Source organism: Hirundo rustica, chromosome 12, assembly GCF_015227805.2.
Source record: "Hirundo rustica isolate bHirRus1 chromosome 12, bHirRus1.pri.v3, whole genome shotgun sequence".
NCBI classification, from domain to species: domain Eukaryota; kingdom Metazoa; phylum Chordata; class Aves; order Passeriformes; family Hirundinidae; genus Hirundo; species Hirundo rustica.
Window position 1 is genome coordinate 19,308,244 of NC_053461.1, and position 71,775 is coordinate 19,380,018.

The 71,775-nt window shown below is 48.4% G+C and overlaps 1 protein-coding gene across 1 annotated transcript; it reads left to right on the forward strand.

The window, feature by feature from the left end:
- Window positions 1-24,737: 24,737 nt before the first annotated feature.
- LRRN1 (leucine rich repeat neuronal 1) lies at window positions 24,738-42,817 on the forward strand. The gene is made up of 2 exons (XM_040076628.1): window positions 24,738-24,947; window positions 38,970-42,817. The coding sequence occupies exon 2, from the start codon at window positions 39,204-39,206 to the stop codon at window positions 41,352-41,354; it is 2,151 nt and encodes a 716-aa protein (XP_039932562.1). The 5' UTR covers window positions 24,738-24,947; window positions 38,970-39,203; the 3' UTR covers window positions 41,355-42,817.
- Window positions 42,818-71,775: the final 28,958 nt, after the last annotated feature.

The following is a 71,775-nucleotide window of genomic DNA, read 5'->3' on the forward strand; positions in this document are numbered from 1 at the left end:
CAGGAGCCTCCAAAACCATCACAGGGGCAAGGAGGAAGTGAAGGAGTTAAGGCAGAGGAATTGTGCCAAATTTGGCGTGATGGTTAAATGATAACATCGAAGGAGAATCGGGAATGGGAAAGGAAGGGTCGGGTCGGATTTCTCAGTGCCAGGGAAATTTGATCCACTCAGAACCATGACCAGAACGGAGGTTAATAAGCGCTCTTTAATTATTTACAGATACTAAAAGTGTTCTTATAATAGAATGAGCGACTGGAAATTAGGAAATTAGAGGGAGTTATGGTAAACTGTAACTTGCTTAAACATATCCCGAGCTGGGAGAGGACAAGTCAAGAGATTTACAGCAAAGGGAGTTTCGCTGCAGGTTCCCCACTCACCTCCTGTGATTACAAAATAAACTCCAATACCAAAGAGCAGTTCCATGGAAATGTGCTAAGGAAATGTGCTCACTCTCAGGTTTCTCCTGATTCCCCCCCGCTTTTAACACACAGAAATAAACGAGTAGAAGTACCCTTAACCCTTTTAACCCATTTCCCAGGGGTTTGGCAGTGCTGGAAAAGCCTCTCTGGGAATCAGATCCTGATCGAGAAGTTCTTGACCATCAAAAAACTCCTCATGTCCAGATGAGCAGATCTGCTCTGGGTGGAGAGCAAACAGTTTTCATTAAACCGCCAGGAGAAATCCTCTGTGCTAACAGGTACATCGCAATTGCAAAGCTCAGAGCTGCAAATTGATGATGCCCAGAGGGACACACGGCACTGGGACAAAAAAGGAGCTGCTCTCCAGGGGACCCCGTGCTGGAATAAACCCGCAGTGTCCAGGAAGAGCAGGCAGAACACAGAACATATGGAAAATCATGGAATGGTTTGGGATGGGAGGGATTTAGAGCTCATTTGATTCCACCCTGCCATGAGCAGGGACACCTTCCACTGTCCCAGGCTGTCCCCAGTGTCCAGCCTGGCCTTGGGCACTGCCAGGGATCCAGGGGCAGCCACAGCTGCTCTGGGCACCCTGTGCCACCCTCACAGGGAGGAATTATTTTCTAATGTCTCACCTAGACCTGAAGCCATTCCCCCTCATCCTGTCCCTTCACCTCTTACCCAAAGTCCCTCTCCAGCTCTCCTGAAGCCCCTTCAGGCACTGGAAAGGGCTCTAAGGTCTCTCCAGAGCCTTCTATTTTGGAAAATTATTATTATTTTTGCTGTGAGAAAAAAAAACAGCCCAGCTCTGAGCCTTGGCACGGCACGGAAAGGAATTTGCAGGGCATCACCCGGAGCCGCATCCTCGCAGAGGCAGGAGGGCTGATGGGGCTGCATTTCTGCTCTCCATGCTCATTGCCTATTAAAAAACTGGATTTTTTTCTTTCTGTGACTAAGCCTAGAAACACAGAACCTCCAGCACGGAACAATAATAGCTTTGACTCTGTCTCTATATAGGTCACGTTGGGAGGCAGGCACGCTCCGCTCCGTATGCCGGGGGGAAAAAATAGCACTTTTTGACACGCTGCAACAACTTCTGAGGGGAGGAAGGGCAGAAGAGCCCCCCCTCCCCGCTCCCCTCAGCCCGAGGCACCGATCCCAGAGCAGCTGTCAGAGGGAAACCCCATTTCTGGAGAGCAAGGCTTCGCTCTTGTGCTATTTCTGGAGGCAACCCCCTCCGAGAGGCGGCTCTGCGAAGGCGCGAGCACAGGAGCCGCTCTGCAGCCTACAGGATGGGCCTGGGCTGCCTTTGGCTCCTGCTCCTTCCCTCAACCACGCTAAAGCACCAGGATTCCCTGCTGCCCACGGGGAGAGGGGCAGGAGGGAGTTGTAGGGAGGTGTTTTAGGGGCGGGAACCCCACGTTTTCCCAGCAGAGCACATGAGCATCCCCACTAATGAGCAGGCAGGGCACCACACAGGGCTGGGCACATTCACACCCCGCCCAGCGCCCTGCTGAATCAGGGATCCCACTCACACACTGCTCACTGCAGTTTTTAAATGTCCTTTTTCCTGCCAAGCAGTTTAAATTCCTTTAAAGGGACCTTCAGATGGGTGCAGAAAGCAGCCCTGATCTGCCCAGATTCCAGGGGAAAGCTCTTCCAGGGGACACTCAGACGTGCCTTGAGCTCAGGTGAACACAGCCTCACCCTTCACCTGGTAAACCTGGATGAGATAACGAAACCAAGACTCAGAACTAAATCAGATTTCCCCCAAAATGTTCCGAAGCCCAGCACAGCAGGCTTGTGTTTCGCAGCACAGCGCTCATTACAAAGCTGCACTCACCAGAATTGCACTTCTACATGTATTAAAAATTAATATAACACCTACAGATCAGTCCAGGCTCTGCTGCCTCAGACATTTCAAATCGTTTCATGGGACTTCCTGCAGGCAGCTCGTGGGTTTGGGGAGGGAAAAGTGGGAAAAGAGGACGTTCCCAGGGATGGGGCAGGCACAGCTTCTCTGGGAAGCTGTTCCAGCCACACTGAGCTCCAATGACATCCTGAGAGCAGCACAGCACCTCGGTGATTTATTGCCCAAGGCTCCCCTGATGGTTAAACTTCTTACAAGCCACGATAGGGCAGGTCCTGAGCCCCAGTGAAACTATCAGCTCCAAAAGCAGTGACTAAGCTTGGGAATAATCGAGGCAAGGGAAAAAAAAATCAATCAATCCTGCCCCACGTAATCACGGCCAGAGCTCAGCTGGCAGCACCAAGCCCTGCTCACTGCTCCAAGCCACCCATGGCTGCAGCCCCAGCAGCCAGGAGCAGCTCACTCATTTCCCTGCCGTTTACTGGACACATCCCAGGGCAGATCTGGAGCACTAGCACAGGGAGAACATCCTCGGGCCACCCCAAAACCACACAGGTTTGGGGTTTTTAGTGATCCCTGGCCTTGCATTTGATATCAGCCTGGCTGCAGGATTCCACTGCCCCCGGCATTCCTGCCTCCCAAAGAGGGGAGGAAGCCTCTGAGGAGCGCCCAGCCTGGAAGATTTTCACCTTCCCTGTGGTTTTCTGGAATCCAGCTGAGCAGGAGCATTTCGGTCTGGGTTTTCTTTGCTTTGCAGGGTGTTCAGCAGGCCCTGGGGAGGTGATGCCCGTGGGACATCCCTGCTGTCACCGAGCTCACAGGCAGGGAAGAGCCTGTTGGGCCACACCTGTAAATGAAAAGGGTTTGTGTCCCACTGCGCTCCTGCCTGGCGGGAGAGACTCCTACAGGAAAGGAAATCCGGGAAAAGGAAGCACAGGGAGCCTCAGCAACTCTCACTGGGAGACTGGAGGGAGAGCTGCAAGCCAAGCCCAGCTCAGCAGCCCTGGGAACAAGCCTTGGGCCATCCAGGACATCTGTCCCTGTCTCCAGCGAACATCCAAAGCATTTCAAGGTGTGGGAACTCACGCAGCCCAGACCAAACTGCGTCTCCTGCTGGGCACGGGCAAGGAAGAACACAAAACTCAACAAAAATGCAGCTTTTTGGGCTGAAGCTGTGACACCTGAGCACTCCCTGAGTGCTCCCTGGGGAAAGCAGAGCTGTCTGGGCTACACAGGGCTGTTGGTTGGAGATTCCCCTGCTCTCAGCATTGTTGATTAGGGGATCTATTTCCACATCTTGGGAGAGTATCAATATCTGTCCTTCACCAAAAAAAAAAAAAAAAAAGAATGAGTGATAACTCTTTGCCTGATGCCTGCATGATGAATTTGTGACCCAAAAGCCCTTGGAGAAGAAGGATTGGCCTCCAGTGGGCCGTTAATAGCAGAGCATTGCAGCTGTGTCAGATGCTACAATATTTAAATCAAGAGAATATCACTTCTGCTTAACCAAAATGATTCTGTCCACACGAAGCGTGGATGGGGCTGCACAGAGATTCCACATTTAGGGACAGCCCAGGCAGGGAACTCTGCTCCCCAGGGCAGGAGGGACACACGGAGCAGAGAACTGACGCCTGCAACACAGGTTCACATCTAAAATTCCACTTGGGATCTTAAAGCCCCTTCCAGGAGCTACTAAAGCAGAAAATGGTGATGATCTGACGGCGTTACAGCACAATAACCCCTCATTTGCATGAAATCCTCGGTAACAAACGCCCTGGTGCCCATGAAGCTCCGCACGGCAGCGCAGGTTTGATGACTCTGGGTTATCTCCGGCTCCGTGGCATCCCCGGCAGGGAGGGGCGGCGGCTCCGGGCGCGCCCGGGGCGCGTTACCGACGGCACAGCGGGTCGGAGGCTGCGAGGAGCGCTGCGGATTCCCCGCAGCTATTTTTGCTGTCTTTCCAGGCAGCCCCCTCACTGCCAGCGAAAAGGCAAACTTGTTTTACGTGCTGTCAGCAGGATCAGGCGGTGAAATCGCCGTGACCTTCGCCGCTCCAAGCCGCTCCTGGAGAGCTCCAGCAGCTCCCTGCTCCTGCAGGGGCAGCGCTCAGCATCCCACAGGAGGGACAAAGGGCTCCAGGGAGCCTCTCAAACGCAGCAGCACTGCCAGGGACGGCAAATTGTGAAGCCAAGCGCCTCCAACAGCCTGCTGGAGCTGAGGGTGAAGAAATAATTTCTGGGGTTTTACCCCCAGCTGGGTGTCTGCCCTGGGCAGCTCTCAGCCTTGGATCAATCCCAGCCCAGGTGAGAGGAATAAAGAATCCACCCAGCCCTCAGATCTTTTGGGCTAATAAAACCCCCGGACTGCAGTCAGAGCCCCTGGGAGGAACCTCATAGACAGCACCAACGCAGGTGCCAGCAGGAGCAGATTTACAAACTGCATTTAAACACACCTAGGCTTGCTGTAACCTAGAAATCAGCTGGGAACAGCCAGGAACGAGTTAATTTTCACAGACACACAGCCACTGAAACCCCCTGAGGATGCTGCAGGTCTGACTCACCCCGGGGAGCCGCTGCATCCCTGGCAGTCACTGCCACTGCCACGTCCTTGCTGCTCCTGGGCTGTTCCCACATCCCAAGCAGAGGCAGGGTCAGGGATGTGATGCCAACGGCTCAGCTGAGGGATTCTCCCCCCGCAGAGCAGCTCACAGAGAGTCAGACACAAACCAGAACCAAATCCAGCATCCCTTTTGCCGTGGACTGGCTGCAGTGCCAGGTGGGACGTTGCCTGCGCAGTGTTTGGGGACAGAAATGGACAGTGCAGAGTCCCTGACCACCGTGGGGACAGGACTCGGTCTGAGGGGGCTCTGGGGGCAGGGGTGGGTCTGGTTCTCGGGGAACACGGGCTCTGCCTGGGCTGAGGAGCAAAGAGCTGGGCTTTCATTCCATGAAATCCTGCGTTCCAGGGCATGGCACACAGCTGCTCCTCCAGCAGCACCTTCCCCCGGCTGGGGATGTGTGCAGGTGTGGCAGAGCGTCCCTGGGGATGCCAGGGAGCCCCTGGGTGATGTGCACCCCACTGCTGACGGAGAGGTGCTCAGTGAGAGAGCAGAGCTGCCTGGAAAACTCAAATCTCCCGTCCTGAACTGCACAGCGAGAGCTGGGAGCCTTTGTTTATGCTCTAAAAAAGAGGGGGTTCCTAAGGGCCTGGTAATCTTTAAATCCCTCTGTTTAAAGGACAGAGTGCTGGAGATATTCTGCTGCTCTCCAATAACCACAGTTATTAACCACCATAAAGGCCAGGGATATAAAATACACAATTTCCCAGCACAATTTCCTTCGGAGCAGAACTCAGGATGTGAACTCAGCTCTGCTCCACTACTGGCAGTGGAGTGTAGATTTTAATTAAGTGCATCACTTGATGAAAGGCAGGATGCAAAGCAACCTCGAGCAGATGTCGTGGTCCTTGGGCAGGCTGGGACACCCTGTGTTGGGGAGGGAGCCAAAGCACCGCCTGAAGAGTTATTAAAATGCAAGTTTTGGATGCTAAATTAAGAATGTACTGAAAGTTCTTCTGGGTTAGCCCAGTGGCCCCCCAGCAGCCTGTCCTGCCTCGGGCAGGGGCAGCAGCAGGGGTTATCTAAGGATGCCATGAGAGCCAGACCCATTGTGGAGAATCACAGAATCATTTCGGTTCTGGAATTCATCCACAACCAGCGGGCCCAACAATCCCCCAGCACAGCCAAGGCCACCCCTCACCCATGTCCCCAAGTGCCACATCCACACAGCCTTCAAATCCCTCCAGGAACGGGGACTCTGCCTCTTCCTGACACAGAAACCAAACCTCAAGGTCATTACAACATCAATTCACAACCCCTCCCACAAAACAAACAAACAAACAAAAACGGTGGGAGTATTTTGCTTTGAATCAACCCAGACTGGCTTGGGATAAAACAAATGAAGGAAAGTTAGAGACTGCTGGGTAAAAAATCCCATTTACTGGAAAAGATGCTTTCAGAGTGTGACCCCCACGGCCACCCTGCCTGTGCCTCACCCCAGGCGCTGCCCCCTTCATGGCTTTTCGTGGTCGGTTCCATGTGAAAGGGAGGGGATATGCCACGTTTGATATTCCTGAGGACACAGATGTTCAAGGGAAAATTGTAAAAACGTATTATAACTCAGCAAAGAGACCCAGGGTCAAGGAAGCAACACAAGAATGCAATAAAATGGAGCGAGAATTAAATTACTGCGAGCAATTTTTACATCTCAAGAACTGATGTAATGACAAAATCATAGGCACACACTGGTATTACACAGAAGTTAAGATTGATAATACGTCTTCATCTTTAATTTCTCTTAGATTTACTCATCTAAATGAGCAAACGCTTGGAATTTGGCCCGGATCAGGATCTGGAGCCAAGAAAACCTCAGGCCGTGGAGACCAGTGGCTCTCAGCTGTGCATTTTGCATCCTGCAGGAGACGTGGAGGTTGAGAAAGACGAGAAACCCTCCCCCAAAATCCCTTCCAGCCTTCGTTCTCAGACTGCTTCCACCCCCTCCTCCTTTGTTCCCCCCTTCCCCATCTCCTGCCCCCGAGAGCCTCTCCTCAAGCCAAGAGCAAGCCTGGAATGAGAGAGGCGCTGAGGATGTGGGGGGGTGGCAGGGGGATGTTCCTGCTGGGGATTTGGGGCTCCACTCAGAGAGGGGAGAAAGGGGCAGGGTTATCCCCAGCCAGCAGCCCTCCTGGGCTTGGGGTGCCTTCCAGGAGGAGAAAAGTTATAGGGTCAACTCCGGAGAGGAAACAGACTTAAAATTAGGTTTGGGGTTTCAAGAAGAAGGAGTGGATGAGCTTGTTTTATTGGGTAATAGCTGAAAGCCTGCGGGGCTGGAGGGCTAAAATATGTGCTGCTCCTCTCCTTGACAAATGGTTCATATTTCCTTCAGAGTTGAGTTTCTGCCAGCTGTTCCTGTACCACAGGGTTAAACTTCAAAACACAGAGCACGATAAAAATGGTTTTTTGGTGGTTCCTTGAAGACCTATAAAACACAGGCCAAAATCCACCCATGAATCAAGTCCTCGAGCACTTTGTTCCCCTGAAAATTCATCTAATATCTGCACAAACCTGGGCTCGAACGCAGCCGAGGGAGCCGTTGCTATCATTTGATAACTAATGATAAGCCTTTTATCCCCAGCAGGGATTGAGAGGATCAAGAGCAAAATGAGTTCCTGAGGAGGCTGATGTGAACCCTGACCTGATACCTGACCCCAGCCCCGAGCAGAGCCCGGTGGTTTACAGCTCACAACACCCCGGGTAAGCCTTTTCTCTTTGGAGAGACGGGGTTTAATCTTAACTGAAGGGTTTCGTGGTCAGCCCCAGAGCTGCGACGGTCATTTTGTCCCCTGGAGTCACCCAAGGGGACCGACACAGCCCCAGGGCCATCAGCCCTCCTCCTGCATCCCTGAACCCACAGCCAGCCCCTGCCAGCAGAGGTGGCTCTGGTCCTTGGGGTGTCCCACAGCCCTGCCAGGCATCCCTGGCAGCTCCAGATCCACCCCTTCATCTCCTCCTGCTGCGTCCCCTGCCACCGCTGAGCCCCGTGTGTCACACACTGACCCGAGCCCTTCCTCCCTGGGACCCCCCAGGCTCCCTCAGGCTCGGTGGTCCCCAGGTCCCCGTTTTGAACCCCAGCTCCCAAAGCTGCGATTCCCTGGCCCACAGCCATGTCAGAACCAGCCCCCTGCTCCCTCTGCAGCCACTCCCAAATCAATCCCTGTGACCAAACGCCACCCACCCGTGTGGGGCTGCTCCCAAATGAAATGCACCCAAATTCAAATTCACAGAGCCCTCCTCAATAAATGCCTTCCCTGCCTTGGTGGTATTTTTACAACCTGCAGCTCAAGTGCCTTTCTAGTGCATCATCCCATGTATAATGAAGAAACAGCAGACACGGATATAACACTGGAACAGATGCTCCTGCCACCCAAACGAATAATTTCAACATTAATTCAAAAATCTTTAGAGCAGTCAGGATGCCAACACGCAGAGGATTATCAGCCAAGGGAAGAGGATTTTAATGTATGCAGGTAAAGGCAAATTTGTTCTTCATCAGCACCATGTACTGAACTGAGTTCCTGTAGGCCAAACCCATAGCAGGTGTTTCTTACAGGAAGAAAGGTGGAGCTTCTATCTCAGACTTAACATTTTGATATCCAGAGCTAATTCCTGTAAATGCCATTAAGCTTTGGTGCCCTAACCAAATTAATCCCGGTTCACGTCCAGCAATCAAACCTTTTCAGTCAGATGCTGGGAGGTAAGTAGGTAATCAAGTGCCATAAGTGACTGATTTGGGGTTTGAAACCACGGAGGATGGAGCCCTCCTGGAGCCAGCCTGGAGCCTGACCCAGGAGCTCCCCTGGCTGTTCCCGAAATCCCTCAGCCAAGACGTCTGGGAAGCCCAGGGCTGATCCCCTTCCAGCAGGCTGCTTCTGCCTCACTCAGCCTTCCCAGAAGATTATCACACTCAGATTTCTCTGAAGTCATCTCCTTTTCGTTCTCCAGATCAGATAAAAAAGCCCAGACAGGAATCCAGGGAACTGGATGTGCTGCTTCCAAAGGATGCAGATTTTCCTCTCCTTATCGCCCTTCCCCAGCCAAGTACAAATCTCTCATTTACCTGCCCAGCACCCCAACACGAAGTCAGAGGAAGGATCCCTGCCAGGTGCTTCAATGGGCTCATGTTAGATCCAGGGAGAAGGATTTCATTAGCCCAAAGGGGTGGATTTGGGTTTTCTCCGTGGTGTTTCGGCCAAAGGCTCGTCCCTTCCACTGCCATCCCGGCTGCCTCCCCTCCATTGCACACAAGTTTCCTCATCCCAGTAATCCCTGGAATGATGCAGGTTCCAGGGAAGCGTGTGAGGCACAAGGGCACTCCCTGCCCTTGGCGCTTGAGGGGGATCAGAATTGCAAAAGTGCTCGTGGTTATTGGCTGCTGTCAATCAGCGACAGCCCCAATTACAACGGCAGCAAAGACGGCACGTGGCCACCAATAAATTTACAGGGATTGATTTTCCCGTACCAGCACAGCAATAACGCAGACTCCCATTCAAGGAGACCTTATTAACCAGCCAGGCTATGCAGCAGTAGAACATGAAACTGCACTGAACAGGAATGTAATCCCCACGGACCTTCTCCTTCCCCACAAAATTTTAGTTCAACATCGATTTTTTATGTTGGACAAACACATCATGGGGCTGAAATGAGAGAGGTGGATTCATCTCGAGCCTTTTTCTGCTGAAAAAAAAAAATAAAAATGTCTAGTAACAAGGTGAGAGAGCCCTGTAATTACTGCTCCAGGATTCATCTCATTCATTTGCAATGCAGCTCCCTCCTGACCTTCCTCCAGCGCTGGCATTCACACACACCACGGTGTCAGCTTGGGTTGCTCCACCTCCAGTGGGGCAGCAAGTTTCAGGATACTGAAATGAACTAGAACCTGAGAACCTGCAGTTTTTATTCCTGGTTTTGCTCCGGATCTCTTGCCTCTCATCTTTCCTCACAGCATCACCCCAGGAAACAGCCCGTGGTACAGGGGGAGAGGGAGGTGCAGGAAGAAAAGGGCCCTGGTTTCCACCCACAGAATCCTGGGCAAAAGCTGGAACACCACATTTGTCAGCAGTTTTGCACCGTTCTGCTGCAGCACTGAGCTGGAACCTCCCAGGTCCTGTCGGGGCAGGGAGGATGAGCCACCTCGCTGGTTCTCAGTGACAACAAAATGCACTCGGGTGCCTCTCACTGCTCAGCTCCCGTTTGGCTTTAAAACGGCCCAAAAATCAGCGGTTACTGAGGGGGAAGATGGGGAGAGTGAGGCCCAAGGAGTCACATCCTCCCAGCAGCGCCGCTCCAGCTGCTGCACATCTTCCAGCACAGACTGATTGCAGTGAGACAGGTCCCAAGGGTTTTGTTATTACCTTTTATACTCCAGAGAGTAAATTCACGAGGAAAAAGCAGAGCAGCAAACCCCAGAAAGCACCAGAGTGACAAACTCTGAGCACTGTGAGGACTGGGGCACAACCAGGGGGAACAGGGTGGAAACACAGCCGAGCTGGTGTCCCCGAAGGGTCATCTTGCTGCATCTGAAATTGGATGGGTTTCAAACCGTGTTTACCTCATTCTGCACTTCCAATTACTGCAAATTCTAGAGCAGGCAAAGCCTTGCTATTATTTCTGCCCAAACACACCCCCAGCTCACTGAGACTCTGCGCTGCCAGTTGAACCAACAAACCCAGCTGGGGAGAAAACGCTGCCAGGACGTGGCTCCTGCTCTCCCAGCACTTTCCCACCACTGACCGAGGCAGGAACGATCCAATCCTGCCCGGAACAGCCCCAGCAGAGCCCCTTTCTGCAGGCTCTGGGGTTGTTTGTGGGCTTTTTCCCCCTCTCAAGGACCTGCAGAACTGAGCCAGGCCAGGGATCCATCAGCCCTCACCAGCGCAGCATCCCTCTGTACCAGAGGGAACTCTTATTTTAAGTAGAGCAATCCTTTCTTTTGTCACTGAAGTGGAGTTTTAAAATGTCTCTCTTGTAAATGTGCCAAAAATAAGAGCATAATTTATTCATTTCCTCTATGTGCATTTTGTTCCTGGTTATCTTTCCAACTCCTTGACTGCTGTGAAAAGTTTAAAAAGGGAAGAAAAGGGGGAAAAAAAAAGCGCCTCTAAAGGTTAAAACTTTGAGCCAATTTCAACTTCGACATACATTAGAGCAGTGTATTTTTCATTCATTCCTCCTGGTGACATTTCAAGCTTTGTTACAAATCAATCAGCATTTCCAAAAGCATTTGGAGAAGCAGGAAACTATAGTGGCTACAAATCCTACAACACCTATTATTCGTGCTATTTCGCTCGTTCGGATGAAGAACATTTCAAAGGTTATTTTAAAAGAAGCAAAGGTTTGTCTGAAGTTTCGGGACAGACAAAAGATTTCTGTGCAATGTTTCAGCAGCAGAATAAACTTTAGCAATGTACACAGGATTTATTTCATCATGAATTTGGTCAAGCACTCAAAAGGATGGAGCCTGGAAGAGATACAAATAATACAGCTCTGTATGATGTGGAAATACTGGGAAATAGGGAATGCACCTAAAAGTCAGAAAAGTCAGATTTAAGGTGGAGGTTCTGGAAGCTTCCTTCAGTGTGGTATTTATCACCCAAGGCCACAGAATCATTAAGGGTGAAAAAGACCTTCAAGATCATCAAATCCAACCTTCGCACCACATCTCAAAGTGCTGCATCTCCTTTTTGAACTCTTCCAGTGAGGTGACTCCAGCCCTGCCCTGGGCAGCCCATTACAATGCTCTTTCAGCGAAGAATATTTTTTTTCCCTGATATCCAAACCGAACCTCTTGTAGTGCAACTTCAAACCCAGTTTATTTCAGTCAGCATCAGAGAGGAAACTGCACCTGGGAGAGGGCAAGGAGGAGAAAGAAACCCTCAAACCTGCACCCTGCCAGCCTGGCAAAGCCCTCGCTGCCCTTTACCCGTTGTGTACCCACCAAGGCTGAGGCTGGGCGGGCAGAGCAAACCCAGCAGCCCTGGAGAACGGGCAAAGCCCTCCCCAAATGACACAGCTCCCGATTTTTCCCCACCTCAAGGCGAACAGAACGCTGCTGGGGTCACGCTGTGCCCAGCCTGGCCAGCGGTGCACGGGGAGGAGGACGGAGGTGCCACATGATGGATCATCTCCATCTCCTGTCACTGCTGGTTACCGTCACACCGAAGGAGGAGGAAAGTCTGGGCCTCACAGTGACATTATTCTGTGTCTGGAGCCTGGGGAGCACCACGGGTGAGTCTGAGAAGATCCTTTTCCATCAGCGATAAGCAACTCCCCCTCATTTCCCGTTTGCTTCCCCAGCCAGGCTGGGACAAAGCTGCCCTCAGACACAGATGGGGATGGACAAGGAGGCTTAAAGTGACTCAGGGTGACACACAGCAGTGCTTGGAGCTGGAAAACGGGAATTCTGTGCATTGTTGTACAAGGGGCCCCAGCCCTTGGCAGCTCCTTCAGCCACTGGCCTGGGATGGTTCTCAAAGCCTCCCTGAGGAGGGGATGCAGACAGGTATTGCTGAGGAAACCAAAACCAGGCAGTTCTGCTTCCAGCACTGTGCAGCCTGTGCAAATGGATGCTCTCATGTCCCAGGCTGTTTCTGCCTCTTATCCAAACTCAAACGAGAAAGGAATTCCACCCTGCCCCTCACGACTCAACAGGAGGGTCTCCCTGGCCCTTTGGGCTCTTCAGTCTCTGTGTAAATCACTTTAAATAGATTCTAACTCCATTTTCCTTCGCAGAATTCATCCAGGCAGTGATGAATAGAGTAAAACTTGCCATCAAACTTTGCTCGATCACACTCTGACAAATTTAAATTAAATCCCCTTTTGCTGATACCTTTGCCTGCGATTCTTTAGGTGACATAAGTCACTCATCTGTGACACAAGGTATGGGCACAGCTGAGGCACCAGCAACGGGTAAAAAAATAATAATTCATGGTTAGGACATGAGCTGGAAATGAATCCCCATTTAAAAAACTCCGCACAGATGCCTCTAGCAGGTTCCTGCTTGTCTTTATGGTTTCATCAGATCTATTTCTGTTCCAGGATGTTATATTTGTAATATTCTTTTTATTACATAGGAAACAGCTTATTTGATCAATTTGCCCTGTTTTTCTGTTCGTGAATTTAGTGGGAGGTTAATCATTTCCCTGGGTTTGCTAGAAATTACCTGCCAGATATAATTGCAGTAAATAAAGCTTGCTCTGGAGCTCAGGCTCGTGTGGTTCAAAACAAATGCCTGCAATTACTGCGTTTGTGGAGCATGAGCTCAGGAGAGCAGGAACACGGGCAAGGAAATTAGTCTGGGGTCTTAAAAGGCACCTGAGGACTGCAAGTGCGTGTTCCCTGGCAGCCGGTCAGCAAATCCTCACGGATATTTCTGCTAATGCTGTCCTGGAGAGGCAGCGGTGGCTGTGCCGTGCAGAGGGCACTGCCTGTGCCCGCTCCCCGCACATCCCAGGCTGCTGGGGGAGCAGGGATGGGACTCCCAGGCCTCCAGAAAGCGCTCAGCAGTTGCTCACTGCCCCTTGATCCTTCCCACACATGGCAAAGTTCTGATATTTCCCTTAGATTTGCTCTTTTCTGTCAGAGCTTGAGCAGCCTCAGGCTCCTTGTTAAATCCAGTGCCCTCTCCTGCAGCTGCAGTGCCTTTGCCACCTGTTGACATCTCTGCCTCACACAGACACGTCTGAAAAACACCCAGGTCACGCATAAATCGTGTGTGTGACCTGCAGGGAGGGCTGGGGGCAGGGGCTCAGGGCACCCCTGGCACCCAGAAATCCCAGGAAAAAGCTGCACTTGTGCCTCCAGCTTTTGCTGTCCCTCAGGACCCAGAGACCAGCTCTGATGCATGGGGGCAGGAATAATGAGGAATGGATAATGAGGGATTTTTTTTTTTTTTTTTCTTATTAAGAAAAATATTTATTTTGGAAATGTGCCCCTGCATTTCTCCCAACGCTGCACAGCAAAATGCACACGCGAGGAGGGAAATTTCCTACGGGTCCCAGGCTACAATTAAAAAAAAAAAAAATCCCCTTTAATGCTGTTCCTAATAAATACTGCTTTTAGATGCCGAGCAGAATGATTGGGAAATGCTCTGTGTTTTTTATTGGCTTCCTAAAGCAAAAGCCTCAAAATGTATCCCCCAGCAAGAGCCATCTCTGAGGTTACACATCCCTGCACTCCCATCGCAATAATCCCTTTCACATTAAAAAATAATGAGCTTCATCTCATTTGCAGACCCTTAAAAGCACCGAATCCTGTGGTCACTTGGCAATGGGAACGCACGTCTCATAAATAGTAAATGAAAACAGAGCTCTCTTACCTTCCCCCCAGAAGCAGGGCTGAAAGCTGGGCAGTCCCACAGGGAAACAGATTCCTTTCAGGAGGCTTTCATTCCAGAATGGCTGAAATTCCTGCCCAGGGAGGCTGGTTTGGGGGAAGACAGAGGATTCTGCTGGACATTTAAAGTGTTTGTTTCACTATTCCCATCCTGGTAAACCTCTCTATAAATGCAATTCTTTCTCGTAGTGGAGAAGTGCCAGAGCTCCTGGTAAAACCCAAATCAGTCATTTTTATGGGGAACCTGCACAAATGCCTGTTTCACCAAAGAGGAAATTTGGGAAGCATCTACAGCTGAGCAGAACAGAGCAGCTCGCTGAAATGGGTGCCTAAAGGCAGCTGCAACCAGAGAAATGAGATCTATAATACGAGGCTTTGCCAAAAAAATAGACTTCTCTGTTTTCCCCCTTTCTTCCTAATATACTTGTGCACTTTCTTTTGTAATAAAACCTCCCTAGAACAGGCAGTCCCTCATTATGGATGTGTGTGTTGTGCCAGAGCTGTGGTCCAGCCAGTGAGGTTACTGCAATAATGTGCTCAAGGCATCAAGAATAAACCTTTTCTTTCTTTTTTTTTCTTTTTTTTTTTTTTTTAATATAAATCCATAAGACTAAAAGGCCTTTAAAATTTAGTGTATACGAAACCAATTCAATTTTATAGGAGCAGGGTGTACAGGAGCTGCTCTTGCAGCCATCTTATCATTCCTCAGCGAGGGATAATGCCCTGTTAAGTTCTAGTAAATGCTTCAAAATACACAGGAAACTCACTGATATTTTACCATCCTGTTGGGTTTCACCTTGGCCTGTGCTCTGGCTACTGTCGTAACAGGTAAAAGAATTATAAAAGAAAGGCCTCATAAAATCAAGCCTGCTCTGCTAAATTGCCAAAGTTATCCTGTCGCTTTTTGTAAGCAATTTTCAAGTTCCCACGCCAAAACAATCTTGGTACGAAAACTCGTTAGCACAACAGCCTATTCCTGGGCTGAAAATCAAATGCACCTGCAACAGCAAGGGATTTGTCCCGTGAGAATCCGCAAAGAAAACATGTAAACCATCCAAGAACAGAGAGATTGGATAGACAAGGAGAACACCTTTTACTAACCAAGAGAGTAATTAGCAATTACTCTATTGCTACTTAAAAGCTATTAACCAATTAAAGTTGCACACAAGATCTGCGAAAACTGTACAAAATGAGTTGTGATAATAAAGAATTGGCTTTTCCTACACGAAGATAATGGAGTCTCGGCTAATTTATTACAATAATGTACAACCAGGGCTCCTGTTGGGTTCCTTGTGTGGATTTTCCAGGTCAAAAGTAGGGTTTGGTGTTGGATTTTGACCAGTACCTGATGTGTGTGTACTCAGTGACCCTGCTGGGATGATGGACAGGATCTCCAAGGCCCAGATCCTAAAGACAGAGGGTTCTTGGCCAGCATTCTCCTCTGGCCTTGGAGTTTCCATGTGGGAGCCACGGGCAGCCAGGCCAGAGGGGGCACACACAGCACACAGCCACAGCTCCATCCTGCACATAAAAACCTTGAAATGTGTCTGGATGGCTCCCAGGGTGGGGTGATCAACCAGGCTTGGGTTGGTAACCCAAAATCTTTGGGCTCAGCTCTCAGCCCCGCCACACACTTCTGAAGCTGGCGAAATACATTTTCTGCTCTGGAGGTGTTTGTTCTCCGTAGACCAGGTGCCCAGAGAAGCTGCTCCACCCCTGGAAGTGTCCAGGGACAGGTTGGACGGGGCTTGGAGCCACCTGGGATAGCGGCAGGTGTCCCTGCCCGTGGCAGGGGGTGCAGTGAGATGGTTTTTAAGGTTCCTCCCAACCCAAACCATTCCATGATCCAACATCAGCCTCTGGAGCGGGAATGGCGGGATGCTGAAACTCAACAGTCACTGATGGGCTGCAAAGTGTCTCTATCCCTTTGAATAACAAAATAAAACCTGCAGTAAAAGCTGGAGCAGGGCAGGAGCCGCAGGGGCTGTAGGAGGCTGTGGACAGCCAGGGGCAGAGGGGGATCTGGGGCTGTCGGAGCAGGCAGGGCTCTGCTCCGGGATTCAGCATCACAGCTCTGCTCTCTGCATTCGTTCCCGGAGCATTATCTGAAAGCAGCACATTCCCTTTGGTTGGCTCTACCTCATGGAAAAATACCTTCCAAGAGTCGCAGCTGCTTTTGCAGAGTACTTGTATTTATTTAGTAAAATAATTGGAAATCTGCTTGTTGGTTGGGTACAAAGTCATCTCCTAAGGCCTGTGTTTTTAAAGTGGGATGAGAACAGCCCCAGGACCTGTCAGTCTCTCACAGTTTCTACTGTATGTCAGGAGCAACACAAAACTGAACCATTGTTTTAAATTATTATGGCTGAAGGAACCCATATTTTTGTTGTCAAAATCTTAAATTGACTCTGCCACGACGCTCCATATGTTCTCTTACCCTAGATTAAAAGATCAGAAAAATTCTAATTTATCCAGTTGGGGTTGTGTCCCTCCAGCTGCCCTTTTGGAAGAGCTGTGCTCCAGCCTGGGAGCTGCTCTGGCAAAGCTGCCAGGAAATCACACAGCAGGGCAAGAGAGGAAGAGGCAGCTCAAAGACTTTGTCCTCCATGGTCAATAACACGGGGAAGAGGCTGTGCACATGTTAATTAGCTCCAATTTTCAGCCTGGGCTGTATAAATTGCAGTTTAACAACCTTGGCTGGTGAGAGACGAGCGGTGGGAGCAGGGGGCTGGATGCAGGGAATGTTGGGGAGGGTGTGCAAGGACCAGCCTGTCCCGCTCCAGGTGGGTGCCACAGGAGCAGAGCTCAGGCCCTGTTGCAATTTAAAACATTAAAACCTCTAATTCCAGCAGGAACTGAGTTATGCTCAGCTTGTCAGAAGAGCCCATCAATCCAATCTCCTCCCTGGGAGAGCAGGAGAATCACAGAATCAGAAAATCCCAGAATGGTTGGGTTGGAAGGACCTTAAAGCTCATCCCGTGCCACCCCTGCCATGGCAGGGACACCTCCCACTGCCCCAGGCTGCTCCAACCCCAATGTCCAACCTGGCCTTGGGCACTGCCAGGGATACAGGGGCAGCCACAGCTGCTCTGGGCAGCAAGAGAGGAACGCACAATGTCTGATCTTCCTGATTCAACACCCAATAATCCATTGGGGTGCCCCAGTGCCGCCCTAAGGCAGTGAAGAGCAGCTGGGTGCTGGGCTGGGGCTCTGTCCCAGCCAGGTGGAATCATCACGATTCCCTTTGGGAGGAAAGTGCTGCTGCTGCTGCCGCTCACACAAACCTCTCACGCAGAGAGCGCTGCACTTACTGCAGAGTGCATCTTCAAACATTCCCTCTCGAAACCCACATGAAAGGAAGAGAAAATTCCCACAAACGCCGGCTTTCCCCAAAGGCGAGGAGCATCGCGGTGTCTCGCTGCCACCGCTGCTGCCAGGAGCCCTCCTGGAGCTCTTCCCTCCATCCATCCCCACCCTGGTGGTACAAACAGTCTGCACGGCGCCCTGCCCAGCCAACTTCCAGGGCTCCCTTTGCTCCGGCATGAGAGGATGCAGCTCAGCTGATCAAATTTGTGCTCCGGCCAGGAAGAGGCTTTCCTGCGGAGATCACGGAAGCAATCGCGCACCTGACCGATTCCAGATGCCCTCGGGACATTCCGGCTCCATCCCACTGTCTGAGCGGGTTCTCGGTGTTCATGCCGGGAATAAACAATGCAAAGGACATAAAAACAATGCGAGGGAATTAAAAACAATGCAAAGGAAATAAAAACAATGCAAAGGAAATAAAACCAATGCGAGGGAAATAAAACCAATGAAAGGCGTGAGACCAGGTGTGGTACACCTGAAGCACGCAGTTCAGTTTCACACCGCCGCTCGTGTGGTACCTGCCCTTCAGAGAAACAATCCAGGTCGACTTCCCTGGGTGATTTTAATCATCACGGAGAGTGGTTTGGGTTGGACCTTTCAGATCAGCTCGTTCCAAGGCCCTGCCATGATGAGCGAGGACATTTTCCACTAATTAGAAGATTATTCATTGATATCAAGACACCACATCCAACGAGGTTTGCAATGCTCAGCTGAGTATTGATGATTTATTTGCGTTTATGTAGGACACCCAGCACTAACGCTGACATTTCTAATGTGTTTGGAGCATTAGACAAACAGAGGGATTTTTGCCTGCTTAGCATTACACATTATGCATCTGTCCTACACTGTGCCAGCCTTCCCTGCCGCTGGATTTTCACAGTGGTAGGAAATAACAGGGATAAAGGGATTAAAAAGCAGTGATTTTCAGTAAAGCCTTATAGGACATGTCTGCTATGATCTCAGCTTACTTGTCTTCTCTACACCAGTAAAACGCTCTCATAGTAGACAGATTTATGGCTTAAATGCAGACAAGTGTGTACAATAAATATTTTGCTTATAGCTTCCACACGCTTTCAAGCATTCCCTGTGATTATAATGGCTTCTGAAGTCTCTTTCCAAAGGGGTGATTTGCAGTTCAGAAGTTAAAATCAGGGCCCTCCCCTGGCCCCGGTGCCAGCTAAAGGTCACGATTGAAGTGTGGTGTTTAGCAATTCCAAATAATTGTATCCAGACTTCAAACACGCCACGCTTTGTCACAGCTGCCACGGAAGGTCAAACTGATTTTAAGTTCTGTTTATCTTTGTATTAATAGAGCTACAGTTCAGGCTATGCCGTGTGAAATACACTTCTCAGAGCAGGGGCTGTGCTTCCTCCTGCGGAGAAAGACCATGGGGACCCTGGGGACTGAGGGACTCCATCCACAACAGGCAAGAGAGGGAAATTCAAAGCCTGAGAGCCCTCCTTTCGCAGAGGAGGAGCAGCTTCACAGCTCTGCCAGGGCCGTGCCCATGTGTGGGACAGACCCAACAATTCAATCAACACCTCCAGAGGAAAAACTCCAGGTGCCTCCCGTGGCAGCTCCCTCCGTTCATCCCAGCCCAGGGCTCCTGTGAGCTCCAGGAGCTGTCACCCACCCATACACACAGGGGACAAGCTTGCAATTAAAATGATTTCTGTTAAAACAGACTTATGGCTGCACCTGCTAGAAGAGAGTCCTCCCAGTCCCCCAACACACACACACACACACAATATATTCATTAATACTTATAAGTCTCCAAATTCCCATTGAATCCGTCGACCGTGAGCACAAGATTTTTGTTTCAAGTCAGTGATTCCTTGAGTAAAATGGATTCACGGCAGCCTCTGGTCTTTCCACGTGTGGAAGGACAAAGCAGCTGCTTCACCTGCTTCACCTTCACGCTGCTCTTTCCTGAGCACAAACCTTTGACCTTCACGCTGCTCTTTCCTGAGCACAGACCTTTGTCTCGGGGGTAGATGGAAGGAATGAAGGATGGGGTCGGTGTGTTTGGTTTCTTAAACATGTCACCATTCAGCAAACATACAGTCGAGGTATTAAATATGCGAGTTTACACATTGCGGAGGAATTTCATTTATTTCACACCAAATCAGAAAACCATCCTCACCATTGTTGAGATGCAAAATCCAATGCTAATGCACAGAAACACTGAGCTAAAAAGATCTTGGTTTGCCCAAGGAACACCCAATTAGGGATTTCTCTCTACAGAGCAGTTCTGTAGAGCTACAGATGTCAGCTCAATTCCTCATCAGGTCCAGCAATTCCCAAGTTAATTTCACACTAAGAAGGTTTCAACAAACCAGACACAGGGAAAAAAAAGTACTTAAAAAGAAATATTGAATTCTTTCACATGGTCAAAACAAAATGGAGAGCTAAGGGCGAGAAAAGGGGGGCAGGAGCTGGGTTTTGAGCTGGACATATGGGAAGGAGCAGCTGAGGGGATGGGGAGGAAGAACTCTCTGCTGCCCAGGGAAGCTCCTTCACATGCTGGTCAGAAGGAACTGCAAATCCAGCTCTTAAACCCGAGTTAAGCCTCCACCTGTGAGAGCTGCCCTGTCTGTGCAGCACCTCCGCCCCAGGATGGCTGGGAACAGCAGGGGCAGGAGACAGGGCATCACTCGTGGTACCAGCAGATGCAAAGAAACGTTTCCATGGCTGTCCATCCATCAGCACAGGGCTGGAGTGGACAGGAGTTTCATGCTCCGTGTGTTAGCACATTTCCTTCTGCAATAAACACAAACAATGTGCTCACAATGAAACTCCTCAATTGTCTTTAAGGAGCTTTGGCTTTCTAAGAAGCTTTGGGGAGGGGGGTCCTTGCAAAGTGATGAAATGAGATTAGAGTCCCTCCTAATGAAACATTCACACGACAGATCATTTGGGGAAAGATACATCAGCCACAAGGAAAAGCTTCCCAATTAATAATACATAAGACAAGTGAGATGGAATAGCGTGTGAAAGGACTGACCTGCTTTAGAAGCACTGCTAGGTGTCATTTTAGCTCCTTGTCAGAGAATTCCTTACATAAAACCATCCAGATGTTCCCAGCTGCCTCCATATTGTCACTAACAGGAGGGGTGAACCTCGGCAGCCTTTGCTGCTGAAGAGCCAGCTCCTTTCTCATGGAACACACCAGAGAGAAATCCATGCTGGGGGGATCTTCCCAGGCCAAAACAAAGCCCCAAATCCCTGGCTCTGGAGCAGCCCTGTGGTGCTCACGCCCAGGTGTGTGTGCAGTCCATGCACGGGTGAGCACGGCCCCACTGCTGCACCTGCAACCACTCACGGCAGCTGTGCATGCAGCTATTACACCCGCACACGTAACGAGGAATGCGTGATGAGGTAATTGGTCATTGGCTGCCACAGTTACTCGTGGGTGATTTGTGCCGTGCTGGTGCCTTTCTGGATAAACCCAGCACGTTCGGGCAGTTCCGAAAGTCAGCGTCCACGTCCAAAACCCGAGTGAGGAGAAACCTCACCGGCTTCACCTGGCCGGCAAAAACTGTCAGGCGCACCTGGAAACTGCTGGCACGAGACACAAACTGCAACACCTCTGTTCAACTCACACACTCTTCTGCAAGGGTCGTACTTCCCCTCCAAAAACTCTGACCGCTCCAAACGGAGTCCACAGACTCATTCCAATCTCCCAACCATCAGGACCTGCTGCTGTCTGGACAGAGCAGGATTTTTACCTCTCCAGCAGCAAGTGCCTTTTATTTTCAATGGTGCCCCTTCTACCTGTCGTTCCCACTCGCTGCCGCTTCCCAGTTTGTATTTCTGGATAGACTGGCACACCAGGATCCCGCGGCACAGTTCAGGGAAATGGATTATGCACACACTCAGGATGTTAAGCAGCTTAATGGCAGGATGTCTGCTCCAGAGAGAAAAGGCAGGGACGCGCGTGACAGGTCACCCAGGGCTCCATTGTTTTATTCTTTATGTTATTTAGACCCTCTCAAAGGTTTCAAGGCCTGCTCCTCAAAATGCTGGGCTCTGTCCCAGAGCTGCAAACAGGTCCAGGGCAGGAACAGGGAGTGGGCAGCAAATGTCACACTCTCTTCACAGCATTTTGGGACAGAGGTGAACAAGGAAAGCAGCTGAATGTAAAGACAGTGGAGGAGTAAGGGGATGAAGCCAGGGGGCACAGGAAGGGAGGAGAACAAAGAGACAATCAAAAAGCTCGAACAGTGGGAAATCTCCTGTTTTCCTGGGACCTTCTCTTTTAAGGCTGCTTGAGAAGGAATGCTTTGGAGGAGGTCTCAGTTCTGCCTGATGGGAAAGAGGTTGCTCCTCAAGCAGTTCATGAAGGATGACACAGAGAGGAAAATCCTCTGCCTCAGTGCAAACCTTCCCCAGCACCAGGAGGTCCTGCAGCAGCTCCTCCTGAGCCTGGGGGAGGAATCCTGGCTCAGCCATCAGCTCCTTGGGCTCCTTCCTGCACTAAAACACTCCTTTGTAGCCCGTAGGAATGAAAGATGCTTTAACTTCCATCTCAACGTTACTCTCATTCCCAGTGTTTTGATGTTGTGAAAACTGCCTAGAAATGAAGATGCCAGCTTAAGGCTGTAAAATTTTAATGCTCGCTGTATTTCTCCTCCTTTTTTTGTTTGCTGGGAGGTTTTAGGTCCATCAGGTTTATGCCTTTCAAGGGCAGATCTACTCTGCTAAGTGAAAATAAATCCCCTGGCCTGAAACAAAGACCTGAAGCTGTTCAAAACACTGAGTTTTCCAAGATGCATCTGTTGCTGCATTATTTCCTCATCAGGAGTAAGTGATAGATGGGAAAGGAACAGCCAGATGGATGAGAACAGTCCCTGTGAAAGGAAAAGTATCATTTTGGACAACATTGATGAGTTCCTTCTAAAAATTCAATTTCCTTATGTATGAAAAACTTCACTTTTACTGATACCCAAGTGACCTTCTTGGCTCTCAGAAAAAAATTCATCGCCTCAAGAGGAAATCTGAAGCATTAGCTGCAAGCCCTACTTGCTACGTATTTAATTTATTGTTAACTCATATTTAAAAGCATTAAACTGATCTTTAAAATAATTTCCTGAGGAGGCAGCACCTCAGGACGTGCCTGGAGGAGGTGCTGAGCTCTGCCTGTCATGGGCAGCAGGGCCTTTTCACCCAGGGTGTGCTCAGCAAACTCTGCCCACAGGATTGCAATGCTTTGTGCAGAACAGGAGAGTGAAGAATAACCCGTGTGCTTTGGGGCTGTCTGTCAATAAAAGCATCACAGGAGCCTGTCGAGGGACACAGAATTTCCATGATCTTAATAAAGGGCACAGGGATGAGGCAGCACAGCCCTGTCCTGCCTTACTGGTGGTTAAGTGAATGATAAAAAAGCAGGAAATAAAGATTTTACGGTACAAAGAAAAGCTGACTTTTACATCCCTGCCACAGCTTTGGCCACAAACTCCTTGTCTAGCACAGACTAAACCTGTACCTAAGATCCACCGTGAGGATTCAGCCAGGGCTCCCTGGGAACTCGGCCAGAGGAGTGGCTGAAGAGCAAGGTCAGGAGAAGAGAACGTGGGGGTTGTTAACCCTGAAATGGAACGACGGAAGGAGCTGTTAACGCTGGAGCCAAAGGATGGGAGCGAGGGAGGGATGTTCACCCTGGATCCAAAGGAAGGAGGAGATGTTCTCCCTGGATCCAAAGGAAAGAAGGACGAGATGTTCTCCCTGGATAGGAAGGGAGGGAGGGAGGGAGGGAGGATGGAAGGAAGGATAGAAGGAAGGAAGGATGAGATGCTAATCCTGGATCCAAAAGAAGGACGGAAGGAAGGCAGGGATGTTCTCCATTTATCCAAAGGAAGGACAGAAGGAAGGCAGGGATGCTAACCCTGGATCCAAAGGAAGGAAAGCAGGCAGGGATGTTCTCCTGGCTCCAAAGGAAGGACACAAGGAAGGCAGGGATGCTAACCCTGGCTCCAAAGGAAGGACACAAGGAAGGCAGGGATGCTAACCCTGGCTCCAAAGGAAGGACACAAGGAAGGCAGGGATGCTAACCCTGGCTCCAAAGGAAGGACACAAGGAAGGCAGGGATGCTCTCCTGGCTCCAAAGGAAGGACACAAGGAAGGCAGGGATGCTAACCCTGGCTCCAAAGGAAGGACACAAGGAAGGCAGGGATGCTCTCCTGTCTCCAAAGGAAGGACACAAGGAAGGCAGGGATGCTAACCCTGGCTCCAAAGGAAGGACACAAGGAAGGCAGGGATGCTCTCCTGGCTCCAAAGGAAGGACACAAGGAAGGCAGGGATGCTCTCCTGGCTCCAAAGGAAGGACACAAGGAAGGCAGGGATGCTAACCCTGGCTCCAAAGGAAGGACACAAGGAAGGCAGGGATGCTCTCCTGGCTCCAAAGGAAGGACACAAGGAAGGCAGGGATGCTCTCCTGTCTCCAAAGGAAGGACACAAGGAAGGCAGGGATGCTCTCCTGGCTCCAAAGGAAGGACACAAGGAAGGCAGGGATGTTCTCCTGTCTCCAAAGGAAGGACACAAGGAAGGCAGGGATGCTAACCCTGGCTCCAAAGGAAGGACACAAGGAAGGCAGGGATGCTCTCCTGGCTCCAAAGGAAGGACACAAGGAAGGCAGGGATGCTCTCCTGGCTCCAAAGGAAGGACACAAGGAAGGCAGGGATGCTAACCCTGGCTCCGAAGGAAGGACACAAGGAAGGCAGGGATGCTCTCCTGGCTCCAAAGGAAGGACACAAGGAAGGCAGGGATGCTCTCCTGGCTCCAAAGGAAGGACACAAGGAAGGCAGGGATGCTAACCCTGGCTCCAAAGGAAGGACACAAGGAAGGCAGGGATGTTCTCCTATCTCCAAAGGAAGGACACAAGGAAGGCAGGGATGCTCTCCTGTCTCCAAAGGAAGGACACAAGGAAGGCAGGGATGCTCTCCCGTACCCGGGCGATGCTCGCGGCACCCCTCGCTCGCACGGCGGCCGGGGGCGTGGCCGCTCGGGGGCGTGGCCGGGGGTGTGTCCGGCTCTCGCCCCGCCCCCGGTGCCGGTGCCGCGCGGGGCGCAGCCAATGGGAGCGCGGCCCATCAGCTGACCCGCGGCGCCTTCCCAGGTGCGCGCCGGCGGCGTCTCAGAGCGGGCGGCACCGCGCACCGGCAGCGCTCCCGCTGTCCTGGGGGCGGGCAGCAGGCACGGAGGGACCGGTCCGTCCGTCTGCCCGTCCGTCCATCCATCCACCTATCCATCCACCCACCCCTCCATCCGTCGCTCTCCGCATCCCGGCGCGGTGGGACCAGCGGATGTGCAGCCCCGGGGGACAGCCGCGGCAGCGCCCGGCCGGCGGTGAGTGCGTCCGCCGGGCTCGGGGGAGGGAGCGGAGGCTGCGGGAGCGCCGCGGGTGCGAGGGCTCCGCTGCGGGGATGCGCGGCGCGATGCAGCGATGCGCGGCGCGGCCCGCGGAGAGAGCAAAGTTTGCGGTGGCGGACGCGGCCCCGGTGCCCCCCGGGGGAGTCCCCGAGGGCTGCGGGCTTGCGGTGGCTCCGCACCGCGCCGGGACCGCCCCGGGGCTGCGGCCGCCTCGCACCTCCGGGGCTGCGGGCTTTCGGCTGCAGCATCCCTCTCCTCCTCCTCCTCCTCCTCCTCCTGTGTGCCGGGCGCTCCGCTGTTCCCCGGGCCGGTTTGCGGTAAATCGGGGATTCTGCGGGGCGATGGCCGGTGCCGGGTGCCGGCGGTGCGGCAGCGCTGCCCGCGTCCCCCATTTGCATGCGAATGGGAGCGGATCCCGGCAGATGTCCTGCCTCATCCATTCACCCGGAGGAATGCGAGGAGACAAGGAGCCTTCAGTGTGACAATGGCCCTTCAGAAAGCGGCATAAAGGCGCAGTGTGAGCGGGGCCGCGGCTCCGCCGCCCTCCTCCCGCGGCCGCGGCTTTGTGCGCCCGGGGGGCTGCGGGACCCGCACGGGAGAGCGCCGGGGGACGGATGGACGGATGGACGGAGGGACGGAGGGATGCTCCGCCGGGACCCCGCTCAGCGCACCCGCGCTTTGGGGAGTCTTTGGGAGCTCCCTTGTACCGCGGCAGCGCTGTGCCCCGGGGGTCCCCGGCCCCGGCGGACAAAGGGACCGTCCCCGCTGCCGCCCCTTTGTCGCCCGTGTCAAAGGCGCTTTGAGCTCGGGGCCGGGCCCCGTTCCCTGCCGGAGGAGGGACGCGAGCGAGGCGCATTGTGCCGCCGGCTCAGCCCTGCCGGGGCCGCACAGCAGATGTTCGCCGGCGATTTTCGCTCTCCCCCCACTAAGTTATTCTCTCCCCCGGTGCTGGCTCGGTGCACATTTCCCACCAGGAGATGGAAGGGAAAGTGAGAGAATTAAACTCAAAGTAGACGATAATGTTGTTCGAAGGTGAGAGATCACGCACGGGGAGCTCCTGTTCTCCGTCCTGGAGCTCTGTGAGAGCTCCCAAGTAATGAGTCCCTTCAATAAAAACTAGTTCGGAAACCTTGAAGTCTTTTCCTCTCGGACTTAGAGGGTCCCAATAAAAAGAACCCAGTATTTCTGGAGCAGATCATAAACCTGCTCTGGCCAACAGCTCAGCTGTACCCGCAGGGAGGTCACAGAGCTCTGAATGACCCAAGGCACACCCAGCATCAGTCCCGCTGCTGCCCAAGGGATCCGACCAAACGGTGTCCCAAAGTCTCGCAAGTCAGAATTTAATTTAAACTTAAAAGACGGACACGCTGAGAGGGACAAAGCGGTGCACGGAGCTTCCCAGGTGGGAGCGGTGAGGAGAGCCAGGATGGTTCCTGCTCAGCCCCCAGGCTCTCACCCCTGGGCCAGGCACAGCCCCTGGTGTCCCTGTCCCTCTGCTCTGCTGTGCCACTGCTCCAGGACAAGAGCTCCAGTTTAACTTTTCCCTCGGTTAAAAGTTACCTGCACAACGTTTTGCGTAGTCCATATAAAATTACCTCTCCCAGCGGGTGTTTTCGACTCTAATAGAGCAGCTACTGTGCTGACCATAAAGCCTTTTCCATTTGCCTCGAACAGGCACGGTAACACTACTACGGATCATTGAAGGAAATAGGATTTTGCATTAAGTGGGACAATTAGAGAAGGATAACAACTTTTCATGTGAACTGTGAAGGACCTTTTTTTTTTTTTTTTTTTTTTTGCTGCTATAAATAATGCTGAGCTCATCCAAATTCAGGCTGGAAAAAGAAACTTCTGTTCAGTCTAACCCTTGGCACAGGGTGCCCAGAGCAGCTGTGGCTGCCCCTGGATCCCTGGCAGTGCCCAAGGCCAGGTTGGACACTGGGGACAGCCTGGGACAGTGGAAGGTGTCCCTGCCATGGCAGGATGGCACTGGGTGGGATTTAAGGTCCCTCCCAACCCCAACCACTCTGTGTTTCCATGATTCCCTGAGCGTATTTAGTTCCAGCTCATGGAGCAAATGGGGTAATTTCAACAAGCAGTGGTTAAAGCTCTCATCATCATCATCACTCCTAAATCCCCCTCGTGCCCCTTGCCGCGGGCGGAGGAGGGGATGCTGCAGCCTTTGTTTCACTCCGATACAGCAGCGTGGCACTGCAGAAGGCAGGGAAAACTTTTCCTAATGGTTGTGCTGGATCCCTGCTGCAGCCGGCTGCTGGCTGGCTGCTCCTGCTGCCAAGGAGGGCAGCAGATCCCCGCTCCACGGCTTTTTTTTTATTATTTTTTGTAGGGGCACTTAAAACACCTTGGATGAATCATAACAGCGGTCAAGTATTGCTGCTGCTGCAGCCTGCATTGCTCAGTGTTCACTGGGAATGGGGTTTATTTGCATCATCGGGTCTGCAGATTTCTTTTTGTTGTTGTTAGGGGCGATAGAGACCCGTCTGCCTTCAAACAGTATTTTTAAATCTCTTTTTAGTTTCTCGTATGATTTTTTTGAAGCTCTTATTTCTGTTGACGGTATCAACGAGCAAAAACGGGGGCTTTGTTCACAAAGCTCTGAGCCACAGTATTTCTGTCTCTTTTGGAGCTGCTCCTCCCCCAGGTGAGAGACTTGCCTAGTCCCAGGTCTGGCTTTGTGTCAGGCTCAGACCAGGATCAAACATCAGGGGAAAAAATAACCCCAAACAAACAAAACCCAAGGAAAAGAGTGAAGTGATGTCGGTAGAACAGCTCTGGCTGAACACTATTCATTTTAGTTTCTTTTTCAACCGGCAAAGTAGCAAGATGCTGCAAATATTTACAGAGGAGCCAAAATTTCCCCAAATAAAAATCCCTCTGTCTCCCCTGCGCACTTTGTCGCCACGGAGGTGCCTGCTCTTTGAAGCCCTGATTAATATAGATGAGTTGTAATTTTCTGACCAAGCCATCCTAGTTCACACATATTATTCCCTTGGCAGACATGTGGTCCCCACAGCTGTCCCCTCATTTGTGTATGAAATGGAAACACTGGTGGCATTTGTAGGTTACCATAGCTACACGAACAATACACGTGTGAGCCTTCATCCTGCCAAGCTCCAGATTTTTTTTTCCTGGCAGACATTTTGTAGGCACAGAAGTGAGGAAAAAAGATCTCCGTAAAGTTTTTTTGGAAGCGCGTAAAGCCAGCCCTCCGCCTCTGTGTTTGTGTAAGGCTCACGGACAGGGAGCCTGCGCTTCAGCCCCACCACGGCCCATCCCTGCATCCCCTTCCAGCTGGAGCTGCCAGCCTGGAGACCCACGATGCTCCCAGCAATCCAGAATCCCAGGCTGTGCTCCAGAGCAGCTCAGTCGTGAACGGGGTCAGGCCTTAAACACACCTTTCCCAGAAAATAATCCGTGAGTTCTACACAAAAAGGGACTTTGGAGCTGGGATGGTTTTTCTGCTGTGTTAGGAGGGTTGGCAGTGCCCGGGGGGCTCCTGGGGGAGTGGAGAGGTGGGGAGCAGCCAGAGCCCCACGCCAGAGCAGAAACACAAGGAAAACCCACTACAGATATTCCCATACTCTGCTTTGTCTCTGCAATTAACACGTGGGAAGAAAGATGGGCAAGAGCGAAGAAAATCACAGAGCTGGCTTAGGAACTGGTTTTGTTGGTTTGTACTTCATTATTAATTAAATAAGGGTGTTTGTCTAAGGTTTGGAGGGTCTAAGTTCTGTGCAGGGAACTCACAGGACCGCTTTGATAAGAGACCACAGATGTGTTTGAGTTACTCAAAGACTTTGCCAGTCTCGTTCTTTTCCTGCAGATGAGTAATTAAGCCCCTCATTAAATGGACTCCGTGAGATTGGAGTTGAACACACCTCCACGGGGGGCTGAGCTCCCCAGCTGGAAGTTCTTCTGAACCTCACTGTCTTTTTCTTTGCTGCTTCAAACCTTTATTCAAATTTCATTTTGGTCTTTAAACGTTGTCTTTGCTTTTTCTACGTATGGCATTGAAGAAAAAAATACTGGATTGGCCTATTTTGGATTGGCCTAATTCTTCCCCCAGTGAAGGCAGGACAAGTCTGTGCTATCAGTGAGACAATAATTCGTCTCTGCTCTTGACTTCTCCTGCAAAATATTTTTATAACTTCACCTTCTATTTCGTAAGACCTTAATTTGGTGCTACGAGCCAGCGTTTCCTTGATGCTCCATCTGGCTGAATTATTAAAAGAACGGGACCTGGTTGTGTTTTTTTACCTGGAGCACAGTTTCTAAAGATCGAGCGCTTGCAGCACAGTGTTGCCTTTCTCTTCCCTTTTTAACTAACAGAACAACAAGGCAAAGCAAGTTGAAGTAACGGGCCTGAAATATTTAACAGGGTGCTGCAGTGAGAATGCACTGAAGTTATAAAAGTGCCACGGAGAAAGAGCTCTTTCCCTTATTTTATTGGGCACAGCAGCTTTACTACATAATTTTCTCTCCTGAGGCGCTGCCCTTCAGTCCTCAGTGGTCACACAGGGCAGTATTTTCCCTGAACAATTCCCAACCCGAAGCAGTTCAACACGGAGGCAAACCTTACTCGGGGGTTTCAGTCAGAAATTTCAGAGGCTGCCTGCCAGCATCTCCCTTCCAGGTACTTAATTTACCTAACTCTGGCGATTCCAGCAATTTGGGCATCTGTCAGCTCGGATTAGAGCCGGAGAACCAAGGGCTTTTGGAAGCCCAGGCCCCCCTGGAGGTACCTGGCAGGGTTTTCCTGGCTGGATGCTCAGCCTGAGCCAGCACTGGGGTGGGGTGGCTGCTCCCACCAGTGCTGGGGAGGTGCAGCCCCCACCCTGCTCCTCTGGGAGGGCTCTTCTGCGCCTGGAAGGGAGCAGATCCCCAGGAAGGTGTCGGGGTGGGGGTCTCCACACGCTCCAGAGGCACCCACGGCTCGTTCCCCACCCTGGCGCTGGGAGCTGTCCCAGTGCAGCCCAGTTCCCAGCAGAGGGGAGTCCCAAAGCACTCCTGGGTGTGCAGGGGCACATCCCAGCCCTGAGGGCGGCTGGCAGTCACTGGCCTCACCCCAGAGGGGCTGGGGTGTGACGAGCAGGGGTGTCAGAGGCAGGTGTGGGGTGGAAGAGCAGCGCAGCCCTGCCTGGCGCGGGTGCGGGGATGCGTCTGGCACCTCCGGCCCTGCCCGTGCACGGGTTGGGGATCACCTGGCACAAACAGCGAGCTCTGCCTCCACACACACATTGCAGCGCCACGCGCCTCACAGGGCGAGGCTGAGACCAAAACCAGATCCCTCCAGGCTCAGCAAACCCTTCTCCAAGCTGGAGGAAGAAGCTCCAGCTGCGGCAATGCCAGAGCTCCGGCCCTGCCGCTGGAGAATTTCACCTGAGCTCACTGCTCCTTATTTTATCCTGTTAAAGAGAACATTCGTGGTCTGGAGAAACCACGTGGCTGTTCGAGTTCATGGGACATGTTCCCTGGGTTCCTCCTCCACACCGGAGTCTGGCAGATACATCCTAAGGAACTACTACAAAACACCCAAAAGTTATTCAGAGGGAATCCCTGAGCTTGTCCAAAGTTTGGCACAATAACGTTTTACCTTGTTTTAATAAAATATCAATCAAAGCTTGGATCGCCTTTTCGTAATTCGAAAATGTTTGTCATTTACATGATGAATCCTTCATTTTCTGTTATTTCATGCATCGTATCATTTATTTGATTAAGCAAGTCCAAAACTATCTAATAAATTCATACCTTGCTAATGTGCTGCATACAATTACCGCGATGCAGATGAGCTGCTGATTGGCCTTGTTAAATTTTTAAATTACAAATGATCCATCATTCTAACAGAAATAGAGTAAATATTGATAGTTCCAGAGAGCCACCAGTGACTTTTAAATGCATTGAAAGGTAACTTATCTTTGCCATAGGTGAACGAGCGGTTGCAAAAATGAAGTTTTGTAATTGCTGCCTGAAAACAGGTCTTTAAAATGGGTTCATTGTAGTAAAATGCACCAAGTAAAACCAGTGGGGTTTTTTTTTTTCCAAGTTCATTGACAAATCTGTTTTCCTTGCTCTTTCTGCCCCCTTTAAGTGCAGCAAGTCTGGCTTATACAAATTAAGCATTACCGTGCCCAAACGAATCACTGTAATTAGGTAAAGATTTTATCTATAAAGCTTCGATAACTTAAAATTTTGAGCGGGGAAAAAACTTCCCTTCTGCAACAGGCGGAAATTCTAGCACCTCTGTGTTTTGCAAGCACTGGTGAAAGAAACCGTCCACGGGATGTGGCCATGGGCAGCCTGAGGACTAAAGCTCAAGGAAGAGTTTGTAGGCCTGTCCCTGAACTCACAATACATTCCACAGGAGGCATTTTCTCTCTTTCTTAATCTCATGAGTGTCCCAAAGCAGGACTGAATCCTTCACAGAGCAAAGCATTGGGATTCAGGCGACACCTGAGATCACGAGAAATGGTGAAATCCAGGCTGGGAAGGTTTCCACCACTCCCAGCCCGACTGAGCTTTCCTGCCCTGACCCCATGGCAGTGCTGCCCAGGTGATTTTGGAATGGAGCAGTGGTGGGGAGCGCTTATTTCACGTAGCAAAAGTGCAGAAAGACTCGTGGAGAGGAGGAGGGTCACGGGATACAGCAGCAGAACCGGAGAGAAAAGAGCCTTTTCCTCAGGTCAGAGTAAAGCCCTGGTTCAGAGCAGTTCCAACCCCAAATCTGTGGCCACTTAATGGAATTAGTTCTGTCCCTTCCCGGCTTGGTTGGGTTCCAGATCTTTGTCTTGGTGCTAACAGCCTTTCTATTAGATCTCAGCACCTCCCATGCTAAATCCATTTATTTTGTTAGTACTCTGCTCACAATCTTTCCTATCAGATCTTCCCATATCAGCCAGCTCAATAGATGGGTCTATTAACATTTAAATACATATAGCTCAGAAACAGAGAATTGGATTTTGTGAGCATAAAACTCGGGGAAAAAAAAAAATCAATAAAAGTCTGTTTTATTCTAAGGGCTGAAGTCTGTGTCAGCACATTACATGTACAAACTATGTAGATACAGATCTAGGCTAACAGTAAAATACAATTTAATACTTAATCACTAATAATTGGAAAGCTACCACATATTACAGCCACAGGAAACAGAACTATCAAAACAGAGCGTAACAAGCACCAGAAAAAGAACTTTTTTTTTTTTTTAAACTTGATTGAAGATAAGCAATTGAAGCTGCGTGCACATACAATTTTTAATAACAAGCCTTATGCATTCCCTACAGCCAGCACCATTGTGTTGATTTATAAATACCTCCAGAGCTCCTGACTCATTCCGGTTGGGATTTATCAGGCACAGGGTTTTTTTGGCATCCTCTGTGGTAGTAACAACCACGTACACGCCGGGGTCTTTCCCAACTGTGGGGGATCCTGAGTGACTCACAGAGCTGGAGTTTGATCTAGAACTGTGTAGGAAGCAAAATAATCACACTGCCAGAAGCCAGTCAGCAAAAAGGGAGGAAAAGGATTTTCTGTTACTTCGGGAAAATCCTCTGGAGTTCTGGCATCCCTGGTTAAAAATATTCCTTGTGTGCTCCTTGCATTGTTATTTTGCTTCCATTGGCCAAGCTCTTTGGCTCTCAGAGTGGTCAAAAAACCAAAAAGGGAATTCTACTCCAAAATCTAACCCAATCTCTTCATGCCCTTTGTCCTCTTTCATTTTTTTTTTTTAGCTTTCTGTTTGAATTGTGCTGATTTTAGTAAATAGTAAGAAGCAGAGAGACTTTCTGAGCTGCTCTGTATGAAATCCTCAGGAGGGAGGTGCCCCTCTGGGTTAAAAGGTGATCAGATCCTTCCACGTGGTCCTGAGATCCCAAATATGCCGTGACTCAGTCCATTTCTACTCTTTAAATATGGCAAGAAACCAAAGCAGGGTTTCTCTGCCTTTGTTCCTCTTTCATTCATCAGCCAGCAGATGCACAACGCACAAAAAACAGCTGGAAGAGGTCTTCCCAAATGAGTTGTGCTCTGGAAATTTTAAATTCTGTACTAAAACCAATTGGGTTTCAATTCTCCCTTGCATTTAAAGTAGAGAGAGGGCTGGGGGTGGGTTAGGGCATGTGCAGGGGAAAGGAAAGCACATTCCAGAGGTTTGCCTGCAGGGCAGGCAGCAGGGAAGAGCTGCAAGGAGGGTCTCAGGGAACTGGATCTTAACCTGGCGGTGGAATGGGGTGACTGAGAAATCAAGGAACAGTGGTCACAGACGGGATTCTTCTCCATCAAATGGAATCCAAGCTTTGCCTTCACACTGGACCCTTGTAGCAGGACATGAAAACGAGTCCTGGATGACAGAACAGCCCCTACTGCCCCAAAATGAAACTCATTCCTGAAGAGAAACGTAGTAAGAAGGCTGATAATTGTGTTCCTAACCAAAGAATATCCCTGCTGCACAAACACATCTCACCCTGCAGGTTTCAAGGCTATGAAGTGGTTTATGAGGTTTCTTTCTTTCCTAAAGCAAACAGCCTCTATAATTTGACAACCCACTCTTTGGCAAGCCCATATTATTCCTGGTGTTTCTAACGTGACTGGTTAATGGTAATCTGTGTGAGATTTTCCATCGGTTGCCAGAAGCTGGGTTGCAATTCCGTGGTGGATTCGATGGGCCCTGCAGGGGATCCAGCCCCTCGCACTCCAGAGCAGCCTGTGAATGAAAACCATTCTCCCCTCTCCTGCAAATTTACTTCAATATTTTAATGAAAAATACTGTATCAGATGCGAGCCTTAAGAGTAAGCCCAAATAAATTACGAATTTCCAAGCTGTAATATGCTGTTTCTGCAGCACAGACGTTATGAATAGGATGCTCTTTGCAGTTCTTTGGTGGAGATAAGAGTAGTATTTTTCAAAAGAACACAGATAAAGCATGCTAAGGTTGTCTCGAGATACAGCAAATCTCCTTCTCACCGGAGCTCTCCCCAAAATTAAACACAGACTTTATTTTGATGGAATGCATGTACAGATGAGAAGAAAAAGTAGGCATAATTTGCAGGGAAAAAAAAAAACAACAAACCAAACCTTAAATATTATAAATCTCTGAGGATGTGTTTTGAGGCTTTATACCATTATTACACGTCCTACAGGCCCTTGTTTCTGTGTTTCTTTTTAATACCCAGCTCCCACATTCAGATCTTTTCAAGCTCTTTCAACTGTCATCATTTTCAGCTTGATTTTTCTGTATTTTCCACAATTCAGACCTGGTAAATAGCTTATTTCCTGATGACACTGGAGACTTTAAAAACCTCACTATCAAAGGCTTATTATCAAGCACGATTCCTCAATATCTTTCTAAACACACAGGATCGCACTTGTAAATTTAATTCCTGGGAAAGGAGCCCATTCTGCGGGTTGGCTGGAGATTATTAACTCCAAGCCCTCTTTCTCTAGGATGTACAAGGTCACTGATACTCTTGACTAGAGCAAGCCTGACTTTAGTAACCTGGTTTTAGACTGGGTTTAGTGCTGTGATTTAGAGAGTGCTCCTATTCAGTGCCTCTCCCTCCTACAGCCTGGCCGGAGGCACTGGTTTATCTGAGCCTGGCACTAATCCCTGTTTTATCCACGGAAAACGGGGGGATGCAGAACTACAAAGGCCAGAGGGTCAGAGCAGGGCAGGTTTTACCTCCAACACACACTCACACCAAACCCTTCCCTTAAACTTGCCCAGCTGCCTGCAGTGATCCCAGCCTGAGCTCCCTGTAACCCCCTCAGCTCCAGGGCTGCTTCCAGCATCCACAGAGCTCCAGCCCAGATCTCTTCCAGCCCGTCCTCCAGTGTCCCCTGTCCCCAACAGGCTCTTCCACAGTCACAGGATGGGTCAGGCTGGAAGGGAGCACAGTGGGGCACCTCCCTGCTGCAGCAGGGCCATCCCAGAGCACCGCAGTGTGTCTGGAACATCCCCAGGGACAATCTGTTCAGGGCTGCGCACTGCACAGCAAAGTTTCTGCCTCGTGTTCAGCTGGAGCTTCCTGGGCATCAGTTCCTGCCCGCTCCTCTTGTCCCACTGCTGAGGGACACAGCAGAGCCTGGATCTGTACTGATCCCAGCCTCAATTCCACGTTCCAGTTCCACTGAGCACCCCCCAGCTGGCACTACCCCTGCTCCAGGTCCCTGGGCAGGGCTGCCCCACCTGCATTCATTCCCCTGCTGCTGCAGCAGCCAGGACAGGTTTTCCTGAGGGATGGCAAGGCTTTGCCACAGGATGGTGGTGGGGATGCAGGAGCTGCACGAGTCATTAGCAGAACGTTAGCACAACAGACAATTTTCCTACACGCAGCTCAGGTACTGAGGCTCAACCTGGGAAAATGTTCCTGTGGAGAGAGGGGAGGAACGGGGGAGATCAGCGTGTGTCTCTGGCTCACAGCAACTGCGGAATAAATTGCTTGTCTTAGCCTGAGGTAATTTCTTTGTGTATCTGATCCCTCCGACTTCTACCTGGGCACACTCGGTGCAGGTGGCTGCCGACCAAAATCTGGGCTGATGCTACTGCAATAGCAAAGAAATTCTGCCAGGATGAGCCACGTAACTGTGCAGAGGGAGGATCTGCTGTGGCAGCATCGCTGTTTCAAAATGCATCCAGATATCCGTGTGCAAACAAGATTGTTGCTCTTTTCAGCGAATTTTAATAGTGACCATTAATACAGTTGTCAGGGAAGTGACAACGCTTTGTTTTCCTATTACCAAGCAAAAATGTTTTAATATCCCTTCTTTTTAGTTGGCAGGTTAGCTGTGAACACTTTTAATGAACAGTTTATTTCATGCTTGTCCCTTCATATTCTCCTCTTCCTGCACTGGAGGTTTAAATGTGCTTTTTCTTCCAATCACCCAACCAAACAAACTCTCCAAGAGCCACCAGTAAGGAAAACTGGAATGAAAACCTCTACTCCATAACCAAACACCCTTCCCTCATTATTTTACCCAAACAAAATCTCAGTATCCACCAATTTTCAGAACCTAGGTGAAAGGGAAGAGTTAGACCTCCCCGTGGCATTTCCAGGATGGGAGGTAGGAATGATGCTCCTGTTTCTGCCCCCAGGGAGCAGGGACAAGCCAACACCCTGAGCAGCTGCTGTGGATTTGCTGGTGACAGAAATGTGGCTTCTTACTGCACTGGGTACTGAGCACTGCCATGGAAAATGCTTTTAATTAGCCCGCAGTAAAATAATTCCCTCCATATCTCTCACATAAAATTAGCCATTATTTCTGCTGATATCAAGTTACCAGCTGTTACAACTGCTGTTGTGGGTTGGAACAGCAGAAAATATGAATCTAACAGATGAGAGGGAAGGCAGGGAATGCTAAAAGCTTTCCTTCACACCCTCGGTATCTGTGATGCCAAACATTGCAGAGGTGTCTGGGATCAGCCCTGGGAAAACTGGAAAGCTGAGAATCCTGGGGCAAGGGGATGGCTTTTGGTGGCTGCTCTGCTGCCTCTGTAGCTTTGATGAGGGCTGTGGTTGCGGTTTTACGCACCACAAGCAGCTAAAACCAAAGCCCATGACTTGGGCTGCCCCTCACACCAGCACAGCACTGATAAGGGCTGAGGCATGTGGGGCTGCCCAGAATTTGCTCTTTGATTACCCTGGAATTTCATTTCCAGCTTCATCCAAGCTGCCCTGGGCTGGGAGAGGCTGAGGAAAGCAATGTGCAGGTTGTTTCTAAAGAACATTTGCAGTCTGAGAAAATTAAATCCATTCACAGTAGAAAGTAGCTACGGAAGAGAACGAGCCACCAGGAACTTGTAAAATCATATATTTACAGTGATCATAAACCCAGAACTCTGGTCAATAAACCCACAAATGCCTTCTTAGCAAGGATGAACAATAACTGTAACGTGCAAGTAAGAGGGTATAAATACTCAACAAAGAAAGATCGAATCTGATTTTTTTTTTTGCAACATCTAGACATGCTCCTACATATTTTAAAAGAACCTTTGAAGTCTTTTTCAGGCAGTTTGGTTTTTAAAGCATTACATGATTCATACAGCTACATCAGGGCTAAAGCAGTAGTAAAACATCATTAGGGCCCTCGTAAGGCTCCAGCTCCCTTCTCTTCATCCACTGAGAAGCTGCAGGAGACATTTCATAGGCGGGAATGTTGGGAGCAGGGACACGTCCCTGCGTGAGGGGACAGCCCATGGGCACAGCAGCTCGGGCCACCTCCTGTGCCTGCCTGGATTGTGGCTGGGGGCAGGCACCGCCTGCATTATTCACTGCACAACACTGCAGATTTGAAAATCTGCAATTAAATCAATTAAACTTCAGATGCCATCAATTTCCCTAGAATCGGCTGGTTTGGGTCTGCTACAAATGTGTTGCCGTGGAGGGAAGCATCCATCAGAGTCAGCACAGCTCAGGCTACGCCAGCCTCCTCATCACTCCACGCTAACATATTCCCGACTATTACAGTGCCGCTAGGATTTATTTTTTAATACAGTCTTAGTTAGTTCTTCCATTGGTTGGAAGTTATTTGGGAAGAACACTGATCCTGCAGTTGGTTTTCCCCCCTCCAGCAGAGTCTGCTCAGCTCTCATTCAAGTCTCAGCTACCAGAGAGAAAATCTGACTCCAAAGGGTCAAATGTGTTCTGGGTCCCGTTCCTCTTCCCTTTCCTCCAAAGCACAACCCCAGGATAACAATATAAAAATAAATAATAAAAATGCTGTTGGGTGTGTTCTACCTGTGGCGCTACACCATAATCTAAAATACAAGAATTTCATTATTTAATAAGATCAGATTCAGAAGTAAGTGTTGTACAAATAGGATTCCTGTCACCACTGTCCAGAGGAGTGTTTTAAACCTATTTCAGAAGCTGTATTTAGTTTTATTGTTTTATATAGTACTGTATTTTGTGGGCTGTGACTTGGGTTGAAGCTTTGCTACGTTCTGATTGAAAAAGATGCGATTTCATCACTGTGCTCTCTCTGATATCACAGAGTCACACAGTGGTTTGGGCTGGGAGGGACCTTAAAGCCCATCCAGTTCCACCCCCTGCCACCTTCCACTATCCCAGGTTGCTCCAGGCCCCATCCAGCCTGGCTTTGGACACTTTCAGGGATGGGGAGTCCATACAGCACACAACCTGATTATTTTAGTTACAGAAAACCCCAAACCCTTTTGTTTGAGAAGTCTCGGCTGCACTCACCAGAATGATTTTCTGATGAAGGGAGGAGGAGAAAGATTTTACTATGAGATTTTCCTGGGATATGTGTCCAAAGCCTTGCGATACACCAGATGTTCTGAGGTGCCTGGACACAGCTGGGTTAATTTAAATGCACTCTTGCATGAACAGCTTCAGGCCAAGCAGATACAAACGTGGGGCTTACACAGCGATTTGGGATTGTGGTGAACAGTTCATACGCTCACAATGCAGTACAAACAGCTGAAATAAGGGCACTACGTTCATTTAATCAAATTTACTGTTATTGTTTGGTGCTGAGCTGGATTAAATCTAAGCCGTTATCTGGAACTGATTTGATTAACTCGGATAAATTTTGGCAAAGTTCGTAAGCGTTTAGCTTCAAACTTCTAAACCAGCAGCCTCCTGAGCCTTAATTCCACACGCCTGAAATCCAGGCTTTGGGGAGAGGGATGGGGCATTGACCTCGTCTGGGACCCCGCTGTGCTCACCAGCACATCCTCCACCCTCAGCATTCCCAAGCCATTCAAACAACTCCTGCTGGGTGAAACTGAAAGCTATCCATCTCAAAGCTTTTAGATAATTCACTCAGAGAGACTTCTCATGCAAACCCCAAGAAGGTGAGAGTTCCAAACCCTACATAATTTACCTATGCCAGATTGGGATTTTTGTTGGCAATTACTATTAAAATAATGATTGTTTTCAGGTATTTTCTTTTAAAGGTTGCAGAAATTAAGTAATAAATTAATTATTTATGAGCTAAGCCTAACGTATTCCCTAATCTGCTTTCAGGACCATCTTCAGGCACTGATTTGCAGAAGATTCTAAAGCACTGAGGAGCAGCTGATAATCTCCAGAGCACTTCTTAACTTCACTAAACTCAGAAAATCATCTTTCACCTTTCTGGATGTCCAAGCCTTTCACCTTAGACGCCAAGCTTTACGTTTTCTGCCTGACAGGGGATCGCCCTCTTCCTCCGTGGGGATTTTAGGGGGCCGGGGAGCTGAATCCCCCTCGCTGGCCAGCATGGCAAAGCTTAGAGTTGTTTTAACTGTGTGCCAGTTGGTGCTAGAATTGTTAATGAATTCATTAACTGAGTCTTCCGTACAGAGCAACGAATGTCCACAGCTTTGCGTCTGTGAAATCAGGCCCTGGTTTACACCACAGTCAACGTACAGGGAAGCCACCACTGTTGACTGCAACGACCTCCGGTTAACAAAAATCCCCAGCAACCTCTCCAGCGACACTCAAGTCCTTCTGCTACAAAGCAACAACATTGCAAAGACCACAGACGAACTCCAGCAGCTCTTTAACCTAACAGAGCTGGATTTTTCACAAAATAACTTCACAAGTATCAGAGACGTGGGGCTCTCCAATCTCACCCAGCTTACGACTTTGCACCTGGAGGAGAACCAGATCACGGAGATGACTGACTACTGCCTGCAAGACCTCTGCAATCTGCAGGAGCTCTACATAAATCACAACCAGATCAGCAGCATTTCCGCAAACGCGTTCTCTGGCCTGAAAAATCTTCTGAGATTGCACCTCAACTCCAACAAATTAAAGGTTATTGACAGCCGTTGGTTTGATTCTACTCCCAACTTAGAGATTCTCATGATTGGAGAGAACCCAGTGATTGGAATACTTGATATGAATTTCAAACCACTCTCAAACCTAAGGAGTCTAGTTTTGGCAGGTATGTACCTCACAGACATTCCCGGCAATGCCTTGGTAGGCTTGGATAGTCTTGAAAGCCTTTCTTTCTATGACAACAAATTGGCAAAAGTTCCTCAGCTAGCACTTGAGAAAGTTCCCAATTTAAAATTCCTGGATCTCAACAAAAACCCAATTCATAAAATTCAAGAAGGGGATTTTAAAAACATGCTCAGATTGAAAGAGCTTGGGATCAACAACATGGGGGAGCTGGTGTCTGTCGATAGGTACGCGCTGGACAACCTGCCTGAGCTCACAAAGCTGGAGGCCACCAACAACCCAAAGCTGTCTTACATCCATCGCCTGGCATTCCGCAACGTCCCCGCCCTGGAGAGCCTGATGCTCAACAACAACGCCTTGAATGCCGTCTACCAAAAGACGGTGGAGTCCCTCCCGAACCTGCGTGAGATCAGCATCCACAGCAACCCGCTCAGGTGCGACTGCGTCATCCACTGGATCAACTCCAACAAAACCAACATCCGCTTCATGGAGCCTCTCTCCATGTTCTGCGCCATGCCTCCAGAGTACCGCGGACAGCAGGTGAAGGAAGTGCTGATACAGGATTCAAACGAGCAATGTCTTCCAATGATCTCTCACGAGACCTTTCCCAACCACCTGAACCTGGACATCGGCATGACGGTGTTTTTAGATTGCCGGGCCATGGCAGAACCGGAGCCAGAAATCTACTGGGTCACTCCTCTGGGCAATAAAGTCACCGTGGAAAGCCTCTCTGACAAATACAAGCTGAGCAGCGAGGGCACCTTGGAAATCTCCAACATCCAGGTTGAGGACTCCGGGAGATACACCTGTGTCGCTCAGAACATTGAAGGGGCTGACACGAGGGTGGCCACCATCCGGGTGAACGGAACGCTCCTGGATGGCACCCAGGTGCTGAAGATCTACGTTAAACAAGCCGAATCCCATTCCATCCTGGTTTCTTGGAAGGTCAACTCCAACGTCATGACATCCAATTTAAAATGGTCATCGGCCACGATGAAGATTGACAACCCCCACATCACCTACACCGCCAGGGTCCCGGTGGACGTCCACGAATACAACCTCACGCACTTACAACCCTCTACGGATTATGAGGTGTGTCTGACGGTGTCCAACATCCATCAGCAGACGCAGAGATCCTGCGTCAACGTCACGACCAAAAACGCGGCTTTTGCGCTGGACATCTCCGACCAGGAAACCAGCACGGCCCTGGCAGCGGTGATGGGATCCATGTTCGCAGTCATCAGCCTCGCCTCCGTCTCCATTTACGTTGCAAAAAGGTTTAAGAGAAAAAACTACCACCACTCGTTGAAAAAATATATGCAAAAGACCTCTTCCATCCCCCTGAACGAGCTCTACCCTCCTCTTATTAATCTCTGGGAAGGTGACAGTGAAAAAGACAAGGATGGCTCTGCAGAGACCAAGCCGACCCAAGTCGACACATCCAGAAGCTATTACATGTGGTAACTCAGAGGATATTTTGCTTCTGGTAGTAAGGAGCACAAAGACTTTTTTGCTTTATTCTGCAAAAACAACGAGTTGAAGACTTTTGTATTTTTGACTTTGCTAGTCCGTGGCAGGGCGGTGAGGACAGGTGGATATTTCAGGATTTTTTTAGTATAGCGTATCGCAATGGGTTTGACACAAATGGCAGCTTCACCTAGCTTCCACTTCTCTGTTTATTTTATCTTTCCTTTCCCCCCCCCCCCTTTTTTTTTCTTTTTTTAGTTATTGTGCTAAACTTAACACTGTCCTAACTCCAGTGCTGAATAAAAAGAAGGAGAGGCTGGGTGAGCCTGCAGCTCCGACCCCGCGGGGCAGGATCGCACCGAGCCAACCCTCAGTTTTGGACCTGCAGTGAAATAGGTTTGTGACCCTGGTCTGAGGACTCTACCCCGAGAAAAGGAGACCCTGAACGATGTTAGTTGACTGAACTGTAATGTTGTATCAACTGATTTGAATGTTTTTGACTTCCAACAATGAGTTTTTCCTTTTTTTTATTATTATTATTTTTGTCGTAGTTGAAGGCTTAGGTAAAGCTAACAGGCAATAGGAGTAATGTACATCCAATTTTTTAATGTAACAGACTAAATGTTAATTGTTCTCTTATTCTTTTTATTCTATTTAGTAGACACTTTTGAAGAATTACTAGAGTTTTGTTGTGTTTAAATCACCAACACACGGTGTTTAATGAAGGCAGAGCTATAATAAACTTAGTTTTGTTCTGATTTTTTTATTTTAGAAGTCACAATAACATATTGGGTTTAGATGTCACTAGTTTGACTGGTGATCATGTTTTGACATAAAATATATCCAAAATGTTATATAAAAATATCGTGAGGGCTTTTTCTTGATGAAATGAAGTTCCAGGTTCAGGTTTTTTATGCATTTATGTTAATAGCAGTGTTTTCTCTGCATTAGAGGCAAAATATGGAAAATAATTTATTTAGAAAAATGTCTCAGCATGGCTTTTGGACTGAGAGTCACATGCAGAATCAAAACTGTGTGGCATAGGGTACCCAGCAGGAAGAATTCACAGAGTGTGTGACAGGACATTTTCCTTTTTGTAAACTTTTCTGTTTATATTCTGAGCTAAGACAGAAAGGAAGCTGACATTTAGCTGTCATTACCATCAGTTAGGACAAAAAAAATAAAAAAAACAAACCTCAGTGCTACCAAACTGAAATAAACCAGTTGAATCTTGGAATATACTTGAAAAAGAAATTATTTGGGTTTATGTTCCTCCAAAAGCAGAAATTAAGACTAAAACTACCGAGAGAGTTGCGTTTGGTCCAATACTGAACTGTATTTTTTACAGGCTTAAAACGAATCCGTATTCTGAGTATTTCCCTGAATTACTGTGGCAAAAGAGAGCAGCAGTGATCTGTGTGCACTGGGTACAATATAAAGGCATCATTTACAGTTGAACCTACGGAAGCGTTGTCCGTTGTCTTTTCTGCATCCCTGGAAGCTCTGCACGCGAGTCAGGAGCAGGGTGGGCTCTGGGAACACGTGGCCACACCACACTACACCCCTCAGCAACAAGCACAGCATTTTCTACACTTGATGACCACTCTCCATGTGCAATTTACCAAATAAGCTAATTGATAAGTTAATTGTTCAAATAACGGATGGGCCTGGGGCTCTGTGAAGTTTTTTTAACTCATTGGCTTCTCAGACATATCCAAGACCCCTCAGAATTTACAGATAAGTTTCGAACTTCTTTTTCCTTGTCTAAAAGTGAAAAGTTACCAGCATTGTTTCACTAATCAGCTGCCACGGTACAAAAACTTGAGTCCATCCCTTGCCCTGTTGGTCTTTTGTGTTTCCACATGAGACTGAGAGAAGGTGTTAATTATGCATTTCAGTCAAGTATTTATGCTCCTACACACAGTCTTTTCCATGTTCAGGAGATCTCATACATTTTTAATCATGTGACAATTAGATTTTGGGGTCAGGCAAGTCTTTTGATCATGGAGAAGTAACATGGTGAAAGCATCTCTTCGCCTTCTCCTGGATTTGTTTTTAATGTTAATGGAACATTTCCTCATGTTGCCTTCTCCAGGAGAGCTTCAGAGCAATCATTATCATCTTGTCTATATTTTATTCTAACCTTAAAGCTGCAGGCACGATGAATTAAACCGAGATCTCTTCTGCAGCAAGGATTCACTGCTTTATGCAGAGGAAAGGACACTGAGGACAAGGCTGGCCACAAAATGTTGGCTTCCAGCTTGCATGACATCAGAAAATTGTCTTTGGAAAATAATTAATTGAGCAGGTGTCAGAAGGTGCAAAGCAAGGCCCCTTTTCCATCATCTCCTCAGTCTCCTGCAGCATTTTCCCAGGATCACACAGCTCTCCCTGACCCTCGCACCAAAGAGGTGGAAGAGCCCATCACTGTGGGTCCAAGGTGCTGGTTCCTCAGTCGCCATAAGCTAACTTGTGCATGGGGCCGTCCTCCAAAACAGCCATCCTGCTCTTCCCTCCCTCTGTGCCCACCTCCCATCCTTGATTCCAAACCATCTGGGGCTCTGTTTGCCTTCTGAGCCAAGCTTGTGCGGACCCCTCAGTGCTGGTGGGCACAGACCACACCGGCTGCGTGCGGCCGGATCCCTCCCCACCTGGCTGTCTGCAAACCCGGGCAGCTGCAGCAGCGCAGCCACTGGTGAGAACGAAGGTGACAGGGACACACGGCCCTGGAGGAGGACAGAGCCACATCCCACAGCGAGCTCAGCCGTCTCCAACAGCAGCCGGGGAGGAAAAGCGACGCTTAACGCGCTCCTTTCCGCTGGGGAATAGCGGGCCCTGCGTGCTCCCTTCTCCTTTCTGTCATTTATCATCTTTTTAGAGCGATGCTGTTAGAGGACTGCAGGGGGGAAACGGCTTGATAACAGCCACACGCTTCCCAGGATGTGCTGATCCGCAGGATCGCAGGGAAGCTGCTGCCGCTGGGAATCCTGGAGGGACACGCGGGTCACCCGAGAGCAGCAGGAAGCACCTCATTAAGGCAGTGTATTCTGCACACACAGCCACCTGTGATAGGTATTTTCAGCCTCTTAATCTGGGCCCTGCAGAATTCTGTAGAGCTCCCACCTGGACATTTAAAATCTTGCTAATAAAAGAATAACGAGCGGGGAAGAGATTAATCACATGTGGCATGTAATCGTAGTAAATAACCTTCAACCTTACGCTGGCAATTTTATTGTGCTTGCAGTTTATTGTGAGCAAAAATAAAAATACTTTAATTGCCTTCAAAATGTATTTGCTTCTACGCTGAAGACAAGAACCAGCCCAGTTTGCTCAGAATCAGGGATTGAGACCAGCCACTTGGAAAACAGGAGGGGAAGAGCACTGTTAGCTTCCCTTTGGCTAAGGGTTCAGAGAGGCTGTGGAAGAGCAGACATTTCATATCCTACTAAACTGCACTGTTACTTCCCCTTGGTCACCCAATAGTAAAATATTTCAGTCCCCTGAAGAGTAAATAACCCGCTCGAGTGTGGGATGCAGTATTTTAGCTGAACCCGCTTTTCATCTCCTCACCTAAATCGTATTTTATGGGATTGAGAGGGTGTTTTCACCCACAACCCAAGACTGACCCAGGGCATGTTCTTGGGACGAAGAGCACAAACTCACCAATACTTTCACACGCCTGTCCTCCAGCCCTGCCCAGGACCAATCCCTGAGTCACTAGAAGGTGAAAAGAGCAGCAGTTTGGGTTCCATACAGGGGTGAAACTGGAAACAGGGAATCTGAGATCCAGAGAGAAGGGCATAAACTTGCCCCATTGCCCCTAACAACCTGGGGCATCAGTGATAAAGAAGAATTTGAGTTCAAATCAAGCAACTCCTCCCTTTTGCTTTGTGCCGGCAACCTTGAGAATAAGGCTGAGGACAAACCACTGCGACGGAATTCCTAAAATTACTGGGGTAAACAAGTGAGGGCTATTCCAGCAATTCTCTACCCCAGCTGTGCCCTGCATGGGAACAGGACGAGTCCCTTGGACACACCTGCGTCCATCTCTCCACCCTACAAAGCCTCACGGCGGGAAAAGCACACAGGAACGTGGGACTGGAGCAGGGAGGAGCCATCTCACATCCCACCCAAGGCAGGAATGGGTTTGCTGCACTGTGATCCTGTTCCACAGCCCACCACCACAAGGAATGCCAGGAATTCCTGCTGCAGCTGGAATGTGCCTTCTCCTGCTCCCTGCGCTGACTGCACAGCGCTCACAGCCAGGGAACCCCGCACCTGGAGGGCTGGGTGAATGTGCTGCCATGGGATTTCTGTCTCCAGGAGAAGCCAGAGTGCCTGAGCTCGAGATGCCAGCACTGTCACACACAGCCCAAGCTCAAACAGGGGCACTCTGCCCTACCTATCCCTGCAGGAAAAGACATTCCACTGCCCCAGCACAGGAAGGAGCATTTCCTGTTTCCCCCGAGCTGCAATCATCTCCAGCTGCTGCAGCGGTTTGTACCTGAGGACTTCTGTCCACCTCTCAGCCCTGCTCATCACGAGACCTGCAGGGCTCACACCGAAGGACTGGATTTGTGTTTCCCTTCCCTGATGCCTGCTTGCTCCAGCAGCCTTTTCCCCTTCACCTGGCTGTTCCCATTTCTCCCTCAGCTGCTGTCAGTGAGGGTCACATCACGCCTGGTGCCACCTCCCCACACTCCCTTCCACTTCCCAAACCCTTCCCTCCGCTCCAGTTCTCCACCTGCCCTTATTCCTCAGCCCATTATGGTTCTCTGTTATGTTTCCTTTTGGTGTGAAAGCAACAAAAGACTAATTTTCCTTTTTTTAGGGAGGCACAGGAGATTACCCATTAAGTTTGTGTTGCTGTGGAGTTATGTCAAGTTGACCAAAGGAATGCTGAAGCATAATAAAAGCATCATAACACTTTTTTTTTTGAAATACATGAAAATAAATACTTTGGAAAATCTGGAACTGATCATTAAGTAAAATATTCAAAAGTGACTAAATGACTCAAGAGCTTACATCTCATTAGCTTCAGTGGTGTGACAGGTTCAAAATCAGGTAAATGAGATTTTTCTTGGGTGCATCTGGAAGCATTAACTACCCTTAGATTCTCAGTAGCTGTGAAAAATTTTATGTGGAATTTTACAACATGGATTTTCTTCTTTTTTTCCAAAAATGACTTGAAACCATAATTTTTATCACCATTACGGGAGTAGGGGGATGGAATCTAAATCATATCCTCTCCAGTGGAGTCACTGATTTGCAGTGATTAAAGGTTTAAAAAAAAAAAAAATTAAAAACTTCAATTCCAGTTTTCTGCTCACAACTGGAGTAAAAGTTCTTGGCAGTTTTTTTTTCTTTTTTTTTTTTTTAAACAGGGGCTTTTCCTGCTGGGGCCTGTCCTTGCTATGGCATTCGATATTCCTGGATGCTCCTGCTGCATCCATGCACAGCCCTCGGCTGCTGTTTTCCAGAGGGTTCCACCGTGCTGGGGAGCCCCAGGTCACTCCAGGAACCCATCCTTCCGTTCTGGATTCTCTCTGTGCCTCACGGGGAGCCATAAATCCCTCATGGTGCTCCCTCCCTGCACACCGTGAAGCCACTCTGAACACTCCAAAATATTGCAGGGAAGGGAGAGCTATGGAGTGGTCAAGGTGAAGGTGCCCAATTTCATTTTCCTGGCCCCCAGTTTTCCAGTGTTTTCCATTCAAACACATTTGCCACGACACCTCTACACATCCAGTGAGGAGAAGGCCAGGAGCTGGACTTCAGTGATCTTTGTGGGACCCTTCCAACTCAGGATATTCTGTGATTCTGTAATTCGTATTTTTTCATCATGACCAAGTTTTTCTGCTTTTCCTCTTGTTTGTGGGAGCCCAGGATGCATTTCTAGAGAGCTGCGTCCGCTCACCTCCGATTTCACAGCAGGAAAACCCAAGAGCAGGTGGGGGTACGGCTCTACTCCCGCTGTGCCTCACCTGCTTCCGCCTCCCCTGAGTTTTGTGCCTGCAGCAGAGCATTACAGAATCCAGCTTCCCAGAGAAGCTGTGGCTGCTCTGGAAGTGCCCAAGGTTGGACACTGGGGACAGCCTGGGACAGTGGGAGGTGTCCCTGCCATGGCAGGGCTGGCACTGGATGGGATCTAAGGTCCTTCCCAACCCAAACGGTTCCATGATTCCATAATAATTAATTTTACTGCGTCTCTCTCCTTTGCTGAAACAAAACCGTGGCTGTTTTGAGGCGGGTTTGTAAAAAAGGCACGAATAAACCCGGTACCGACACCACCATCTCCCTGCCTGGACTCTTATCAGAGCTTCAGCAAAACCTCTGCCAGTTTTCATAGGGAGCAGAGCTGAAAGCCCAGCGCTCCATTCCACGGTCTACACAAACTGCAGAGCAAAGCACCGCCCAACACTGTGCTGATCAAAACACACAGAGCAGGAGGGGGATCACGGGAGGGGCACCTGCAGAGCCTCACGTCGAGGTTTGGTCTGGGAGCACAGCCCAGACAGCCCTGGCTGCTCCTGCCCCTCTCCTCTACTGGGGAGAGGCGCAAACATCAGCGACAGCTCCTCAGCCTGGCCTGGAGAGCAGTTAAAGGGAGGCGCAGATGTTTAAGTGCACCTCTGAGCAGCACTCCCAAGGAGATCCTGCAATGGCAGCAGCTACTTAAGGCCGTTTGCAAGTCCCTAAACAGCAGCTTAAAACAGCTTTTGTGGGAAGTGGTGCCGTTAGCAGTCGCTGAAGTTGCTCTCTATCCTCCCCCAGGTCCCTCGGGACTAATGCCAGAGAAGTGGATTCTGTGGCTTCCACGCTCTTTCGTGTCAAGGCTGATGCTGATAGCAGAGCTATAAACCTTCAAGGTTATCAACCACAATGAACTTTTTTCTGAGCTGTTTATCAGAAGCGAACTGGGAGAGCTATGCTCCAGCTTCAGTTATGTTTTAATGGAATCCGGACACCTAAATTCCTTTGGCCCAGTTTGAAAATCCCCCCTTGAAAGAGCTCTCAGTCAGTTTGCTTTCCCCAGTGATTCATTCTCCTCCACATAATTGTATGAATTGAACTTACACAGGGGCCCTGATCCTTATCTTCCCACAGTCAATAAGAGCTGCACTACTGCTATAAGTACCAGCTCCTTTCCACTCCTTCTTGAACTGCCTGAGTCTGTTGAGGAGACTGCCTTGAGAGACAGACACCAGGAAAAAGGCAGCAAAAAACGGACCAAAAAGAGACGGCACAAACCATGTGCAAGGGCATGTCCTTTCTTTCTTGGCCTTTTATGTTGGTTTCTCCCATTTTCACATTTTTAACCAAATTTTATTTACTTTATTTTTCCCGGGAGGAGCCCCTGCCAAAGTTTTGATCTGTCAAAATCTCTGCTGACCTTTGACCAAGCAGAAACAAAAAGCTAAATTCAATCATCATCTATAACCCGTTCATGCCTTTAGCCTGCTTTTTAAACGAAGTTACAATGAAAACTCATTCCCTGAGCAAAGAAATTCTACACGCAGCTCTGCCCTTCCTCCCTCTGCTGAGGTAAGAAGGACAGCACCTGCTTCTACTAAAGATCCACAGCAGCACAAACACTCCAGTTACCCCAGCACAAAGAACAGGACCTGTGTCAGTACTGGATTCTCCCCTCACGTTTATCCAGTCAGCAAACACGAGCCTAACAGCACAAGCTCAAACAATCAGCGCAGATAAAATAGATGCTTAGACTATTCTGCCTGCAGCAAATAATTTAAAAGCCATTTAATAATTCAGATCATATGCAAAACAAGATACTGTGGTATTTAATATCAAGTTTTCTTATCTCTGTGGGGAAGTCAGCATGGAAACCATCAGTGCTGGGTGGCAGAAGCTGCTGAATAAATGGAATTAAAAGGTTAATAATATTTCAGGTCTTTTATCAAGAGCCCTAATATTCTCCAACACTTTTAAGCCAAAAGTTCCTTCTGCTGTGTGTTCCTTGCCATGACCCCAGAGGCCTCGTCCCTGTGAAATTCCTAAAAACCCAATTATTTACAACTCCGCTTCAGACCCTGAGATCTTCTGGAAGCCACACCTCCGTTCCTTTTCTGGAGAGACAGGACCTTCAAGATCTCATCTCAAAGACAAGAGCTCCTTCATTTTCTTATCCCTTAACGTTCTGAGTGGGAGAGAAATGCTTTACACATAAAATCATTAATCTTAATGCTTTTCCAATAGCCTGTGTGATTGTTCTAACCCCTGCCATGAGCAAAAGCAAAGCTGTCAAGGAACGAAAGGGCAAATAAATCCTCACCAATTCGTCCCGCAGATGAAGTCTGGGAAACCTCCAGCCTCTCAATCAGCACGCCCCATGTCCCTGATTTACTCCAGCTACTCGGGGCTAAACAGATTTCTTATCATTTTATTTCAGGAGGTGAGTGACTGATGGCTGGGGGCAGGAGCGGTGTCAGGAACGATCCCGATCCTGCCGGCGAGGAGCCACGGATTTGTTGGGATCACAGCTCCCCTCCCTTCAGCAGGGATAGAGTGGGATGGCAGGGAGGAGGCAAATTGCTGCCAGGGAGCAAAGCCAGGGATAATTTCCAGGCTGATACCCCAAAAACACAACAGTACTTGGGAGAAGCTCCTAGGGAACGCTGAGAGTTTGAGGCAAGGAAAGTGAAGCAGCTCCAGTCACGGTGCTTTGTATTTAATACCCGTGAGTAATAAATCTCCTTTGTAATTGGAATGTTCCTGAGCCTATCCCACTGTTCAGACTCTTGTTAATTCTGAATTTGCCGTGGTGAACTCCCGGTGGAGTGGGCTGCACACCTGGATGTGCAGAATCCCAAAGTGCTTGCTACGAATTAACCAAACGCCCACCAAAATATAAATTCTGCTGATTCCAGTCCTCCTGTGACAGCTTCTACCCTAACTTGGCTCCTCCTTAGAATCAGCAGCTGTGCAATTAACTCCTTACTCAAACACAATTTGCACTGTGACAGAGGACAATTTTGCTCAAATAAAGATTTCAGTGTTTGACTTGCAAGTTGTACGTGTCACAGAAACATGGCTGGGTGACTGATGAGATTCTTACTGCTTCAGTTGCAATTCCACCCAGTAAAATGGTGTCCTTCCATGGAAAACAGCAATAAATCACATATACATATTCCTGTCGTGTGAGGCAGGTGGAAGAGTGCTCTCAGTACGATAATTCTGGTTTGACTTCGCATATATTCCTTTATCTCCTCTCTTTTAGTGCCATTTACACTATGACAGAACTGAAGAGAAAAATTGAGGAAGTTTAAATTGTGGAAAATCATCAGCTGGAAGGGATCCACCAGGATCATCCAGTCCAGCTCCTGTTCCTGCACACACCCCAAATCCAAGTCTGGGCATCCCTGGGAGTGGAGTCCAAAGGCTCCTGGAGCTCTGGAATGTTCCCATTCCCTGAGGAACCTGGGCAGTGCCCAGCACCCTCTGGGGGAAGAACCCTTCCCTGCTCTCCAACCTAACCAAAACAATTAAATTTTGTATATGGAGCTGCCATTTAAAAAAGAGCTAGAATGTGTAAATATCATCAAGCTTCAGCGCCCCAGGTATAAAATGACTTTTTGTGAAAAAGAAAAAATCCATTACAATTACACAGAAAAATAGGGGATAAAAATGAGCCAACACTGAAACTGGGACACAGGGACAGGATCTCACTTGAGTGAAAATTCCATCAGTAATTAACAGCTCCTGGGGATGAGGAGCAGTAAAACCCTGGCTGGAGCGAGAAAGTTTTGTTACACCACTACGTGACATTTAACTAGGCATAAACAGAAAATATTTACGCCCTCCTAAACATATAAGTAAAAAACTCCAGAGAGGAAAAAAAAATGTACAAAAAATCCTGCTGGAACCAATACTGGGGGTGCCACACTTCTACGCCAGGACTGGCAGAGCTGCACTGCTCTGGAAACAGCCAAAATTGGGATTTTCATACAAGAACTGCCTGCAAGATTTTTCTGCTGCCTGAGGTACGACACCAGGACATCGTGACTGTGATGGATCTGCAAGGAAAACCTCCCTGACAGATCTGCAATCTGCTGGAATTCTGGGACTTATGGAAGTCAGGCAGGTGCCCAGGCTGCCACCAGGCCCCAGCACTGCCCGCTCCCAAAATTCCAACGTGATCCAAGGGCACCCTATGCCCAAAGAGCCTGAGCTGGGATGTGTGGAGCCGCCACATCCTGCACAAATCAGCCCCTGCTAAGGAAATGTCATTCTGGAGAGACAGAAGCAGCATTCCCTGGAGGCTGGGGGAATGCCAGAGCACCCACCGCTGCCCGGAATGACATCCCATGGAATCAGGGTTTGGGTTGGACGGAGCTTGAGGAACACCCAGCTCCCATCCCCTGCCCCTGGAAGGTTCCACTTCCACCTGTCCAAAAACCCGCAAAGAAAAGCACTGCATCCAGTGTGCTGGCACAGCTCCACTGGGATCTCCCGCACTCCCCTTTCCTCAGCACTTCTTCTTCCTCCCTGCACTTCCCACGGGCAAAAGAAAAATCATTCTGCTTTTGGCTGCTAAAAAATCTTAATGGTACCAGAAAGTGGATTGAAAACAATGGCAACAACTCCTGATCAGGAACTGCAACCACAGCAGAGGAGAAGGAGCAGCCTGGGCTGTGGAAGGGGTTGGAGCAGGATGGGCTCTGAGGACCCTTCCAATCCAAAACATTCTGGAATCCTGTGTCTCACATGAACACAGCTGGGAGAAAGGGGCTGTTCAATACAGTCCCGTGACAGCCAGGATACCCCTCACTGCCCCAGGTCCCAGTGCCCACAGAGAGTGGGGCTTGCACTGATCTTCCTTGAGCCACTCCAGATCCCAACTTCATGCAATCTTTAATTCCTTAATTCCATTTTTGATTGAATGCGATGCTGCTGCTCAGATAAAAAGCGTAAGCTTTCATTCTGCACGCAAGCCAGGCTGTCACAAGCACTAATACTCAGAATTAGCATGCAGCTAGGAGAACATTTAAATTTATCCCAAATTGAATGGAATCCTCTGACAAATGTCTGTCAGGAGGCGGACAGGACCCAACTTCCACGTGCCTTGGCACGCTGCCTTTCCACAGGTTTTAGGTCACTTCAAGACAGAAATGGTCATTATCCCTTCAATACAAAATGATATAAGAGTTTCTAGGTGGTTCCAGTATGTCCAATTATCCATCCCCTGGCATCCTCTCCTGGGAAGAGTGTCAGTGAACAAGGATCTGTCATTAGAACCAGAACAGTCACTGTCAGGAGCAGCTCAACAAAACACTTGACGCTTTTTCACGGCGAACCACCTCCAGCTTTCTGTATCAACCAGATAAAAAGTATAAAAGAAGTGAAGAATTAATTAGCAGAACGCAGTTACCGCGTGCCCCCATGCAAGAGGGGAGAGCTGGGGAGGAAAGCAAACGCCACTTGCTGTAAAAGCTCCAGGGGAGGATTTTCACCTTTTCTCTCCTTTCCTGCAGCACTGGGGTCAGCCCAGCCGACAGCAGGTTGTCATTCCTGCTCCACGGAAGGGGAGATAAAAGCTTTCGTCTGTGCCAGGCAGAGAGCAGGTACAAACAGGGCACAAACAACAGCTCCAGGCGGCTCCGGGTGCAGCAGCGAGTCAGCAATTCAGGGCAAAGGCAGCAGGGGTTTGTGGCCGACACCAATGTCCGGAGCTGGGACAGCTGCTCACTCAGAGAGAGGAGGCAGAGCTGGGACAGAGGCTGGAACCAGCCCTGGCTGGGAGCCCTGGGTCCCAGCTCACCTGCTACTCCAGAGACAATCCTGCCATAAACCCTGGGATTTTTGGGATGGAAGGCACCTTAAATCCCATCCAGTGCCACCCCCTGCCATGGGGACACCTTGCAGCATATCCCAGGCTTTCTCCCAGCCCCGTCTAAGCTGGCCTGGCTCGTTCCAGGGATAACTGGAGCTGATGGAAGTGTCACAGTGCTGCGGAGCCCAAGGCAGGCGGCGGGTAAAGCTGTGTCAGCCCAGGGAGCGCCGCATGCAGCACCTCTGCTGAGCACAGCACCAGCCAAAGGACATCTGAACACTACCCCCACCAGAAAAACCTCACATCCAGCCTCTTTTAACGCTCCTGAGCTTTCAAACAGAAAAGGGAGCAAAGGAAGTTCCGCTTGCATCCAGCATCCCGTGCTGGTGCGGGGAGCCGTGGGGAGCCCAGCTCTGCTGTAATTGCTAAAAGAAAATTTTCTCATCTTTTCCCTGGGTTGTAGAATCCCAGCCCGGATCTCTGGGGGCTGCCAGAGGGGAGGATAAAGGTTCCTCGGCTCCCCTTGGAGCGCAGATGCTGTCCCCACGGAAGGTAGGACGCTGCAGGCTCAGTGTAATTAACACAGGGAAATTATTTCCTTCCGGACACAGGAGCCACCATGGTTTGGGGGATTGTTTCTGAGTGCAGAGAGAGAGAAACCAGGGCGCAATTTCCAGCTCTTTCCCTGAGCTGCTTTTGGGAAAGAACAACACAACCCTGCTCTCTCTGCAGTCACTCTGCCACACCTTCAATCTGCCCTGAATCGTATTTGAACATCTAAATTAAACTTTCTATTGAACAGAAATGTGAAATAGCACTGGCTCGGCTCAAATGCATATTTAATCTTGGGGACTGGCTGGGCAAAGATTTTTAGGACAATATGAACAGATGCAGTGGAATCCTGAAAACTGAGCACTTCAAAATTGTCTCCAGACTCAAAACTACTCAAATTATATTAATTAGCTTGAAATTATTAATTAGCTACAAATAAAACCAGATACGAAAATGGCACAAACCTCACCTATTTGCTGTAAATAAGCAGATAAGAGTCAGGAATTCGGTGATGTTGGGTTGAACACACAGGAGGGTGGAAAGCATAAACACAGAGGTGCCTTCACCAGTGTTATTTGTTCCTTTCTCACCAATTAAATTAATTTATTAAATTGTAGCTTGTGGATAAAATAAAACACACTTTTGTGTGTTTAGGACATTTTGCTTTAAGGTGTGCGTGTGCATAATGTCCTAATTTGGCTGGTTTTTTTAAGGAAACCTCCTTTTCACAGTGATGACCTTAAAAATCCCCCCTACCTGAGCATTTAAACACCAAACCTTTCCAGGTATTTTCACAAGACATTTATCACAGTAACAGCCTGAACTTAGGTGGGACAATCTTTGTGTGATCCTATTTTTATTTTTCTAGTAAAAATCATGGCAAAATGAATCTGTGCTTTGCAGCTGCCCTGAGCGCAGGGTTCAGAAATTTGGGATATTTTTTGGAAAACATTTGACTGAATGAGAGCCAGGCCAAGGCATTAATTAGCTGAATCCCCACTTTTTTCCTCCACTCTTTCCATCCTCTGGTGTTTCATCTCCTCCCTTGACTGGGAGCAACCCTCCCATAAAGATTTTTTTTTTTTTTTTTTTTTTTTTTTCAGTAATTGGGAATAAAAGTGACTAGCATGGATTGTGGTCATTTGGGAAATTTACCTTCCAGCTGGGTAGCTGTGCAGTTTTTGGATGCCTGAGAAGCTCCCTTGCTGCCTCTAAAAGTTATTGTGCATTTAACGAGTCTTTGTAGGTTTCAGGAAAGCGAAAATTAAAAATTACAGATTTCATAACAGAGTGGCAAGACTTTGCCCAAGATTTGCTGATTTATGGGACAGAATTCTGGAACCTGTGGGAGTTCTAAAGAGGTGATCCAAGTGTTATGGGAGTAGGACAATCCCTGAATTCTGTATTTTAAGGTCCTTATTTTAACTAACTGTATTAATTTTAATACCATTTAAGTTTTGTCGTCTTGGGGCTAGAACCTTTTCAAGCCCCGTTTTAAAAAGAATGGTGATAAATCTTAGAAAAATGGGGGGTTTTTTAATGATAAATAGAGCAGCAAAATCTATCAGGATTTCAGGATTGCACCTCCTCCTTTCTGCAGCACAGTTATTCTGTACCTTGCTCCTCATGAAACCAAAGGATTTACTGATATTATTTCCATAGCCCGGTGAAGCAGTAATCCACAAAGGAAAAATACTGCAAATCCCATCATTTGTTGACCTCAATTTTTCCAGACATTTTAAAGTCAGGAATAATACTGCAGAAATCACCCACACTGACCCCAGCAGAAGATCATCTGCATAAGTAAAACAGCCCTTCAGAACTTAATTTATATATCCGTAAATACACAATAATACATTTTTATTATTTCAATGTACAGCTTCACTTCTATAGCGGATTCCTGCAACATTTAGCATCCAAATTATTAAAAAATTCTGACAATTCATCAATTCCATGCAGCCAAACTGAGACATGGTATTTCTCACCGCCCATATTTTCTGAATAAAAACCTTATTCCTTAACGCTGTTCTTTTTGAATAATTAGTTCATTGGCATTCTCGTGCTAAGGAAAATATCATTAGCAATTTGCAGAAGTTGCATGAAGAATAATAAGAGTTCAAAAACGCAGTGTGAGACAGATGAAGCCCCACAGGTCCCTGAAGATCATTAAAGGGCCTCTCTAACGACATGCACAAGAATTATCCTAGGGCCAGGCTGAGCAGGAGCCCTGCCCCATGCCAGAACACCCTCATCTCAGATAATTCATTCTGTCCCCACGGATAAAACCTCTGCTTTGGTTCTGGGGAGATGCTGGGACAGGTTTAGAGAGGCTGCTGGACCTCAGAGTAAAACATCTCCAGGTTATGGATCCCTCCAGCTCCCGCTCCGTCCCTGTGCTCCCAGCCTGACACTAACCAGGGCTGACGTTTTCTCTCCCCTCCAGCCTCCCAATCCTTCTGCATTTCAGATCTCTCCCCATTATCTCACACCTCAGAGACACAACCTTGCACCGCCGTGCTGTCACTGACTTCATCTGTTTGCTTTCATCACTCCATTTGCACATCCTTATCAAATTATTATTACTCCTCACGGAGCCGCGCGGCCAAGAAATGTGTGAGCTCAGGAAAAGACGTGGAAAATTGTTCTGGAATAACAGTCCTAAGTCCTGTAAGGAGAGACTGAGGGAGATGGAAAGGGGCTCAGCCTGGAGAAAAAGAGGCTCGGGGGGGATTTCTGCCTCTGCACAACTCCCTGACAGGAGGGGAAAGCCAGGGGGATTTGGGATCTCATCCCAAGGAACAGGGACAGGAGGAGAGGCTCAGTGTGGACATTAGCAGGAATTTCCCCATGGAAAGGGTGCTCAGGCCTTGGAAGTGCCCAGGGAAGTTTGGAGTGCCCATCCCTGGAGGTGTCCAAGGAATTCCTGGAGGTGGCACTCAGAGCTCTGGGATGGGACCAAGGTGGGGATCGAGCACAGGTTGCACTCGATGGGCTGGGAGAGCTTTGCCAGCCTGAATAATGTGTGATTTTATTCCATGATTCCCAGGCAGAGCTGGGAGTGGGTGGACACCAGTGAGTGCTGCTCCAGGTCTCAGTGCCAGGGACACCTCTGGGACGTGCTGCCGTGGAAGATGTGGCACCACTTGGGTATTTTTTTAATAACAGATTTATCACATTCTCTTCAGCTGACAAGCTGACAGGATCAGGACTTTGAGACATCTGTTTTTAGATCAAATGAGATTAAGGGAGAATTATGCTGAAATCAGGCGACTTTCAGTGATTAGAGGCGTGGAAGGGAACAAGACACCGAGCTTGGTGCTCACACACTGACTCGTGGAGTTTGGGCCTCAGCAAAACACTTCACAGCAAACGAAGGCAAAGCTTCATTAAACAAGTGGCTTCCTAAAGAAGGAGCAACAGCCTTTTGTTTGTCCACTGGATCTGTGCCTTAATAAACCAGCAGACTGGAAATCTGCTGAAAACACCAGAAACTCCCACAGGGAATTCTCGCTAGCCTGAACAGTTCTATAAATAATTCAGTATCATTGACAAGAAGCCCATTAAAAAACAGTTGAAGTCATCTCAGACTTTTAGCTGGAATTTAAAGTAAAAATTTCACCCGAGCTGATGCGGTCGATGCCAGAGTCACTCCCAATCCACAGCAACCGCAGAACAAAAGGGGAAGGCAGATGAAAACGAGCAGCTGGTGCCCGGGATCGGTGGAGTGTGAAACGAAGCAGTTAAATGTTTACCACGGCGCTGGGCTGAGCTCTCTGCCTCGCTGGAGCCTGGCTGGGGCCGTGGGTAAATGAGCTCCAGAGATGGCTCCAAGTCAATCATCAAACCCAGGTACAGCATTCCCAGCAAACCTCGTGGCAGCTCCCCTGACTCTGCTGCTCTTAATGAAGCTCCCAACACCGGGAACATCTGGCGGTGCCCAAAATGAAAGCCCTGTGTAAATTTAATCCTTCTCATTACTACAGGCGACGCAACGGCTTCGCTTTTCTGTTTGACTCCAGAGCTCGTTCGTGATGGTTTAATCTTTTTTATTTTTACTTGAAAGAATCAGATGGATCTAAGCCCTGGAAAATAAACAGCCCTTGATGCCCTGAGCTCACAAACAGCTCCGTGTCCTTGGGGGAACCAGAGCAGCTAATGGCTCCCCGCTCCTGGGGTGCAAAGCGCTTAATTAACGAACCCAATGTTTTTACAGAAGTCGTTCCCCTGTTTAAGTTAATGGTGCACAGGCAGAGCTGCACAGCAGCCCCTGGACCAGCCCTGCACTGAATTCCCTGCTGCTCCCTTCCATCTCAGCACAGCAGCCAATTCCGCTGGCAAAACACATCCCTTCCATCTTTTAGCTCTTGGCCGCTCTTCCATCTCTCTGGCCTTCCGTAAAGCCGCTCCTCTGCCGGGTGGAACGGCAGCATTTTAATCTTTTAATAACCTTGCGTGTTTATAACAGGAGTTATTAACGTATTTTGTAACACTCAATGTATTTACACACACAAAGAGTACCAGGAAACGCCACCCATATTTGCATTGTTACGTTGTGAGACCCCACCTCAAACCTCCGCTCTATTTAATCTATTTAACTGGCTTCGTTTGATGATGCAGAAATACATCTAACACAGCCAGTTCCCACATCTCTAGCCAGTGAAATCCTGTGGCACACATGAGTCATTTCAATGGAAAATTTAGAGAAAGTTAATTAAAGGTCATTGGTTTTTCCTTTACACCCCCATCCCTTTTTTTAAATAATTTGAAGGACCTCCAGTGTCTATCAGCATGGGGGGAAATAGGACAATTTTGTTAAAGCTGACAGAATTAACAAGAGATAAGTAAAGGTCAAATGTCAGGATGAGGACTGGAAGTTTAATCTTCCTCCACCATACAGTAGAGCAGCAAAAAGCAGGGGAAAACGGTACATTTAATCAAAAAGGAGACAAAAAAAAAAAGAAATTTGCATAAAAAATATTCCTGCAAATTAAAAGAGATTGAGATCTTGATCAAAGACTACAAGGCTCCCAGTTAACTGTGATTTATTCACAGATCAGGCTACTCTGTGATGGGTTCCACCAACGGAATGAAGCAAATTCAGTTATTCTGGAAAGAGCAGAGTCGTGCTGCTGGGTGCTGAGGGAGCAGAGCTCCTGTGCTGCAGGAAGGGAAACACAGCCCAAAGCAGCCAGGAAACCACAGGATCCCAGGCTGGCTTGGGCTGGGAGGACCCCAGAGCTCAACTTGTTCCACCCCTGCCATGGGCAGGAACATCTTCCACTGCCCCAGGTTGTTCCAAACCCTGTCCAGCCTGGAATTTCACTTCAGTGTCATCCTCATAAAAGAGCAACTGAAAGAAACTGGAAATGCGGTTATTGGAATAGCGTCTTCCAACATGGAGAAATCTGCAAATATTTTAGAATACAACAAGTTGCAGCTGATTTCAAGTATAAAGAAATCATGGAAGAATCTGAAACAAAGAGAATTATTTCTCTTCATAAGATTGTATGTGAAATACAGGTAACGAGGCTGAGAAATAAAGGTTACTCCAGACCAGAGAAGAAGAGCTCTTGAATGAGCAGACAGAAAATATTAGAAGAAGAGGATGAAACAACGTGCCATTCCTAAACAAACACAAGTGGGATCCAAGTCCTACTGCTGCCTCTCCTTTGTGACCACAAAAAAGTGGAGAGGCTGAACAGGCTCAGCATGGTACTGGCTGCTTTTATATCAGAAGGCACCAAGATCTTTTCACATGCACTTTGCTATTTCCATAATTTCAGTATTATCTGCGTGAGCAGCAGCTCATCCTCTCCCTGCTGCTCCCTGGAATCATTTCCCATCACAGGGAGCTGGACACTCGTTGTCTGTGCAACAGCACCACAGCCCAGGCCAGCTGATGGGATCTGATCTTCTCTCATGGCTCCACTCAATTGAATTATTAACTATTAATTAATAACTATTTATTTATTAGTTCCAAAATGTCAGGGGCTGAAGGCCAAATCAGTAGTACCCACAGCAAAAATATTTTGACAGAACTTGGTAAGGAAAGAGCCTGTGGATCTCTTTTCATATGCTACAGTGGAGAACTTTTCAAGGTTCACCAAGAATGATTAGAAACATAAATATGGACAAAATTTAACATGTGGTTATAAACTGACCAAAAGTATTTTCTGTTTCAGCATTTCCATTCTGCCAAGGCACTTTTTTTGTACTTGTGCAGATCACCAGGATATGACGACACCCTACCAATCCATACTTTTATGCTCGGTCATTCACATGCATAAACTATATGTAAAAACAAAGAAATTCCTGTGTCATCAATTCGTATTTTATACTCCTCCAAAAGGAGAGGGCTTTATAGAATTTCCAGCACAGAGAAGCACTAGAATCTCAGGACAGCTGTCTGTCCTCTCTGTTTCACACCACCCTTAAATAGGATTTTATTTGGATACCATATGCTTCAACTTCTCCGTCTGCCACCTTCAGATTTCCCTTTCTGGGCTACAGAAAATAATATGCTAAACAGCAAGAAGAGTGATGGCAAAACCATGGTAGGATCCTCTCCCTGGAGGAGAGGGACATGGATTAAAAGCACACCTGAAAGAGCTTTCATTTTACAGCCTGCAAACCAAACCCTTCCCTCACAGGGGGGAACACATCAAGCCTCATTACGCTGATGTACTTCAAAGCAAAAGAGAGAAAAAAAGGTCTAAAAAAAATACAGCCTGAAGAAATACACGCTCATTACTGATCCTCAGGTTCTCCTGCTGCCAAACAGAGGGCTGGGAGAGTTATGGACAACTTTATCAGCCAGGAATTCATCACGCCAAGGATGGAGCAAGGCTGGATTTGTCCAAGGTACGAAAGTGAAAACGTTGGCTTTGTTCCACGAACGAGAGCAGAGCAGCCAAACAGGGCTTTGGGTAAGGGATGGATGGGATATCGGGAAGGAATTGTCCCCTGGGAGGGTGATGAGCCTCTGGAAAAGGCTGTGGCTGCCCCTGGATCCCAGTTTTTCCCTCCCAGCCCTGACCCCAACACTCCACATTCCTCCCCATCGCTGCCAGAGCTCGGACACGGAACGGGACATTCCCTCCTGCTGGAAAGGCAGCAGGGATGCAGCCCTGCCTCCAGGACAGGGAGCGCCACCCCATCACCAGAGCAGCGCCAGGCTCCCGTTTCAATCGCTGTGTAAGCGGGAAAACACGATTACACCCAGCACTGCCTCCTCCCCAGCAAGAGAGGATAAATCTCTGCACTAAGAGATAACTTCTTTCAAAAGCTTTATCAGAAGGAAAAGGAGTTACCTCGTGTCCAGCTCTCTTACAACTCATCTGCCTCTGGGAAGCACGGATCAGGGAGATGCAGGTGCTACACCAGCTCCAGCTCAGCTGGGTTTTTGCAGGATCCCCTGCACGGACACCACGCTGCATCCCCCAGCAATGCAGAGTCAAGCCCTGCCCCAGCTCAGGCTGCTTTCCCAGCCTCCAGCCACCGCCAGTGCCTGGCACACCCTGGGGCACAGCCAGGAATCCTCCACTCCTGGCATCCCTGGCTGCACCATCTCCCGTCACAAACGCACCCAGGCCAGCAGAAAGCTTGGGTTTGGTTTTGACTTCATCACTGGAGCTGGCACCGAGTCTGGGGCCAGGTTTCAGCTCCAGAAATAGTTCCTGCAGCTCAGGCAGCTCGTTTGCTTCCCAGGCTGTTTGGCAGGGGATCAGCTCCCGCTGCCACGAGGAGCAGGGATGGGGTGATGGATGGGTGAGGAGCCAGGAATTGGACAGGGAAAGAGTTCAAGCACCGGACTGGTTTGCCAGGAACTGGAAATTCGCAGTTCCATCTGTAACATCCCAGGATGAGCTCAGCTCCAAGGCACCACGGGGCCAGGGGCTCCCTCTCCCATCCTTCCAGGACACTCCTGGGGCCTGTGGGGAATCCTGAGCCCCTCTGCACTGACACTTTTGTTCTGTAAATACAGAGAAAACCTCAGCCTGGCTGAGCTGCCTGCAATTTGTCATCCCCACAGTAATCCCCTGCATTTTCTCAAGAGCCTGGGATATGAATAACTTCTCCTTCATATTCCCTGCAAATGAGAAAGACTCTCTTTTTAAATTATTCATGACATTATTATTATTAAAAGTCAAAGCGCCATTTAATGAAATAACATTTTTAAAGTCTGATTGCACCATTGCCAGAATGCCACGGTTTGTAAAACATCAGTGTCCTTTAGCCTGTGCTGAATTACAAGAGAAATGAATCTGAAATCACACTTGTAGCTCCAGAGAAAACCCTTCTCCGATACACAAATCAATACGTGATTTAATTGTGCTTTATTGCTGCTCCTGCTGCAGTCCAGGGTCAGAAGGGAGCCTGAGAACATCCTGTTTGCTGCTTTCCCAAGTCGTATTCCCTCAAGGTGCACCTGGATTTTAATTCCAACCTCCAAGCTCCCTCCAGCTGCAGGGCAGCAGAGAGACTGATGGAGGGAGCGGGGAGTGAGAGCAAACCCCAAATCCCCTCTGGACTGGAAAGGTTTTCCCTGAGACTGGCTTCTGGAGGTGCCAAGGAAAGCAGGATGGGAAAGGCAGAGCTGAAATCTTCACTGACCACAAATGTCTGTGCCATCAGGGTGGCTCTGGGGCCAACCCACAGCAGTCCCCAAAAGCCCAAGGCTCTCCTGCACAAAGCAGGGCTCTGGAGCAGCTCAGGAGAGCAAAGGCATGGAGCTCCTGGAGCAGGAACGTGCTGAAGATGAGATGCAGAAGGGCCTGGAGCATCCAGGAAAGGCTGAGGGAGCTAGGGCTGCTCAGCCTGGAGGGGACACCCTGAGTGTCCCCATCTGCAGGGACCCATCCTGGGATTTTGGGATTATTTCAAGAGGAAAAAAAACAGACTCAACTCTTTTGTCACTACTATACTCATAATTTATTGCTTTCCTTTTTAGATCTTCCTAACTCAACATCCAAAGTTTCATCTTTTTTTTTTTTTTTTTTTTTTTTTCCAGGTTCAGCAAAGCATTTTTCTCGTGGACCAGTAACAGACATTTCCAAGCACAGGAAGATCCTGGCTGATGTCCAGTGCCCCCATCCCAGGGGATAAATCCTCTGGATTTATGCAGTACAGTTGGACCCTTTTCACCCCACAGATTTTTCTAATAGTGGAATAATTCCTGAAAATTCCAAGGCATGAGATAGAAATGCAGATTTTCATGTTCTCCCCAGCCAGTCCCTGTTTTCTACTCTGCCTTTTTATCATCTCTAAGATCAACACAGAGCTGATGGCTCGGTTTTGACTCATGCTCTGGAAAACAGAAATAGTTAATTAAAATCACTAAGAATTTGAATCCTGAATCCAACTGAACTCCTGATTTTTACTCTCCACAGGTCCCTAAGGAGATGCCCAACTTTTAGAGTACTTACTTGAAGTTTCTTTTTTTTTTTTCTTTAAAGAAGAAATGGATTTTTATCTTGGAGGAGGGAAATGTACTTTAAAGCTTGACTGAAGGAAATTACAGAAATCCATGTTTTAGCTTGAGGCTAGGCATTTATCCAGCCATCTCTTCCCCAAATCTTGTAGGCACAAAGCTGCAAACAGACCCTCACTTCACCCCGTCCATCTCTGCACCTACAGATTTCATGTCTTCCAAGGAAAATCCGCCCAGGATGCACCCAGCCCCTCCTCCTGAGTCTGGGAAAACAATCACTGATTTGCCATTTCTTCCCACTTTTCACTGCTGGTGATGCAACCATTGCAGGTATTTATTTTCAGGAGGCATAAAGGGAAATACTCAAGAACTTAGGTAATGATCTCAGAAGATCCCAAACAGATGAAAAAACAAGGGCACCTGCAGAATTGTGTGGTGAGATAAATCTACCCAGGAGTGTTTGTTATTCCTCAGTAAACAGACAGCTGGAAGCAAAATTACTGCTCTGTGCAAACAACAGAGGGTTTGTTTGGTAAGCTCAAAGCAAAACAGACAAATTGGGGTTTCTGTGGAAGCTCACCTGAGTCTCCTGTGGATCCCACACCCTCCACTGCACAGCCAGGAGAACGGGAGCTCCTGACAAGGGGCTGAGCTCCTGCAAAGCCCATCCCCTAGAGCAGAACTGCAGATCCAGCCCCAAGGCACAAAAAGTGCATTTTGCACTTTCTTCTCTTGTTTAATGGCCATTTAAAATAAAATAATAAAGAAATTCTGCATTTCAAGAAGCATTTTCCCTCCATTATGCCCAAAGAAAAGCAGAGTGGGAAGCATCAGGAGAACCCCCCAGAGCTGGAACTTACACAGCAACAGAGGAGAGAGAAATGAAAGCAGAGGGTGAAGGAAGAGATGGAGTGAGAGAAACACACAAGGAGCTCCAAGCATCCATCAGGGAGTGTCACCAATCCCTCCTGCTCTGTACCAGCACTGAGAGGAGCAAGAGAAAACACCAGAGCCACACATCCCTGGTCCTGGATTCCCTCCTGGGCACTTCCCAAGCCAAACCCCAGCTCTGGGACAGCAGCACCTCCTCACACAAACCCCAGAGCTCCCCGGGAAAAGCATCTCCCTGCTGTTTTCCATCAGGACAGCTGGACAAGACTCCAGCCCAGGGGCTGCCTGCACCTGCAGTGCCTACAAACCACAGCAGGGACTTATCCAGGCTCTGCCCTGCATGGAAACTCCTCCTGGAGCTCACTGATCCCCGTGGCCTCAGTTTCATCTTTGCTGTGTTTCAGGTTCTGTGCTGCCCAGGTGCAGCTCTGAGCTCACACTCAGGGTCACTCAGCTCTCTGCACACAGCAGCCACACAAAACAAATCCTGCTCCTGCTGCACACCAAGGACAACTCTCAGCCCCAAAAGCACAAACAAGGGTGGCTGGAGGAGGAACAAGAAGGATGGGAGCTCACAGCCTGGAGCTGGAATGGGACAATTCAACCCCAAAGTGCAAATGGACCAAAACTGATCCAAGGGTGAGACCTCGTGACCCTTTGTCCATTTTGGGACCATTTTGGGTCCACCTTGGGTGCAGCCCTGGCCAGGCTCTTGTCCTGCCCAAGGTGGATCCTGGAGGCCTTTCAATAAATATCTGCTTTATTCTCCAGCTCTGCCCAGTCTCTGTTCCAGCTCAGCCTCTCAAGGCACCAGTTTCACCTATAGGTTTCAGCCCCCAGCTCACTGAAGAGAAAATGAAGTGACACAGAGGCACCTAAACTGTGGCTGGGAGGGTCTGAAGTCTCCCAAACCCCCTTTAGGCACTCCTGCATGCACAGCACCTCGCACAAGAACGATTTCCAGACAACAGAAGGCTTCAGCGCCGCACTCCACAGACACGAAGGGTGTTTTAATAGTTAGTTACTGAGCTCTTCAGTTGTGGTTACAATCTGCTGCCACATTAATCTCACCCCATAATTAGCTGCCCGGGGAAAACGTGTTATTATTCAGAGGAGCCAGGTGAACAGGAAAACAGCTCCAGAGGTCTGAACCTCATGATTTATTTCCCTTTTAAAGCAGAAAGGTGAAGCGAGGCATATCCCTTGCTCCATTACAGGCACAGGACAGTTTTGCTGTGCACTTGGCAAGGTGCAGAGGTGGAAGATGACCAAAAATAGTCCTGCAGAAAATCAAAACTACTTATTTCTGATACGAAGGAACAGCAGGAAAACCCTGCACTTAAAGATCTCCACCAGAAAGCTCTAAAGAGGCTACAAGGTACTCTACAATATTTATGAGTGCAAGATATATACTATAGATTAATTCATAATTTCTCCATGCATAATTTATAGCCTATTTACAGAGTAAAACAGTCATCACACAGCAGCCACCACAAATGCATTCACTTAAACTTAAGGGCATCCGTAATGCCTGCTCAGAAATCAGAGCCCATAATAAACCAGTCACAGGCAATGAAAAGCTGACTAAAATGCCCAGGAAGAGAAAGGAAACGCATTTCTGAGGCAGCTGATGGTGCTATAAATATTTAATGCTCTATAAAATCTTTCATTTAGTTATATTTATATAGAATTAAGTACGTTGTTCCAGTTCAGAGTAAGAAATTAGTCTTAACTCGAATTTTAGACAGAACTTTGTTCTTCTTGCCTACAGTTTAACCTCGCACTAAAAGCCACAAACTGTGGCACAATGAATTTGTACTAAAGCAGCATAAACTCCTTCATTTCCTCAAAAATTCTCCCTGGACAGAACTATTTTCTCTATTTAACAATGGAAAGCAATCGTGCACTCACAGAATAATCACAGAATCCCAGAATGGTCGGGGTTGGGAGGGACCTCAAATCCCACCCGGTGCCACCCCTGCCATGGCAGGGACACCTCCCACTGTCCCGGGCTGTCCCCAGTGTCCAGCCTGGCCTTGGGCACTGCCAGGGATCCAGGGGCAGCCGCAGCTGCTCTGGGCACCCTGTGCCAGGGCCTCAACACCCTCCCAGGGAGGAATTTCATCCCAATATCCCACCCTAACCCTGATCTCTCTGTCAGGTATCAAGGGCAATAAATCTGGTAACTGAACGCAGGCACTGACGATGCTTTCAGATATAAAGTATGACCCCCTGTAAGTAACTCACTCAGGTGTTTGCCACTTGAAATCAAAGCAGATTTTGCTGCTCTGACAGCCAGGGAGAAGCTCGCTGTGACTCCTGCAGTTCTCACACACTGGAGGGAGACAATTCCCCAGCTCCAGCCCAAGGCATTGCTGCTGCAGAGCAATTAAAACAATCAGCCCTTTAGTTACACCTCCTTCCACTGCTTCCCAATAAATTAGCTGTGAGATCACAGCCTTTAAAGGCTATTCTATTTATTTACTGAATATATTCTCAACTCCCATCACAGGAATAGGGAACATCACAAAGAATGTGCATGATGAGGTCCATCCTTCCAAAGTTAATTGTTAAAAGAGTTGAAGGACGTTGTTAGGAACAACATTCCTGTTCCCCCATCAGGAAAAAGGAAAAAAAAAAAAGGAGGTTAAAAAGCAGTGGTGCTACCCTGAATTACAGGGCCCAAGATGTACTTTCTGGGTTTGCAGGTTAATTTCTGCAGCAGAATGTGCTGCCAGCCTTGGCCCCAAGCCAGCAGATCCCACTCCTTAACTGAGCACTATCCTCTTCTGGATGGCGTTTTTTTGTTCTTGAAACGTCTTCACGGTGTTCCTCTGCATCCATATAAAGATTTTTAATTGCTGATTAATATTAATGCACTTTCCAGAATCAGTGAAAAAGCTGGGTTTTAATTTTTTTTTTTCTTTTTTTTAAGTCCACATCATCTTCAAAGTTGCAGCTATAAATAGGAGTGCTGGAGACAGACATAGCCAGGAGCTATAGCAGGGTGCAGTTTATCCTCTGCACGAGTCTGTAAGTTACAGAATATCTGAAATGCCCCAATTTCAGCAGAGGCTCCCTCAGCAGTGTGTCCTGACCCCACAGACCCTGGAGAACTCCTGGCTCTGCCGGGGACACCGGCACCTCCTGGGTGAGCTCCATCATTTAGGGCTTGTGTTGAGGAGCTGCAGTGAACGGAGAGAGATAAAACTCATTTCACTCAGCTGCACTTCAATCTCTCACTTGTCACTTTGGCCGCGCCTGACAGCAGATCAACTGCTTGTGTTTAATACAGGATTTGTCGGGAGAATTAAATCTTCCAGCCAGGCATTCTCCTTTGTCCTGGTGATGTTTTAATTGACTTCTAAGGACAAAGCTGATTTTATGTATTTCAGCTTTAATTGCTGCTCACTTTGCTGGATTTCTTTCACACAATCATATTAAGTATTAGGTTTTTTTAAGGAGATTACTGAGTCTTACCATTGAGAGCCACACTCCCAGTTACAATGGAAATACACTCAGTGGCAGAAATTGGTTGAGCAAGAACTTTGAAACTCGTTTTGAGCGAATTCCCCGAGTCTGTTTCACACAGTTCTATAGAAGGGAGCCTAAGGATTATGTGAAGGAGTAAATCTGACACTGCTTAATGTCTCAAAAGGACTCGCCTCCACCTCCAAAATCTGTAATTATGTGTGATTTACATTAATCCTTAGAAGGAAATAGAAATCCATATACAAAACAGAAAAAGCAGATTAGGAGCAATATTCTGTTGACAGTCCCGCAAATGATTTATGTCAATTAAGATAATTCCCGTGCTCTCGTGAAGCCACCTCTCACTCCATCATTTCAGAAGAGGGGGACACTAACCCAGAGCCACACAACTCCACAATTCCATTTCCCCAGGAAGGAACAACCCAATTTGAAATTTGTCCAGTGAAAAGTGCATCACATCCAACGCTGCTTAAAAAAAATAAACAAAACCAAAAAACAAAGCTGTGAAGCCATGGAGCAGCAACAAGAGAAAAGTCATTTTTCCTTAGAGCCTTGAGATGTGCAGAGATGAAGCCCTTAAAGTGCAGGTGTGATGTGTGCTGGGGGCTGAGCTGCTCCCCACACCCACCAAAGGTCGCGGATGACGGCGGGAGGCACAAACTGCGCTGCTTTCTGTCGCGAGAGATGCTGGTACATCCTCCACCTAACAGGCACCTCTTCGGGAATATCTCTGTCAATTGATGAATCATTTTGCAAGCCGAGGCAGAAAAGCCATCATTAAGAGCACCTTGTTTTTCCTGCTACAGGCGCCTCGTTAAGAAATCCGCTCCAGCTCTCACTTCCCAAACTCTTTGTTTGTGCCTCCCCCAGCCCCTCAGAGGCTTTAATTTGCACTCAGTCAGCAGCAAAGGCTAATGCTGATCTATAAAACACGTCCGAGAAGGAATTGGTGTGCCACGTGGCCCTATCCCGTGTCTGGGGAGGTGAGGAGTTGGGATAACTCCTCCAAAAGCAGGGACACGCTCACCAAGGCTCTCTGGCAGAACCCCAGCAGTGAACCAAAGGCAGCCCAGCAGCACCCATGGCAGGCAGGTCATTTACATATATGCAAATGAACACACAGGGTGGTGCCTCGGGCCATCTGCAGCTTCCTCTGGGAATGGTCAGGATTCACCTTCCAAAGGCAGTTTCCACCAGCCACAGAACCCCAGAGCGGGTTGGAAGGACCTTAAATCCCACTCAGTACCATGGACAGGGACACCCCGCACTGTCCCAGGCTGCTCCGAACGCCAACCTTGGACAGCGCCAGGGATCCAGAACAGCCTCGTCCCCGGGAAAAAAGCAGTACTGGCCACAAATGAACCTGACCAGGGTTACCCGGGTACGCAGGAAGTGCTCGGTAATGTTTACCTCAAGGCAGACTGACTAAGAGAAATCGCTAATGAAATGCAAGAAGGTTTAATTGGCGCATCGTTAGGAGAGCATTAATTGGCAGCGCTAATACACCGAATAAATTAGCATAGTCAGCAATGCATTATCACGTACCGCACAATGGCTTCTTAGTTATTCAGAAAGCAAATAACTTATTTCCAAACTTGCATTTTCCTGTTTCATGTTGTCCTTGTGGCTTTTAAATACATATTAGCTTTTCTTTTTTTTCCTTTTCTCAATTCAAGTCCACCAAGCCCTGGTAATTCTGCTTGGTTTTCTCCTTCTATGGAAGTATGGGAATGAAAAATCACTGTGTCACTTGTAAGCGCTGCAAGATTTTAGTCATACTTGCAAAACTTAAAACCCTAAGGCTACAGTGACACAAACAACACCTTTGCAGAGGAGGAGGAAGAAGCTGCTGATGTCAGCTTTAGGCACGTTGATGGATTTAAATGTGGTATTTAAATATGATGTTTTTAAAGCCACACAAACAAGGTGTTAACCACATTTCAAGCTAACCATAATGTGGCTTGGAGCAGTTTAAAATACCTTTCTTTATTTGAATAATCAACGCTTTGGACAGATCAGAACAGCAGCTTTGCTCTGCCACAGGTATCCCCCCGCTTCCCCTTCCCAATAATTCCCGAGCTCATAAATCTCTCTCAGTTCCCCCTTTCAGTCCCAATTACAAACACTATTTTTAGCCAAAGCAAATGTCAGTGTACAAATAAAATTAAATCTGCAATTAACATTACCAGATATAATGAGATGTTTAATTACCCTTGAAACTAGGCCCTGTGAAGAGCCAATAAACTTTAAAGTGCTTTTGTTACCAATCCAATTATCCATCGTACAGAACATCAGAACATTTGCATTGCCCTCCAACGAGGGTCCAAGAGATGGGACAAGCAGAGCAAGGAAATTATTCTGACATTAACAGTGGAGAACGTTACAGAAACCTCTGCTGTAAAAGCCCAGTCCAAACCCTAAGAAGAGACAAGAAAACCTTGATATACTGTAGAATAGCTGAAATAGTCCTCTAGTGACTCACATGGCAAAGAACTGAACAAAAATACTTCACACGAACCCTAAAAACTCTGAAGTGCAGCACAGCAGTGATGCCACCAGATCCACGAGCCTCCAGAGCCAAAATTCCAGCTCCCAGCACAAAGCTCTGCTGCCAGCTGACAGTGGGGAGGAAAATAACCTGCATTTAAAACACCCCTGGGCTGTAGAGTATTGCCTTCAATAAAAACCAAGGTCTCTGCAATAGTGCAAAATGTTTAAAGAGTGGGACCCTGCAGGTGCCAAATCCACCAAGAGATTTTATGAATTTCATGCACATTTGGAAAAAGCAGAAGATTCAACAGGGGTTAGAGTCCAAATTGTCCTTAAGAAATAATAAAACCACCCACAAAAAACCCAAAGCCCACAAAAAACAGCGCCAAAAAACCCAAAACAACTTGCACCTACTTTTTGCCCAAATTCACTGGATGATTTCCCATACGTAAAAAGTTATTTATGTCATTATTACTTTTTTTTCCTGGACAAAATCAACTCCTCAAAAATGTTGATTAATTTGCAGCTTGATGCATAAAAAGTGAGCCTGTGAAATTACCAGAAGAGGTAAATAAATGATTCATGTGGGTTGGTTTTGTATGAATAAATTATTTGTTCCTTCTCCATGTTTCATCTGATAGAAGAATGCAAAATTAATGCTATTCTATGCAAATAGAAAGCCTTCTATAAAATTCTGACCTAATTATAGGTGTTTGCTAAGGAACTCACACTTGAGTTTCCAAGGGAAAAAAATTCCTTGATGCCACTTTAGTGTCATGGAAGAAGAGATTCAAACAATAAAACACGTCACTCGAGGATTACTAATAGAAATAGATGATATTAATATTTTTGTCTTCTTTAACCATTTTCATCCTGTTGGAGAGCTGTACAATTAGCACCCCAAAAGTTACATCCCTCTAGCTAATGCTGAACGCAGCACGTGATTGCAAAGACATCTCTGCAGATCACGCAAAGTTGTGGATGCCAGCAGATTTTCATTAATGCCAATAAAAGAGATGGCATTTCAGTGATGTGGTAGCCAAGGAAACAGAAGCACCTGACAGATGTTATCATCCCCCAGCCTTCTCCTTCAGAGGCAGCGGAGATGAGCAGTTTGGGCCAATCCTACAACAGGTGATGACCAAATGCATCACTAAATCATCCTGGTTTCCAACTCCACGGTGCTGACTGGCAAGGAGATTTTAATAAGAATTGTTCATAAATAAAGAGTGATGAAAAAAGCCAAATTATTTCTTTCCAGCCACCATCTGAAACAACACAAAACACCTCTTGCTCAGAGCAGCTGTGGCTGCCCCTGGATCCCTGGCAGTGCCCAAGGCCAGGCTGGACACTGGGGACAGCCTGGGACAGTGGGAGGTGTCCCTGCCCTGGCAGGGGTGGCACTGGGTGGGATTTAAGGTCCCTCCCAACCCAAACCATTCTGGGATTCCGTGATCTCCTTTTGGAGCTTGTATCTGGCAGAGATTTTGTTTTAATATATTATTTTTTAATTTTACAGTTTTCCTTCTTTAACTGCCAACCCTTAAGAAACTCCACTGAGAGGATTTCATCACAGTAACCGTCCAACAGTTCTGGAAAAACTGGCCACAAAACATCTCAAATATTTAGAGAAGTGAAAAATCACCAAACTAAAACTTACTCGTCTGTAAATATGAAGATAAAAAAAATTCCAAATCTAAAGATTACCTTGAATTTTTTACCTTTAAAGTGAGAGGAACCCACACCATAAAGCTGACAAGACAACAGCCAGG

What these genes read in the sequence shown, in the direction of transcription:
- LRRN1 (XM_040076628.1), top strand. Translation starts at nt 39,204, where the DNA reads ATGGCAAAGCTTAGAGTTGTTTTAACTGTGTGCCAGTTGGTGCTAGAA.